The following is a 72,089-nucleotide window of genomic DNA, read 5'->3' as shown; positions in this document are numbered from 1 at the left end:
GAGTACCGTCCTTCTTCTTAACAAAAAGAACCCCGCCCCGGCCGGAGAGGAAGAAGGCACTATGGTACCGGCGTCAAGAGACACAGACAAATAATCCTCGAGAGCCTTACGTTCGGGAGCCGACAGAGAGTATAGTCTACCTCGAGGAGGAGTGGTCCCCGGAAGGAGATCAATACTACAATCATACGACCGGTGAGGAGGAAGGGAGTTGGCTCGGGACCGACTGAAGACCGTGCGCAGATCATGATATTCCTCCGGCACTCCTGTCAAATCGCCAGGTTCCTCCTGAGAAGTAGGGACAGAAGAAACGGGAGGGATGGCAGACATTAAACACTTCACATGACAAGAAACGTTCCAGGATAGGATAGAATTACTAGACCAATTAATAGAAGGATTATGACATACTAGCCAGGGATGACCCAAAACAACAGGTGTAAACGGTGAACGGAAAATCAAAAAAGAAATAGTCTCACTGTGGTTACCAGATACTGTGAGGGTTAAAGGTAGTGTCTCAAATCTGATACTGGGAAGATGACTACCATCTAAGGCGAACATGGGCGTAGGCTTATCTAACTCTCTGAAAGGAATGTCATGTTTCCGAACCCATGCTTCGTCCATGAAACAACCCTCAGCCCCAGAGTCTATCAAGGCACTACATGTAGCGCCCGAACTGGTCCAGCGTAGGTGGACCGACAAAGTAGTACAGGACTTTGATGGAGAGACTTGAGTAGTTGCGCTCACCTGTAGCCCTCCGCTTACAGATGAGCTCTGGCTTTTACTGGACATGAATTAACGAAATGTCCAGCAACTCCACAATAGAGGCACAGGCGGTTGGTGATCCTCCGTTCCCTCTCCTTATTCGAGATGCGAATCCCTCCCAGCTGCATGGGCTCAGTCTCAAAGCCAGAGGGGGGAGATGGTTGCGATGCGGAGCAGGGAAACACCGTTGATGCGAGCTCTCTTCCACGAGCCCGGTGACGAAGATCTACCCGTCGTTCTATGCGGATGGCGAGAGCAATCAAAGAGTCCACATCTGAAGGAACCTCCCGGGAGAGAATCTCATCCTTAACCACAGCGTGGAGTCCCTCCAGAAAACGAGCGAGCAGCGCCGGCTCGTTCCACTCACTAGAGGCAGCAAGAGTGCGAAACTCAATGGAATAATCCGTTATGGACCGTTCACCTTGGCATAAGGAAGCCAGGGCCCTAGAAGCCTCCCCACCAAAAACTGAACGGTCAAAAACCCGAATCATCTCCTCTTTAAAGTTCTGGAAATCGTTAGAGCAAACAGCCCTTGCCTCCCAGATAGCTGTGCCCCATTCTCGAGCCCGGCCAGTGAGGAGTGAAATGACGTAAGCAACCCGAGCTCTCTCTCTAGAGTATGTGTTGGGTTGGAGAGAGAACACAATCTCACACTGCGTGAGAAAGGAGCGGCACTCAGTGGGCTGCCCGGAGTAGCAAGGTGGGTTATTAACCCTAGGTTCTGGAGGCTCGGCAGGCCAGGAAGTAACAGGTGGCACGAGACGTAGACTCTGGAACTGTCCAGAGAGGTCGGAAACCTGAGCAGCCAGGTTTTCCACGGCCTGGCGAGCAGCGGACAATTCCTGCTCGTGTCTGCCGAGCATGGCTCCTTGGATCTCGACGGCAGTGTAACGAGCGTCTGAAGTCGCTGGGTCCATTCTTTGATCGGTTCCTTCTGTCATGCAGGTGAAAGAGGACCCAAACGCGACTTAACAGAAACAGAGTTTATTAATGTTCAAAACGGAATAACTGAAATCCTCTAGATTCGTAGAGGGGAAAACAACTGGAGAAGCGGCCACAGACTGCAGGTCGCTTCGGGTAGGCGCAGGCCGTAGTCGACTGAGACACCTGCTCACACGCAGCGTCTGAAGAAGGCACAAAACACGACAGGACAGGGTGATACACAATCACGGCAAAAACACGACAGGACAGGGCGAAACGCAATCACAGCATGGAATACAAAACAAGGAACCGATGGAACAGGAACGGATCACAAAGGAATAAATAGGGAGTCTAATCAGGGGAAAGGATCGGGAACAGGTGTGGGAAGACTAAATGATGATTAGGGGAATAGGAACAGCTGGGAGCAGGAACGGAACGACAGAGAGAAGAGAGAGCGAGAGAGTGAGAGAGGGAGGGGGAGAGAGAGGGATAGAACCAAACAAGACCAGCAGAGGGAAACGAATAGCATGGGGAGCACAGGGACAAGACATGACAATAAATGACAAACATGACATTTTGTTCCTCTTTGGTACAAAGCTGATGTTCATCAGGATGACATTTCAACCAGCTAAAGAATAGCAGATGATGTGCTCTCTCTCTCTCTCTCTCTCTCTCTCTCTCTCTCTCTCTCTCTCTCTCTCTCTCTCTCTCTCTCTCTCTCTCTCTCTCTCTCTCTCACACACACTTTCTCTCCCTCTCCCTCTCCCCTCTCCTCTCTCTCTCTCTCTCTCTCTCTCTCTCTCTCTCTCTCTCTCTCTCTCTCTCTCTCTCTCTCTCTCTCTCTCTCTCTCTCTCTCTCTCTCTCTCTCTCTCTCTCTCTCTCTCTCTCTCTCTCTCTCTCCTCTCTCTCTCGTTCTCTCGTTCTCTCTATTCCTCCCTCTCCCTCTCTCTGCCCTTACTGCAGTAATTTAATACAGTGTTGTAAAACAATTTCTGGCACTCTCACTGTACTGTACAGTGTGACTGTGAGAAAGCTTTGAAACTGGATGAGGGAGTGAGGCAATAGGGACCCATTCTGTGAGGTACACCACAGGAGATAAACTCTGCAATATGCAGTGGGATTATGAAACCTTTGTCAAGACAGACTTGCTGATTTAGAGGACTGAACGATGACAATAAACTCACAGATGACCTATTCTCTTTGATTCTGCGTCTTTACCTAGATCTATGATCTATGGGGGATTCTGAATTGTTCAACTGCATGGACGCTACTACGTCGGTTTACATCCTGTGGTAAACTGAAGGGAAGATTGATGTGATTGTGATGTCCTTTGTTTCCACACAGACAGAATCCCATCCAAGACTCATCTTGTAAGGAGTCATGTACAGTATATCAATATTCAAGACAGAACTGGGAGACAATTTAAGGATACGGGGAGAAGTATACTTTAGAAACATGTTTTTATTGAGAATAATAATAAGTAAGGGTGTTAGTAGCAGGATGTCTTGTGTATAACTGGCAGTAGAATCAACCCAAACCTAAACAAATGTCAGTACTATAAAAATGGTGCTGTAGTGTTCTGGCAAATGTGTATGGATTATCAGTCCCACATTAAACAAACCACACATTTCTGAAGGCTTTATTTCTTAGATGAGCTGGAGTGTTCTCTGGGAAAACGTGGCCTGAAGAAATATGTTTTGTTGTTACATCTTGCGTCAGGCCACAGAAAGCTTTGTACATCTCAATCAGTTACACCCATTCCCCATAATGAACACAAATATTGAGCTGTTGTAAAAAAATATATATATAAAAATAACATTACTGGACTTTCTCACAGAAGAGATCTCCTGTTGTGCTGTGCAATGACTAACATAAACCTTTACATTGTGTGACTACTACACGACCCAGACACGTAACACATGATTAAATTCAATTAGGAAAAACAAATGCAGGAGAACCAAGTTAGTGTACTCAGTGGTTGAAAATAACACAGCTTCAGGTGTTTCTCTTGCACATTTCACTTTGTGGTTTCCTATAAAAAAATACCTGTCCACTTTACGAGGAACAGTGCAGCTTTTTCACACTGTTCACTCTTTGGTGTTGAGAAAAGGTGGACATTGAAATAATGTGCACAGCTTCATGTGGCAATGGGGTATAATTATAATTTTTAGTGGTGGAAAAAGTACCTAATTGTCATACTTGTGTAAAAGTAAAGATATGTTAATAGAAAATGACTCAAGTAAAAGTGAAAGTCACCCAGTAAAATACTACTTGAGTAAAAGTCTAAAAGTATTTGGTTTTAAATATACTTAAGTATCAAAACTAAATGTAATTGATAAAATGTATAAATCATTTTTCATTCCATTTATTAAGCAAACCAGACGTCAGCATTTTGTTGTTTTTAAAATTTACGGATAGCCAGGGACACATTCCAACACATCATTTACAAATGAAGCATTTGTATTTAGTGAGTCTGCCAGATCAGAGGCAGAGGATGACCAACCAGGGATGTTCTCTTGATAAGCGTGTGAATTGGACCATTTCCTGTCCTACTAAGCGTTAAAAATGTAACGAGTACTTTTAGGTGTCAGGGAAAATGAATGGAGTAAAAAATACATAATTTTCTTTAGGAATGTAGTGAAGTAAATACAAAAGTAGTTAAAAAAAGAGTAAAGTATTTTTACTTAAGTATTTTACACCACTGATCATTTGACATTTGAGTCATTTAGCAGACTCTAACTTATCCAGAGTGACTTACAGGAGCAATTAGGGTTAAGTGCTTTGCTCAAGGGCACATTGATACATTTTTCATGTAGTCGGCTCTGGGATTCGAATCAGCAACCTTTCGGTTACTGGTTACCTTTTGGTACTGTACATCAATATTCAATACTCTCTCTCCCTCTAGCTCTGTGGAAGTGCATTGATCCAAAGAAATGGCGGGATAACGCAATTCACAGGACCATATTGAAGACCCTGGTGAATATTTCTCTCTCCTTTGCCCGGAGTCTGCAGCTATAGCATTTGGGGCACACTAGGGAGTTTACATTACATTTAAGTGTCGCGCTCTTATCCAGAGCGACTTACAAATTCTTGAAATCGTTGTCTCTCCATAGCTCTTCAAATCCAACATTGAGTGTTGCAGTTGGGAAGAGCTGGCTTAAAACACTGCCGGCTTAGTTGTATGCTTAGTTGAGAAGCAGACATTCCTATGAGTATTGCCCTAAGCTTTAGTCCTCTCATGAAACACGACACACAGTCTATGTTTTAGCTCATTGTGTCTTACCTTGGATGCAGCCATACTAATACCACATCCATATGCCATTTAGCAGACGCTTTTATCTTACAGTCATGTGTGGATGGGTGGTCCCGGGCGAACCCATACTAATACCACATCCATAATTGATGCAATAGTGGAATAAAAGACAATGCCATGTCATAAATTACTTAATGTACCTTTTGGTTAAAATAAGCATGCACTACTGTACAGAGCAGAGGTATTCCCTCCCATACCCAATAATACCATACATGTTGTTAAAAATGTGCCCTTACCATTGTTTCCCCAGTCAGCCTTCAACATTTTTTATTTCATGTTTGCTGCATGAATTGTTTGTCTGTGTCTACTGCTCTGTTGCCTTGTGCCTGTGTTGCAGCCTGGAAGAGACGGCTGACATGTGAGATACTGTCACTTCCTGTTTGATGCTCCAGTCTTACACCTCTGCAAGGGATTTTTCTATCGTAACACTTTCATCTCTACCGCACCATGAAGATAAGCAACGCCCAGTTTCCTTTCAGACCAGCATATCAACAGAAGGCAATCCTCTGAGGGAGCTTGCTGTGGCAGGCACTTTGCTTAGATCAGGAGGGGGGAGGGGACTTGGGGGGGCTATGTTGACATGTTGGTGGAATATTTATCCACCTTGAATGCAGAGTGAAAAGCCAAGGTGTCCCGTTTCTGCCAACAGAGGATCCAAGATGGTGTCGTGTCTTTGGCATCATTAAATTGAAGACTGTTATTTTATCAAATCAATTCTCTGTAATTATCATTATTACGTTATTAAAATAATCATGTAAATGTAATTAACTAAGAAGTTGGTGCACCAAGGAAAATGTTCAGATTACAAAGTTATAATTTTCCTAATATAACTCTTCAGATATTTTAATATCTGATCAATTAGTCTTCTAATTAATTAATTATTCTTAATCTCACGTTAGTCTCATTCCAAATGTCGTTAGTTGTTGGTTATCTGCACTATGCCTTTACTATGAATCATCCATAGATCAATTGTCTTTATAATTGATTTACTAACTAACTAAATAATCACAGAAATGCATAAACAAACAAACAGCAGATATGGTAACAAGGAAATGATAGGGGAGGTTCCCTAGTGGGCTAAGCTGATATGACGGCTTGGTGGACAAAGGGAAGTGGGTGTGGACTGAGATGGGCGGGAAAGACAAAAAGAGTCACTACACAGTTGATAATTATATTAATTGAAATACTAATCCTTTGCACATGAACGCTCACTCATTTGGGAATAATTGCAGTCAATATATATTTCCGCCGAGTGTGTCGTCGTGATCTCTGTTGGAATCGTCAGTCCTTCTGTTGGAAAGTTCATCCGAGTGTTTCTCTGCTTCCCTGAATTCTTTCGTGGTTAGAATGGATACTTCAGGGTACCATTCAGAAATGTTCTGATAGAATAGAATAGTTTCGGTGGTTGTCGGTCTTCGCATCTCAAGTTGACATAATTTCTAGCTGCAGACTAGTAATTACTATCTAAGATTTGCTCTTATTCTCTAGGGATCGATAGTCTCAGAGTTTAACCATTTCCAGCTGTGTGTCACGTTCTGACCTTTATTTCCTTTGTTTTGTCTTTATTCAGTATGGTCAGGGCGTGAGTTTGGGTGGGCAGTCTATGTGTGTTTTTCTATGCTGGGGTTTTTAGTTCAGCCTAGTACGGTTCTCAATCAGAGGCAGGTGTCGTTAGTTGTCTCTGATTGAGAATCATACTTAGGTAGCCTGGGTTTCACTTTTGGTTTGTGGGTGTTTGTTTTCCGTGTGTGTGTTTGTTGCCACACGGTACTGTTTCGGTTTAGTCCGTTTCACGTTTATTGTTTTGTAGTGTTCAGTTTATGTCTTTAAATAAACGTTACGGACACTTACCACGCTGCGCATTGGTCCTCCGATCCTTCTCGCTTCTCCTCCTCAGAAGAGGAGGAGGAATGCCGTTACAGAAATACCCACCCACAAAGGACCAAGCAGCGTGGTAAAGAACACAGGACTCCCGGACATGGGAGGAGATTCTGGACGGCAAAGGACCCTGGGCACAGCTAGGGGAATATCGCTGCCCCAAAGCAGAGCTGGAGGCAGCGAAGGCAAAGAGGCCCTGGTATGAGGAGGCAGCACGGCAACACGGCTGGAAGCCCGAGAGGCAGCCCTTGGGGGGGCACACGGGGAGTGTACACGGGGAGTGTAGCGAAGCCAGGTAGGAGATCTGCGCCAACTTCCCGTGCTTATCGGAGAGAGAGAGAGACCAGGCAGGCACCGTGTTACGCGGTGGAGCACAGAGTTTCCCCAGTGCATGTGCATAGTCCGGTGCGGAACATTCCAGCTCCTCATATCGACCGGGCTAGAGTGGGCATCAAGCCAGGTGCCATGAAGCAGGCTCTACGCATCTGGTCTCCAGTGCGTCTCCTCGGGCCGGCGTACATGGCGTACAAGTCTTACGCATGGTGTCCCCATGAGCCAGAGCCGCCAGCCAGCCAGGAGCTGCCAGAGCCGTCAGTCAGCCAGGAGCAGCCAGAGCCGTCAGTCAGCCAGGATCTGCCAGAGCCATCAGCCAGCCAGGAGCTGCCAGAGCCGTCAGTCAGCCAGGCACTGCAAGAATCGCCCTCCACTCCGGAGCTGCCGGAGTCTCCCGCCTGTCCGGCGCTGCCAGAGTCTCCCGCCTGTCCGGTGCTTCCAGAGTCTCCCGCCTGTCCGGTGCTGCCGGAGGCATCCTTCCCTCCAGCGCTGCCGGAGGTGTCCTTCACTCCAGCGCTGCCGGAGTCTCCCGCCTGTCCGGTGCTGCCGGAATCTCCCATCCATTCAGGACCCATTTCTAGGGTCCCCAGTCCGAGGTCGGTGGCGAGGGTTGCCGCTCGTAAGAGGCCACGGAGGCGGACAATGAGGTGGAGAAAAACTGTGGTGAAGTGGGGTCCACGTCCTCAGAAGAGGAGGAGGAATACCACTACACTGTGTAGCCAATGCTCCACGTGGTATGGTTAGGAGTTCAACATTACAACCTTAGCTTATACTGAGGTTTTTGGGGTCTAAACTCAACCTGTGCCCCCTCAGCTGACCGAGGTACACGTGGTCTGAAGAGGATTTCTTCAGGTGGGGGTTTTATTCGTAACAGTAGAAAAGGGCTATCCCTTGAGCCAGATCATGTCTGTGCTCATGGGGGCAGGCCAATGACTTCGTTCAACTTTAAAGGGAATACAATTCTCTCACATTAACGGTTTAACATAGCATTACATCAATTCACAAATAGTTTCATCTTTACTCATTCATTTCATACATTAATTAGATGCAAACCTCATAACGAAGGCACATATATAAACAGAGTTATGGTAAATTGGCTGTATTGTCTTTCATGAGGTCACAAACATGAAACAAAACGGTCCGGGTCGTAGCTGTATTCTCCACCGACCGTTTACACATTCTCCAAAACATGGATATTGTTCAGTTCTCAAGTTCTGTGATGTAGAAGAAGGTCCTTTGTTCTACTGTGAAACTCTCTCTCTCTATACTGCATGGCCAGGAGGAGAGAGTCTCCTCCAGGAATTTACAACCTGAGATAACAGAACTTGGGGGTAGGAGAGAGAGCGAGAGGGATGCCACGATCTATACCCAGAAATGGCCACGTCATGACAATGGTGATCATTGCAGTGGGTGATGTGTCACAGTGGGACACGTGCAGTGGAAGAGACATGTAAATGCCACAGCCCAAATTATGGTGTCTGCCTAAACACAGACCATCCTGCCAGTTCTATCTCTGCCTGATATAAAGCAGAAAGTCCATGCTTCTTTGTTTCAACATACAGTAATGCTTACTAATGAAATAACATCAGTAAATAAAGAATTTAAGAGTCGGATGTTGCCTTCCTTGAAGATGTTTATGAAGTGCTGCTCTCTGAAATGTTCCAAGTGGTTTAGAGCTACAGTTCTTCCTCAGCCTGTATGCATGTTTATCTTCTGGAATTGTTTTCAGCTATCCCTTATGCTCTGAGACAGTGTTATTGATGGGAATCCCAGCCCTTAGACCACAAAATGCATGTTTATGTTACAATGTGTGCTGAGAGTTGGGAAGCAAGTTCAGGGAGTGAGTGTTTTAATAAATAAATTAAACCAAAATGTGACACAAACAATGCACAGATATGACCTAGGAACAGAAACAATAGCCCCTAGGGAAAGTGAGTGACATATATAGGGAAGGTAATCAGGGAGGTGATGGAGTCCAGGTGAGTCTGATGACGCGCAGGTGCGCGTAACGATGTTGACAGATGTGCGCCATAAAGAGCAACCTGGATACCTAGAGGCTGGAGAGGGAGCACACATTTTTATTGTTTTATATTTTTATTTCACCTTTATTTAACCAGGTACGCTAGTTGAGAACAAGTTCTCATTTGCGACTGCGACCTGGCCAAGATAAAGCAAAGCAGTGTGACACAGACAACAACACAGAGTTACACATGGAGTAAACAATAAACAAGCCAATAACACAAACAAGTCAATGACACAGTAGAGAAAAAAAAGTATATATACAGTATGTGCAAAAGGCATGAGGAGGTAGGCAATAAATAGGCCATAGGAGCGAATAATTACAATTTAGCAGATTAACACTGGAGTGATACATGAGCAGATGATGATGTGCAAGTAGAGATATTGGTGTGCAAAAGAGCAGAAAAGTAAATAAAATAAAAACAGTATGGGGATGAGTTAGGTAGATTGGGTGGGCTATTTACAGATGGACTATGTACAGCTGCAGTGATCGGTTAGCTGCTCAGATAGTTGATGGTTAAAGTTGGTGAGGGAAATAAAAGTCTCCAAGTCACTGGCAGCAGAGAACTGCAAGGTCTGGATGATCTGTGAGATATACCTGCTGGAACGTGTGCTACGGGTGGATGTTGTTATCGTGACCAGTGAACTGAGATAAGGCGGAGCTTTACCTAGCATAGACTTATAGATGACCTAGAGCCAGTGGGTCTGGCTACAAATACGTAGCGAGGGCCAGCCGACTCGCAGTGTTGGGTGGAATTAGGTGATTTGGTAACAAAACGGATGGAACTGTGATAGACTGCATCCAGTTTGCTGAGTAGAGTGTTAGAAGCTATTTTGTAGATGACATCGCCGAAGTCGAGGATCGGTAGGATAGTCAGTTTTACTAGGGTAAGTTTGGCGGCGTGAGTGAAGGAAGCTTTGTTGCGAAATAGAAAGCAGATTATAGATTTGATTTTGGATTGGAGATGTTTAATATGAGTCTGGAAGGAGAGTTTACAGTCTAGCCAGACACCTAGGTATTTATAGTTGTCCACATGTTCTAGGTCGGAACCGACCAGGGTGGTAATGCTGGTCGAGCGGGCGGTTGCTGGCAGCGAACGGTTGAAAAGCATGCATTTGGTTTTACTAGCGTTTAAGAGCAGTTGGAGGCCACGGAAGGAGTGTTGTATGGCATTGAAGCTTGTTTGGAGGTTGGTTAGCACAGTGTCCAAGGAAGGGCCAGAAGTATACAGAATGGTGTTGTCTGCATAGAGGTGGATCAGGGAATTGCCCGCAGCAAGAGCGACATCATTGATATATACAGAGAAAAGAGTCGGCCCGAGAATTGAACCCTGTGGTACCCCCATAGAGACTGCCAGAGGTCCGCACAACATGCCCTCCGATTTGACACACTGAACTCTGTCTGCAAAGTAGTTGGTGAACCAGGTGAGGCAGTCATCAGAAAAACCAAGGCTATTGTCACGTTCTGACCTTGATTTCCTTTGTTTTGTCATTATTTAGTATGGTCAAGGCCTGAGTTGGGGTGGGCAGTCTGTGTTTGTTTTTCTATGATTTGGAGATTTCTATGTTTCGGCTTAGTATGGTTCTCAATCAGAGGCAGGTGTCATTAGTTGTCTCTGATTGAGAAACATACTTAGGTAGCCTGGGTTGCACTGTTTGTTTGTGGGTGATTGTCTATGTTGATTGCTTGTTTCAGCGCAGTTCGCATTAGCTTCACGGTTGTTATTTCGTTTATTGTTTTTTTGTATAGGGTTTCAGTGTTCAGTGTTTTCTTTATTAAAATTAATGATGAACACATACCACGCCGCATTTTGATCCTCCGATCCATCTCGCCTCTCCTCTTCGGATGAAGAGGAGGACGACCGTGACAGCTATTGAGTCTGCCGATAAGAATATGGTGATTGACAGAGTCGAAAGCCTTGACAAGGTCGATGAAGACGGCTGCACAGTACTGTCTTTTATCGATGGCGGTTATGATATCGTTTAGTACCTTGAGCGTGGCTGAGGTGCATCCGTGACTGGCTTGGAGTCCGGATTGCACAGCGGAGAAGGTACGGTGGGATTCTAAATGGTCAGTGATCTGTTTATTAACTTGACTTTCGAAGACTTTAGATAGGCAGGGCAGGATGGATATACAGTAGGTCTGTAACAGTTTGGGTCTAGGATGTCACCCCCTTTGAAGAGGGGTGGATAGTTTTAGAAAGAGAGGGTCCCGATTGTCTAGCCTAGCTGATTTGTACTGGTCCATGTTTTGCACCTCTTTCTCTTTTTTGAGATGTTCGATTATCATTGATTTATCAGTGGTGACCGTGTTACCTAGCCTCAGTGCTGTGGGCAGCTGGGAGGAGGTGCTCTTATTCTCCATGGACTTTACAGTGTCCCAAAACCATTTGGAGTTAGAGCTACAGGATGTGAATTTCTGCTTGAAAAAGCTTGCCTTTGCTTTCCTGACTGACTGCGTGTATTGGTTCCTGACTTTCTTGAACAGTTGCATATCATGGGGAATATTCAATGCTATGGCAGTCCGCCACAGGATGTTTTTGTGCTGGTCAAGGGCAGTTAGGTCTGGAGCGAACCAAGGGCTATATCTGTTCTTAGTGACAGTTTAAACGTCCAATGCAGCCTTTTTTTATCTCAATATAAAATCATTTCTGGGTAACAATGAATTACCATACTGTGATTGTTTTCATTTAAAATGGTCAACAAGAAACATATATAGCTTCTTAGCAAAAAGCAATTTCTCAAGCAAAAATGTTGCTAGGGGTGTCTCAGAGTGGGGAGTGGGAAATGGAAAATGATCTGTTATTGGCGGAAAAGTTTGGAACTCTCTTTCTTTTTGGTCTATTAATTTACCACCTGGTGATCCCAAAACTCCAACACACCAAAACAGACAGACATTTCAGGCAGTCCTTTCAAACAGCACTTAAATTAAAAGTCCATTATCATAATTTTCACAATTTCTCAGTATTATTCCAACCTCATAGTGTAGAAATAATTTCTATATAACATTGGAAAATCACTTTGACTGAACTGGGCCTTTCATAAGCCATTTGTGAGTAATAAGTATTTCTCTCTCTTCCACCCTCTCTCTCTCTTCCACCCTCTCTCTCTCTTCCACCCTCTCTCTCTCTTCCACCCTCTCTCTCTTCCACCCTCTCTCTCTCTAGCCCTTCTCCTCTAGTTGCCATGTTTCTTAATCACAGGCACATAACAGTCATCTCTTTATTCTAGGAATAAAAACATCCACATCACAATATTAAATTGTGATGCCAAATGGAGCTTAAATGCTTTCAGCAATGTTAAACTAGGCCAATGCAAATATACCATCTGGGTAGACTTAGTTTGATAAACTGAGCCACCGCTGATTGCACTCAAGCACTGATGTCTAGAACAATCTTCATGTAACTGAGTTATCATCGGTCTCACAGGGTATTTGCTGTAACGTGTTGATGCTAAAGTGTGTTGCCCGGAACCTTTTAGTTGGTGTTTTTCTCAGTCGCCGAAGTTTTCGCTCTACAGTGTGAATATAATTTCTGCTCTCTCTGCTTCATTTTTCTCTTAAACACATAGCAGCTTCTATTTATCAAAGGATGTTTCTCCTGCTACCATACTAAAGAATGCAAACAGCAATTTGTCTCTATTGGCCAACCATGAAATTACCTTAATTTTGCTCACTCAGCACGCTCAACACCATATAAATGGCTGTCAAATAAAGAACTCAGGGCTGAATTTGTAATTTTCTAAATTCTGTATTTGTGTTACGTGTGTTTCTATGAGTTTGGCAGTGTTTTTTTCTGTAGGGTTTATTACTCTGCCGCTGTGTATTAGATAATCTTGTTTATCCCACTTGTGTATTGTTTGAGTGTTTATTTGTGTTTGTGTGTAAGTTTTTCTCCAGTCTAGAGGCTGGTTCACCTCATTACTCACTTGTGTGGCAGAATGTTGAGCCAACCACTCTCTTCCTCTGAATTCTCATTATCTATCCCCAGCCAACCACACAGTCTTGCAGTCATCATTATCCAATGCCAATCCAGAGCCATGGCAGGGAAATGACCCTCTGACCTACATGGGACTGATGTTATGCATGAAAAAACAAAGGTGAGGTAAGAAATCCCTGACCTTTACCATCCCAGTCAATACTCTCACACTCAGATACATACATACATACATACATACATACATGCATACCAGGGTTTCCGTTAGGAAAATGTGGCGCTGGACATTTGACCTGCAGCATTTTAATTTACTGGACATTTCAGAAATTTACCGGACCCATATGCATTGGGTGCATGACCTGATTAGGGCGTCCACCGATTGTGCTGAGAATGACAGAAATTACTTTTAGATTATGGCAATTCATTTTAACAGAACATGCAAGTCCTGGATGCATTGACTTGTGACCTTTTTAACAAATTATGATGCGCACTTTGAAGATGTTAGAACAACTGTCCACATATACTTTTTTTCAGCCAACTAGATGAGTATTGAACAGCAAAATCTCTAGCTTACGTCAATCTACTATCTCCCAGAGTAGAAAAGTTGACCTATTCCATTGGTCAGCTTGTCAAGAAAGAAATAGCTTATTCCAAACAGACTCTGGGACAGTTGTGGCATCATAGATCCCAAATTCATACAAACACTACGCTACATAAATAAAAAATTAAGCAATGAGGCTGATGCAATAGATCGAAAAAACGTTTAGCTCAATATATTTATCAATTATTATTTCCTCACACTATAATTGCAGCAATGAGCACATGTCGGTAGGCTACATGTAATTAGCGGGAAAACACTATTGTCAAAAGCGCACCACACATTCAAGCGGTTTCATGTGACAGAGATGAAAATATCTGCTAGAAATTTTAAGAGAGGAAACATATAAAGATGCAACAACTAGCATGGGTTGCTAATATGCCTATGATTGTGCCTTTGGCTACTTTACAATGATATTAAGTTGATTTGAAAACCAATAGAACATGAGAGAAATAGGTTCCTGGTTTCAATGGCGTTGCCTATGCAAACAGGAATGGTGCTTCAATTAGAAATAAAAATGGTTTATTTTGTACTTGATTGTGGCCGTCAAAACTGTTTTTAACACGCGATTGCATTTAAAATGGTTGCACAATAATTGGGCTTATAAAAGCACGTTTCACTCAAGCAGCAATGAAAGAGCTGTTCGAAGAGCTGATTTTCCGCTCAAAGGCTTTGTATCTGTATGCTGTGGCATGTGATAAATAAGATACAGTACATAACGAATATACACATGTGCAAATTTAATTCCAATAAATTATGTGAAAGCATGACCGGTCAAATATATTTAAATCGACTGGTATTTCCATCAATAAATAGGCTAAAAATCATTATTTTGCAATGGAATGTATTTTCTTCTCCCGGGCAATTGGCCGGTGCCAATTTTATTTATCGGGCTTTTCAATTTTGTAGCGGCCAAAAGACAGCTATTACCGGCTTACGAAACCCCTTATACCGAATGTCCTTGATGCTTGTTTTGTTGTTTATCTTCCCCTTGTCTTATTACAAGACACCCCCTTAAATGACTTACTTGGCAATGACAGTTCCTGTTTATGCATTATAGTAATGAAGAGTTTCCCAAAGGGTTGCACATTTTGGCTTTTGCCCTCTAACACTACACAGCTGATTCAAATGATCAAAGCTCAATGATGAGTTGATTATTTGAATCAGCTGTGTAGTGCAAGGGCAAAAAAATAAACGTGCACCCCTTGGAGTCCCGAGGACCGAGTTTGGGAAACCCTTTAGTAATGTCAGTTTTAGACACAGCCTGAGATGGTCATTATAGAGGCTGTGACGCATAATCTGGGGTAACATATTTATATATGGTTCATTCTAATAGTGGCACTGATTAGGCTACTGTCAGAAAAATACATTCTTTGCCTTCACATCAACAAACTATACACGGAATGCTTATTATTTGATTGTCATATATGGCATGATTTACTGTACCTATCCGAAGACTGCATCTTACGTCTTTGTCAAGGCAATTATGATGATACTGAAGCCGGTGGTACTAAAGTGTAAACATAGGCACTACATTGTAGCATTTCTATACACACTCACATGTGTATTGTTTCCCTGGAGTCAGCCTTCCATGAGCACAATCTTAGTGTTTTGCTTATTACTGTATGAATCAAGATGTATTCAGTAGGAGAATTTTCCACCATACAGTTCCCCTCGTTACGAGGGACAATGCCCTCATGTGTAAGGACCGATGCTGGAGTCGAGAAGCAGGTACGGGGAGTCAAACATTTAATGAGGAACAGACAAAGAACAAGACAGAAACAGCGTCAGCACACGGGAACAAAACAACATACAAACGTTAATGCGGAAGCGGGGAACAGAGCTGAGGGACAGACAGAAATAGGGAAGGAAATAACAGGTGACCGAGTCCAGGTGAATACAAATTATCGCTGATGCGCGTGACGAGGGAAGCAGGTGTGCGTAATGATGGTGGCAGGAGTGCGTAATGCTAGGGAGCCTGAAATCCTCGAGCGCCCGGGGGGAAGAGCAGGAGCAGGCGGGGCATGATGTTTGGTCAAGAACATTTAAATTGATTGATAAGAACAAAATAATAGTAATCTGAAATTAATCTGCTCACTGTTGCAGATTAAAACAATAATGCTCAATGTAGGTAGCCTGGGCAGTGCTGTGAAAAAGCCATGGCACACAGTTTCAGATTATATCAAGACAAGGTTATATGATAATGCTCTTAAATAAAGTGGTGATCCTAACTGGCCTAAAATAGGGAATATTTACTACGATTAGATGTCAGGAATTGTGAAAAACAGATTTTAAATGTATTTGGCTAAAGTGTATGTAAACTTCCGACTTCAACTGTATTTATGCACAATATTTGCCAAAGAGCATTTATAAAGAGAAATCAAAAAGATGTGGAAGACCACATTATCTCCAATTTAATGGTTCCATTTTGAGAGAATAATAATTCCTCTACTGCCTCCAATAGACAGGGATTAAGCCTACCCTTAAACAGGTGTTCTAGAGAGTCTTTGCTGGGGCCCCTTTATATAGCTTTTCCAACTCCACTAGAGCCAAAGGGATGAGATTCCTCCTTGTGCAGTTGGATAAAAAAATAAATATGGGGAGGGATGGAATGCAGAGCCCCACTGTGGCTAATTGATTTGAATTCTGTTGAACATGTGTCTCCTCTACCTTGCACTGCATTGGGGGTTTAACATGCACCACATTCTATGAGAGTGGATGGCTCTCAGCCCTGTTAAGTGACAGTGGATTGAAATACTTAAAATAGAGCATCTTCAAACTAAAATGTAGCGGTGTGTGGCATAGTCACCTTTTTGCAGTGCTTGACTTGGGCTGAAATAGGTACCGGTACTCATTTTGGGTACTGTTTATATTGGAGCAGGAGCTCCATAATAGTTTTATGCTAATTATTCTATAAGAGGAACAGGAGCTCAAGCAGTAGAACATTTTAGTGCCGGTACTCAGCTCCAGTGAGCTCCTGCTCAAGTCAAGAACAGCCTTTTTGTATGATAAACTGTTCTGCCTCAAGGACTGGCGCTATTCACTATGTCCAATTATGTTTCAAGCATATTCTGATTTTTCTAGATATCAGTATTGATTGCCAAGGCTTGCTTTCATGTGTGAAACACTCTTGCCCCAAAAATACCATCCATCCGAGAGACACTCTCTGTACGGTACTATGTAATATTTCCACATATAGTTAACTCAATGTCACAGAAGGCTGAGGCCCAATGGAACATTACCCTACCCCCAACAGTGCCTTTCTGATCTAGTTCCACCATTTTCCATAACATCCTCTTATTTGGCATAAATCTCAAACCTTAATGCTCCTATCTTAGGATATTGTGGGTAGAATGAAAGTAGCAGTGTAATATACAAACCAATGATGATGTCAGCTTGTTATTGACTCTCCAAGTCTGAATGACTGAGCAAAGGATAGGGGGTGGAGTGGAATCTATCTTTTGCAGTCAGTGACCAGCCAGGCAAAAGTGGGTTTACAAGCGAATGTGGGGGATGGGTGGGATCCTGCAGTCTCCTTTCCGCAGACATGATCTCCCAGTAACTGCACAGCTTTTCAATAGTTTACAATAATCTCTTCCCTGTATTCTGATGAGAACTAAATTAGAATAGCTTGGAGCAGAGGCAGCCATTATGGACAAAGTGGAACATCATGACAAAGATAATTGAGAGTAATGCTGGAATGGATACCACATTACAACCTCTAGTAGAACAGAGGGTAGAATTCACAAAAGATGTTGCTGAATGCATAGGTGCAGATGTATTGAAACGGGGAAAATACTAAATGACACATTATGTAACATGTTCTAAAATAAATGCCTCTCCATTGCTGCCAAAACCACAGTTCTGACTCCTGAGACAGACTGCATGGGGGAGTAAAAGCGAGGGAGTTGGCCGATCACACACACTTCTCTCTCCCACCACCCCTCAGCACACAGGAAAATAAATATTCTGTGTACAATATTTGATTGACATTGTTGTGGTGCCTTTTTAAATCCCTTATCTGATTTGGGATAGTATTCATAGTCTAAATGAGATGTACATAAACACAACGTTTAAATATTGAGATATTTCTAACTCCCTTACACTGATGGTGAGTTGTATGTTAAAACTGTATTAAACTACTAAAACAACATACCTGCAAAGCATTTAACAACCTGCAAACAACAAAAAAATGGTTTATTTTTAAAAACACAACCCATTTGTTAATGTATAATGAACATAAATGCCTATAGATAAATATGGATCTCACAGGACGGTTTACATGAATTTGTATAAATGATTACCAACTTGTAATATTTTTGGTTTCAAATAAAGGGCAGCTTCTCCCTTCTACACTAACATGTTGTTTATTGTGTCTTCTCTCTGGAGGACAGTTAATTGTCCGAGTTAGATTTGTCATTTGTAAATGTTAATGAGCAGAGGTTTGAATCGATTCAGAACCAGAACGGCCCAGGCTCCACACATATTGACTGGAAGCAAAGTATACCATCTCAAGCAGTACTTGGTTGTGCTCCTGAATAATTTATTTACTTACCTACAGCAGGAGTTTCAATCTTTAATGATTTAGCTTACACTCAAATGATACCATATTGCAATATCTGCATTACTGAGCCTTTATAAAGAAATATGACAAAAAAAAAATATTTGCTAGAACCCGGTAATGCTCACATCCCTATTTCTGATGCAGAAAATGAAATGTCCTTGCCCTATAAAGATAATTTCCTTCCGCTGTGTACAGACAGATCTAGACACCACGGACATTTCAAATTCAAATTCTGTACCATCACACAGAATTGATAGGCAGAGATAACCTAATTTGAAAAGGAAGCAATATCTCCCTGGCAGTGGGGGAGGACGCTTGAGGTTGCGATGTCATCAATGGCTGGCATTGTCAGGGTTTAACAGCAATGGGTATCTCTACTAGCTATGCTGTTCAGATGGCCAGTGTCACGCAACAGTGTGGAGACCTCCTAGGGGCTACATCTATTGAGCTGGGGCACTGAAACCTCATTAGTAGATAAAGGAAAGTGGAAGTCTTTCTCTCTCTCTCTCTCTCTCTCTCTCTCTCTCTCTCTCTCTCTCTCTCTCTCTCTCTCTCTCTCTCTCTCTCTCTCTCCCTCTCACTGACACATTACGTTGGTCTCTCTTCTCTCTCTCTCTCTCTCTCTCTCTCTCTCTCTCTCTCTCTCTCTCTCTCTCTCTCTCTCTCTCTCTCTCTCTCTCTCTCTCTCTCTCACACACACACACACACACGCAAATCCATTCATGCTACACACAGATCACAACAACGGCTGCTACCAGACTCTTAGTATGATTGCTAAATACTGCACAATTGAAACACTTGCCCATCAATCCCCCCTTCCACAAACCGGTGTCAGTATTGGACTATAAATTGTGTGTTTGTTTATTATACTTTATGCAACATAACAGGTACTATCATACAGTATTTCACACATCACGATATGGCCATGGATTCCTGAAGACTATTGCTAAAGTCTTCTCCTGAGATCGCAGCGAGGGGTAAGATACCTGAAAATAACAGCTTTCCTCCTGCCCCTCTTCCCCCCTCCACTCTTCACTTGTCTTTCCCTGGTGTGTTCAGTAATGGCCATTACACTGGCAGCCCTCTGCCCAGAGGAGCTTCAGACTCTACTCTGCCTCTCATCACTCCCCCGCTTTGATTCCAGAGACTCTTTTATCCTGTCTCTACTCTCTACCCTCAGTTATCCTCTCCTTACTGGCCTATTCACCCAATAATAGAATGTCACCCAATAATAGAATGTCTTTGTAATAATAGAATGTCTTTGTAATTCCAACCTACAAAGCAAAAAATACATTTGAATATCCCCCTTACCTAAACCTGTTGGGTTTCATGTGTGACATGAAAGCTTTATTTATTTTATTTTAATATTTTTTATTTCACCTTTATTTAACCAGGTAGGCTAGTTGAGAACAAGTTCTTATTTTCAACTGCGACCTGGCCAAGATAAAGCAAAGCTGTGTGACACAAACAACACAGAGTTACACATGGAAATTGATGTAAAATATATCACTAGCCACTTTAAACAATGCTACTTAATATAATATTTACATACCCTACATTACTCATCTCATATGTATATGTATATACTGTACACAATATCATCTACTGCATCTTTATGTAATACATGTATCACTAGCCACTTTAAACTATGCCACTTTGTTGACATACCCTACATTACTCATCTCATCTGTATATACTATACTCGATACTATCTACTGCATCTTGCCGATGTCGTTCTGTACCATCACTCATTCATATATCTTTATTTACATATTCCTTATCCCTTTACACTTGTGTGTATAAGGTAGTACTCGTTGGTTATTACTGCATTGTCGGAACTAGAAGCACAAGCATTTCGCTACACTCGCATTAACATCTCCTAACCATGTGTATGTGACAAATACATTTGATTTGATTTTGATTTTGGGATAAACAAACGTACAGTCAATAACACAACAGAAATATCTATATACAGTGTGTGCAAATGTAGTAAGATTAAGGAGGCAAGGCAATAAATAAGCCATAGTGGCGAAATAATGACCATTTAGCTTAATTGGACTAATCATTTAAAGATGTTGATTTTCCTCAGGCTTAGTATTAGGCCTACACTCTTACCTTGCAGTATTATAATACAAAACAAACGCATTGGCGGCAGGGATGTGAAGTAATGTAATATTTTTTCAACCAATGAGAATTATGAGAGCCAATTGTGAAACAGGAAGACACTGTTTGTACAGGTTTAACAGAGTATCCTTTATTTTGTATTTTTACAAGAATCTTTTCACTATCCCGACTAGGGATGGGATCCTGGGCAATTCTGGGCTTCTGGGCAAATTGGTATAGCAACGGTCACCCGTCTGTTGTTTGATTCAACAGCCATTTGCATCAGAGGCAAATTGAACAGTGTCATGGTGTTGCCTGTTATTTGTTCGAGAAACAATTGATGTTTTTATTGGTCTGCCATTTTTCCTTACCTGTCATGTTTTAGATGGTGACAGCATTCGCTGCTTCTGGCTTTACAGTACAAACAACAGAAAACTGCAACACCATGTAGACCTGTATCCTCCGGGTGTTCAAAATGAGCATGCCCACTGGATGATTATAATAATGCATATAAAACATTGTACATGTACTGTAAGTGTAGACTACATAATACATGAAGGGGTGTTTTTGGTCTAACACTAAGTATCCTTATAATATGCTATTATATTCAATGTGTTAGGCCTATATAGAAAACGAATGAATCATTAAGTGACCTTACTTTATTATACAAGCACCATTCTGGGAAGTGGCGGAGCATCAGATTAAGTAAAAAAAAAAAAAAAAGAATGTTTGCAAGAATAGACCCACCAATGTCACAATCTAACAGAAATCCTACTCTCACAGCATTACTATGACCAATGGTTAGGACTATTGATTGTTATTTATACGTTATTACAACCAGATTAATTAGACAAGGACAGGCTTCATTATTCTCAACATTGGATATTTCATTACTATTGTGTTTTTCTCTGTGGGGCTAGGGCTGGAACATCTTGTTTCTAACAGGTCAAACTCGTAAAAAAACCCATTGTAGATAGATGGGAATATGGTAGACAGCCATCTAGCTGCCTAGAATAGATGGTTAACGTGATAGCTAGCTAACAACCATTTACCGGTGTGCTACATCATCCTGGCAGTCACATGCCACCTCATTTTACTGCAGTTTAGGCCTACCCATGCAGGCAATGCCTTTTGCTTGGCTGCTTTTTGGGGAAATCTGTCAACTTTAATTTCCAAAAATAGGTGTGTTCCCAGTCGTAGGAACCATGCCACAAGTGAACAACACGATCCAAATGTTTATTTTGACATGTGAAAACAACTCGACTTAGTAGCTAGCTTAATTAGCTATCTGTTTAGCCTGACAAAACAGTTGGGTTCTGTTCAGTACAGCAGAGCGGTGCGCAACGTTGAATTCAACGGAAACAGTACAGTACTGAATGACCAGTTGATAAACATTGTGATTATGGTGGCCCAGGTGGGAGATTGCCATATGGTGTGCTGCACAACTTTTGCGATTTCAAATGTCACATCCATATTGGTCAGGCCACACCTCTCCACACCCACACAAAACAGGCGAAAAAGTACCCCAAAGGCTGTTGGAGAACAGCGCACACCATTTTGAGGATACGTATCATTCATTACAAACTGTCACGCAACATACCAAACGTTGAATCCAACTGAACTCACCCCAGAAGTTTGAACATTCCATATGTGCAACATTCAGGCTAGTATTATTATGTGATAAGTTATGATTGAGATATTTGCATCTTTTTTATTTAGATTTCTGCATCTTGAGACTTCTCCAGAATAAAAATGTGTGTACTTCTCTGCATGTGTATTTTATACAAAATACTATTTCAACAACACTAGCTAGATTATATAGGTACATGAAACACTATTTTATACTGCGACACCCATTTCAATATTTTTGTGTCCTTCATACAGTTTCTACATAACTGCAGAGAATTGCCTAGGCCTGCCTCATTTTTGCCTGGAGAGTCACCTCCTCAGTGTTTCTGTATCTGAAGCCGTTGGCTGATTCTGAACCGTTTGGCTCTTTCTCCACAAGCAAGCAACCTTACAATGTATCCCAATTGCTTTTCAATCTCATTTTTTTAAGGATTTATCAAATGCTACACTTATGTAATCAAAACACATCGCTCATTTGGGATTTTAACTACCAAGCCGCAATCTCGGAGTAGATTTATAACGCTTTATTGTGACTATATTTTAGAAAATAGCAGTGGAGGAAGAGATTCCATATAAGGAGCACAGCAGAGAAGGCACCCGTTGTGTGATCTGGACAGTTTAAGTAAGTGTTTTCTTGGCTTTTCTCGTGATTATATGTAATATAAAATATACTACGAGACGCATTCATTGTACACTATTGTTTGTTGGTCGTTATCGTCAATTATTTCACTGTCACCAATGTTTATTTTGGTAATTTCAACAGGGTGGGGGATGGGCAGCGTCAGCGTGTGTGCGCGCGAAAGAATGTGTGTATGTGTGTGTGTGCGCGCGCGTGTGGTGACTGGCAGCTTGTTTCCTGTTCCTACCTACAACTTCACAGGGTTTGTAAAGTTGCTTGTTTACAAGCCAGTTTTTAACTGTATGATAATCACTGCCAAATATTTTAGATAAACCATTAGAACACTTTGACCATCTGAGCGGTTGTCAACGGAGATTTGTGGCCACAAATCTAGGTGTGATGTGCAAGGTTTGTTGTGATACATAGCTAGACACACATCAACATGCTAACTTTAACGACCATTAACTGTTGCTAACTACACGAAAGGGATGTGGAATGGTGTATTTAGCCATATGTTAACTTCTATGTAATAAAGGAACCAAATCAGAGCTTATTGACAATTCAGTAATGTAACCCATGAGTGTGGGGGAGGGGAACCCAGAGTCAAAGCCAGACGACTCTAGCTCAACTTCCTTACAGTATAGCCTAGTTGAAATGCAGGAAATCATTAGTAAGGTTATGTAGTTATCTAGCCAACTACATAGGCTACACATATGATTTTCCTGCTGTAATTGCTTAACCTAAGAATTAGTCTTTAATTGACATTTTGTAGGTTAAGCCTAGCTCCTGTTTAAACATATTGACCTGAATAGTGCAGTCTGACCACTGCTGTATTATATTATGGGAATATTCAATAAGTGAAAGTATCTACGATAATTACAATAGAACAAAGTTTATAACCCAATACTAGCCCAGTTAATTATCTGATTTACACACCTGTTTATATTCATATTTCATATAGACATGAAGTTTATTGTATTTGCTATGGAAACGTTTCGCTTAAACAATGTCTCACCCCCCTCTTATGTAGCTAGTGGTGGAGTAGCACAGTTATGTAACTGGTGCTTGACAGTAGACTGAAGGAACACGTGGGGGATGGGAAGGATGAGTGGATTTCAGTTCAACAGCAGCAGTTCTTTGTTTCATAGCTAGATTGCCAGGACAATGACAGAACAAGACATCAATATTAAATCATCTTTTATTAGTTCCCATACCAACCCATATTTAATTTAAATGGCACATATTGTCAGAGATAGTCATTTACAAATTGAAATACAGTCAGAATTATGATCTTCAGGCTAGGTCTTATTGTGTGTTCATGTGCTATTGGAAACTTGGGACTACTGATGAAACTCCCTGATACGCCAAGCTCCTGGAATCATCATAACTACGCATTTACAATGTCCAAAACAATGTGGGAAACCTGGAATGTTGTGCCCTACGTTTTACAGTTAGGCTAACCAGTTTTCTAAGTTTCTTCTTGCAAGGAGTACTTGAACATAAGATTACACCAATAGGCTATCTGACAGTTGGTTGGCCTTATTTAGCCAAAATAATGTATTGCATAAGATTACACCAATAGGCTATCTGACAGTTGGTTGGCCTTATTTAGCCAAAATAATGTATTGAGCCATTGAGGGAAATCAAGTGACATATTTGAGGGAGTGAGGCTTAGTCTAGGCCTAATAGTAATAATGCTGACCTCTCCACACTAATCTGAAGGGGATTCAGCTTGGAAGGAATGATTAAGCCTGGTTGGGGGTTAGGATAAATCAAAACGGTCTAATGTGTACACACAGAGAGATGTGAAGTTAACTCTTCCCTGGCTAATATAAATCAGTGCCAGGCTCTGTTATCAACCTTTCCATTTCTCTTTGTTTTTCCTCTGGGGAGCCCAATGATACAAACAGCAGCCCCTCTCCTCTCCCTGTTGACATTAGTCACATCATTAGTCACATGGTGTGTATTGTGACCCCAGAGTCAAGTTCAACATTCTGAATGCCCCGGAGCCTAAAGCACCCAACCACTTTTAGAGTAGTGCCTCTAAAGGCATCAGCATGCTTCAGTTCGGCTGGCTGCTTGCCAAAGTCGGCAAGACGAACCGAACGAGTGTGCTCACATACTCCCTAAAAGACATTTGCTTGAAAAATGAGGAAAAAGCTGCAAAAAAGTGCCGTTTATCAATTTTTGAGACGCCAGTATACACTTCCTCAAAATAGTCAGAATTTATCTAACATAACTCAAGAAATCTGTTATTAATTTTATATCTAACTAAGATGTTTGGTGCAGTATTTCGCAATGAAAAATGTGCATGAAAATGAGTCGTCTCTCGTTGAATGACAACAGACTTTATTGAAGAATCCCTACTGTTGACCAATCTTTGGCGAAGGGGCGTGGATTTTGGCTCCGGACATCAGTTTGCCCCTAGAAAAATGTTTGTGTCCGAACAGCCGAAAAACCCTCACCGAAGTCCAAAATGGACCAAAACGGCATAAAATTCTTGTCATAATATATGCACAAACTCTTAAGAACTGTTTTGGCTGAGAAGCATGTGGATGCCTTTTGTCCCAAGGCATATCTTTCCTGTGCTGTAAGTAAGATGTTTTGTGACACAGTTTACAACCTACACATGCATAATACATTTTCTTTACATTATTTACAGGTTTTAATTAAACAATTTTGTGAAAAATATATATTTATACTTCCAGATGTTAAGTATGATTTTTACACTAAGAAACGCCCAAACTTGATTTGTTATGAATTGGCCTGGTGCCATATAAGTGGTCCAGATATTTGTGAAAGTTAATTTATTAATTGGTTGTATCAGAAAATATTGGAGACACAACTGATATTTCACTCCGTTTGCCCAAACTAGCCTAAACTATTTGTATAACATACATTTGAGATTCATGACTAGGCCTACATTACAGTGCACTACGTTTGAAGAGTCACACAAAGCAGGGATTTAGCCAATACATGAATCACTGAGACAGGTTTGAACAGTGCAAATGGGTAAGCCTATTACTAGGGTGTTGGCTAAGGGAAGAGTAACATTCCAAATACATCTGTCACGTGAATACTCCACTCACATTTCCCTTAATGGGTTCTAAAGATTTTCACTGGAATAGTTAAACACGCTGGGAAGAATGATTGTGTTGGTCAAGCAGAGCGATCAATGGAGGAGGAGGCAGCTTTTTTTGGGAGCACATAAAATGTAGGCCAATGTTCAAAACATTTGTTTGCAGCCAAATAGGATAAAGGCAGATTTACTATTTTTAAGTAGCAGTAAGCTAAGAGTGACCTGCTTGGGGATAAAGGCTGTGTTTACATTGGCTGGTCTTTTAGATGGTGTACATAACTTCATGAGACGTCTGATCTTATATGAGAAAACATGTGAAACCAATTTGTGTGTTACTGAGTTTAGGACTGTTATAAATTAGGAGTAGGCCTATATTAACTGGGTTTTCTTTTTCACAATATTAATATAAGGTTGGCTAATGAAGTGCTAGTGGAATGGAATAAGGAAGCTCCTTATAACCTTTATTTGTTTGATTTAGGCCTAAACCTGAGCACAATGACTCGCTTTCCATGCACGGCTATCTATTACATCTAACTAAAGTTATCAGGGATTTGGCATGGACCATTCTCTGGTTTTGGATGGCCTAATTAAACTGTTCACTGCAGTTTTCGCTGGGGCTGTGAAAACAGCTCTATCTCACCCTTGATCACAAGGAAGACTGTGAAAAGGAGTTGGGACTTGGGAGGGAAGTGGAGGGTGGTTATTGACCAATCCTTTTACGGTGACTAGATTGTTGGCCCATGTGTATTAAAGATGTGCTGCACAAGTTTAACAGGGACCTAATGAATCGTTCATGTCCATTGTTAGTACTACTAAATGTAGTTTTTACATTAAATAGCCGAATGATTGTCGAATGTACAATGAACAATGCGATAGAAACAGTGTGAATGATGAGCAAAGGTCTAGGTTGTAGAATGAGGGAATTTGGATAATTCCCGCATATTGTACATTGCCTTCATTGCAGAATGTAGGCTACAATAAAACATTTGAGAATACAGCAAGCTAGCAAACATGTTAAACTGCCATTTAATGACATGCTGGGTCTGTGGGATCTCGTTCTTCCAGCGCTGAGCCAAGTAGCCTGGCTAAGCATTTCCAGGATCTGTACTCCCAGTGTAATCCTAGCCTATCTTTCCCCATCTTAGAAACTCTACTATGGAATGTGATATGTGCTGCAATAACAGAGGGGGGAAGGAAAGGATGAGGAGTTCCTTTGCTCTTAGGTCTTTCACATATAGGCCATCGCTTACAACAGTGGTTGTCAAAGTGGGGGTCGTTGTTTTGGGGCATCGCGAGTGTGAAACTGAATAGGAAAAGTATATAATTTTCATCCATATTTTAATAGTCTACATGTAGCCTGCCATTTGCATGTTATATACCTTTGCCTATTTAATCTGGTTTCTAATATAATTGTTAATCAACAGGAATTCAGCAAAAACATTTTGGGGGCTAATTTAGGAAATCTGTCCCCAAGTACAGCGGCTAAATCTAGTTGCCTACCCCTGGCCTAGAGTATTGCACAAAATTGTAAAAGAAATAATTTAAAAACTGTTGACTAATGACCAGTCATCAGCATAGGCGCTCGAAGGTGGGCACATCAGATTAGTGACCTGAAAGGACTCGCTTAAGATTCTGTGGTTTTGCCTCACAAAAACAGAGTAGGTCTACGTTTATATTATCCATATAAAATACTTGTAAAAAAATCTAATGCGGAGGCATATTTGCCAGAACAGTAAAAAGCTATGCCCCAATTTCAGTGATGATGTTCATATGTCAGATAGGCCTAGTATGGGTGGCTACTGGCTGTACGTCTAAAGATAGCTGCAACATTGCTGCCTTCAATATTATGGGATGAAGATGTAACATTCTGGCGACTTAATTATTGTATTTGTGAGGAAGAAAAGGGCTACCCACTTGGCAACAAGCATTATGTGGGCAGGCAGCCCTTCAGAGTGATAGTGTGCAGTGCAGACAGACCATGCTTTCCCTCCGATCCTGCAACCACTGTAGCATACAGGTAGGCCATATGATTCTGCTTGCTCTGGACTCCAGAGAAGTGACATGATATCCCTAGTTTATTTGTCTGTAATGACAGGCTACATTTGCACAACGATTGTGCGTGCATGTACGTGCGCAGGGGTCGCAAGCTTCGAACCACTGTTTTTTGGGGGTCGCGGGTCAAAAAGTTTGACAACCGCTGACTTACGACTTCTCTTAAATCTTTAATGAAAAGTGATCCCTGGTTTATAGGCTACTGTGTTGACTCTCATCAAATGGGCAAGAGGCTCTCCTCTCTTAGCACCTTTCAATCTGAAGCTGTGTTACTTTGGCTAGGCTATTTGCTGATTTGGGTATCAAGGACCATCCTGCTACGGCTTAATAATTAAAGACAAATCTGATGGCTGTAATTTAGAAAAACAAATGTTTTACTATGATGTCTGCAGAAGTAGTATGGAGAAGCAGCCTTGAAGATTATAATTGATTGTCCCACTGTTTGTGGGTTAGGCTAGCCTTACACTAAAGGCTGCGTATGATGCCAATGCAGTGGTGTAAAGTACTTAAGTAATACTTTACAGTATTTTTACTTAAGTAGTTTTTTGTGGAATCTGTACTTTACTATTTATATTTGTGACAACTTTGACTTTTATCTCACTACATTCCTAAAGAAAATAATGTACTTTTTACTCCGTACATTTTCCCTGACATCCAAAAGTAGTCGTTACATGTTGAGTACTTAGCAGGACAGGAAAATGGTCCAATTCACGTACTTATCAAGAGAACATATGGGCTGCGTTTCATACTCAAAGTAGACAGCCCTCGTCCCTCAGCCCTATGCCCTTGGGGAATCTCCGCGGCCATATTGCTCAGTTGGTAGAGCATGGCGCTTGTAACGCCAGGGTAGTGGGTTCGATCCCCGGGACCACCCATACGTAGAATGTATGCACACATGACTGTAAGTCGCTTTGGATAAAAGCGTCTGCTAAATGGCATATATTACAATATATTACAATATTATATTTGTTGTCAGTCCAAGTGATTAGCATAGCAAGGGAAGTTTGCAACGTAGGTCCCTCAGCCCTTGTTTTTTAATGGAGTTTACGAGTGTACAATTATGTTCACTTTGGGGCCTGAAACACCCCATAATTCAATTTGCGAAGATTGTACATGCGCTAAGAAATGTCCGCCAAAACTTAAAACCTAAATGTCAATATGGAGTCAATATACAAGTGTAAGTAAAAAACGAATGTAAATAAGTTAGAAATTGTGCTACTAATGCACAAACACGTCTTATAAAAGTAATTATGTTTTTGTTTGGTTAGCTTTTGGAAATTGTAGAAATAAAACATTTTCCTTCTTCAGAAGTAGCTAGGCAGGCTAACTTTAGTTAGCTAATTAATGGTAGCCGTATATTCATAATTATATAGTTAATATAAGTAGACATGCTATCCCATGCCCTGCAAGTGTATACTCGTCAGACGTCATAAGAAGTGTCCACTTAATTTGAGGGCTGAGGGGACAGGGTGTGTATTTAGTGTTTGGAATTCAGCCATGGTCATCCCTACTTTCTCTGATCTGGCAGACTCACTAAACACAAATGTAAATTATGTCTGAGTGTTGGAGTGTACCCCTGGCTATCTGTACATTTTAATAACAAGAAAATGGTGCCGTCCACTTTGCTTAATATAAGAATTTGAAATGATTCATACTTTTCCTTTTGGTACTTAAGTATATTTAGATACTAAATACTTTGACTTTTACTCAAGTAGTTTACTGGGTGACTTTCACTTTTACTTGAGTAACTTTCTATTAAGGTGTCTGTACTTTTACTCAAGTATGAATTGGGTACTTTTTCCACCACTGTGCCAATGATCCATCGCATTTGTTTTCTAATGTGTATTCATTGATATTAATCAGCATCTCTTTTCTTCTTTGTCCTCAGACTGAAGAGGGATTACTGTCAGTTATCTGAATGACACTCGGGCACATGGTAAGCACCCTCTATAAACTAGCTGATGTCTGAGGTAAATCTCTAATGTTGACTCTTTGCGTTAACAAACATTTTCATAAATGCCTGCTTGTACTATCAAAGCTGTTGCAGGTTGTTTTATTATGAGCGAGGAATGAAGGGGGCTATTGGTGATGAACCTCGTGCCTCATAGCGAAAGGCAGACTTGTTGCACCCACACAATGATCACTGTAACTTTAGGTCATTAGTGAGCTAAATGTGCTGCTTGAAAAACCTGCCTCTAAATGCTGTAGATTAAAGGGAAACTCCTCGCAAACACTATCTTTTGGTATTTATTCCATTAGTCCACTGTTGATATTTTGCATGCCAGCAGTCAAGTTTTCAAGATATTTAACTTTTAACCTCTTGCTCCTACCTGACACGCAGGCGTCCCATCTAGACATCTGGAAATGCAAATGCGCTATGCTAAATGCTAATAGCACTCGTTAAAACTCAAACGTTCATTAAAATACACATGCAGGGTATTGAATTAAAGCTACACTCGTTGTGAATCCAGGCAACAAGTCAGATTTTTAAAATGCTTTTCGGCGAAAGCATGAGAAGCTATTATCTGATAGCATGTAACACCCCAAAAGACCCACAGGGGACGTAAACAAAATAATTAGCATAGTCGGCGCTACACAAAACACTAATTAAAATATAAAACATTCATTACCTTTGACCATCTTCTTTGTTGGCACTCCTAGATGTCTCATAAACACTATTGGGTCTTTTTTTCCGATTAAATCGGTCCATATATAGCCTAGATATCGATCTATGAAGACTGTGTGATCAACGAAAAAAATTGCGTTTTATAACGTATCGTCATTTTTTAAAATAAAAAAAGTTGACGATAAACTTTCACAAAACACTTTGAAATACTTTTGTAATGCAACTTTATGTATTAGTAAACGTTAATAAGCGATCAAATTGATCACGATGCAATGTATATTCTATAGCTGTACGTCTGGAAATAATGTCCGGGTAAATCTCAACCAAAATATCCGGTCCGAGACCTGAAGAAATGGGCTGTCTCTTCTTCGTTTGAACAAGAAACAAATCGTAGGCAAATGACAAGACTGTTGACATTGTGTGGAAGCTGTAGGTATTGCAACCTCGGCCCCATTTAATGTGGTTCACCTTTATCAATCGGTCGAAGTTGCGCATGGATATATTTTTCAATTTTCAGTGATCAGATTTTCCTGCACTTTTCGATGAAACGCACATTCTATTATAGTCACAGCCGTGATTTAACCAGTTTTATAAACGTCTGAGTGTTTTCCATCCACACATACTAATCATATGCATATACTATATTCCTGGCATGAGAAGCAGGGTGCTGAAATTTTGCACGATTTTTAACAGAATATTCGAAAAAGTAGGGGGTAGGAGTAACAGGTTAAGAAGGAAAGTGTCACCGGTTACATCATCTTGATGATGCAACTAATTAAAAAAAATACCAAATATATATTTTTTGTGGATTTTCACTTTAAAGCAGTGCTGCTTGTAAAATATATAATCTACTAGATTGGAACCACACTATCAGGAGTTTAGTTTAGAAAGTGATAGGCTGCTATCCTATTATTGGTTTTTGTCATAGCCATCAAGTAGTGATTGGGGAAAAATCAAAAGTTACATATCGCAATATTATTATGGGACAATAATATATCGATATTTGACTCCAAGTATAGAATTATTACTTTTTTGCTACTGTGGATAGCATTAGATAGCGCTAGTTTGCTGTACGTCTAAAGATCAATTTAGCCTCAAGTAAATAATGAAACATGTTCAATTTGGTTTAAATAATGCAAAAACAAAGTGTTGGAGAAGAAAGTAAAAGTGCAATATGTGCTATGTAAGAAAGCTAACGTTATAGTTCCTTGTTCAGAACATGAGAACATATGAAAGCTGGTGGTTCCTTTTAACATGAGTCTTCAATATTCCCAGGTAAGAAGTTTTAGGTTGTAGTTATTATAGGAATTATTTCCCTCTATACCATTTGTATTCCATTAACCTTTGACTATTGGATGTTCTTATAGGCACTTTAGTATTGCCAGTGAAACAGTATAGCTTCAGTCCCTCTAGTTAGCGCGCACTAACTAGCTAGCCATTTCACTTCGGTTACACCAGCCTCACCATGGGAGTTGATAGGCTTGAAGTCATAAACAGTGCAATGCTTGACACACAACGTTTGAATGAATGTTTACGTGCCTGCTTCGGCCTACCACCACTCAGTCAGATACTTGTATGCTTGTATGCTCAGTCAGATTATATGCAACGCAGGACACGCTAGATAATATCTAGTAATATCATCAACCATGTGTAGTTAACTAGTGATTATGATTGATTGTTTTTTATAAGATAAGTTTAATGCTAGCTAGCAACTTACCTTGGCTTACTGCATTCGCGTAATCGGCAGTCTCCTTGTGGAGTGCAACGAGAGAGAGGCAGGTCGTTATTGCGTTGGACTAGTTAACTGTAAGGTTGCAATTTTAGATCCCCAAGCTGACAAGGTGAAAATCTGTCATTCTGCCCCTGAACAAGGCAGTTAACCCACCGTTCCTATGCCATCATTGAAAATAAGAATGTGTTCTTAACTGACTTGCATAGTTAAATAAAGGTTTAAAAAATATATATATATATAAATGTTTTCGGAAAATCAGCGCCCAAAAATACAGATTTCTGATTGTTATGAAACCTTGAAATCGACCTTAATTAATCTGCCATTCCGATTAATCGGTCGACCTCTAGTTGAAATCCTCAGGATGCCTGAGGATGTCCAAACAGTGGACTTTTTCAATAAAAATAAAAAATAATTTTCTGGATGGGATAAAAAATATATAAACTAAAACCAGATATATGGTATGAATAAAAGATAATGGGCCTATATATATATTTTTATAAATCTTTGAAAACTATCATTCACCAAAATAAAGGGAGGAAGGGATAATAATAATTAAAAAATGAATCTAGCAGTATTAATTCTCATAATGATGGAGAAAATGACCTTGCATCATTCATGGCAAAATGCATAGAATTAGGTTTAAAACGGCAACATGGAGAAATGCCTAGAATTGCAGCAAATGAGCTTAAAATGTAACAATTTCCGCCAAGATGTGGGGGCTCAACATTTTTCTCAGAAATTCAGCTGCGCCAACAGGGCGCAACAAAGCCCCTGCCACACCCACCACCTAAGCCCCATTTTGATCCAGAAAAAACTCTGGTCTTACAATATCAGAAGTGCTTTCTCGAACTTTGTCTTAGGTCTTATTATGTATTATGTAGCATTGAACAGAAAGCTTTAGGCTACATACCTCTCATGCTTTCACACTACAGGGGAAAAGGATTGTTTACTACTCTTCAGTGGTTTCTAAATGTCAACCTGAAGTCAGATGTACGTTGATATAAGTACAGTCAAGGGGAAGTGTGTGTGTGTGTTCATACCCAAAATAATGCATTTTTTTATGACAATGTTGCTGCTAGGCGTATGTGTAGATTACTATCGACCAAGTTAGACGACACAATGACATTTGCTTACTGCTGCCGTTGTTGTCTCTTACTTTAGGGGCATCAATGAGAGGTGGATTGAATATGGGCTAAATTACAAAGGGATGGGCTGAATGTTATGTTGGGATGATCTTTTTAAAGCTTTGATTAAAGGGGAACTCGTTACCATCTATGTTATTGCGTTGTTACCATTGTAAGTAAACAATCTTGGGCCTGTAATGAATGCATCAAGCATGCTGCTTGCTAAACAGGTCTAACGATACTCTACTGTAAATATAGTGAAGATCGGCAAGTGTACGCCAGACAGACCTGGGACAGACCTAACCCTTTCACATACAAAAAAGGCATTTTATAGTGCTGCAGTATCAGTTTCCAAAAAACGGCTTAGTTTTAACCCTCCTGATTGTCTTGCAGGTGCTGAGACTGGTGGACTGTACACTTTCAAAACATATTTGTTGTGAAAACAGACTTACTACTGTGGTAAGTAGGGTCCTACATATTAGTTTATCTATTGTGTTTTTGGCTAAATGCTGTGTAATTAATGTATTATTTTTATTGGATGTCTCTAATTCTCAGCTCTGTGAGCATAATGTGACAATCATTATTGTAGTATAGCCTAGTTACTGGGGGAGGAAAAGCACTCAAGGCAGCAGGCAGTCCTGCTCCGCAATGGCTCTGATGTACTGTCGTGAGTGGATAGTAGGCACAGTGAAGATAGAGAGTGCTGTAAGGTCACCAGGGTAGAGTGGAACCATTTTACTTGCATATGCGCCTAAGTATTCTGCAGTGGGACCTGACATTTTAATTTAGGAGCACCAGTGCGTCTATAAAAATGAAGCATTTTAGCTTTATCCCAAATAATACCTACATTTCTTTGTGTGTACCCTCAGAAAGTATTCACACCACTTGACTTTTCCCAAATGTTATTGTGTTACAGCCTGAATTTCAAATGTATTAAATGTAGATTTTTTTTGTCACTGGCCTACACACAATACCCCATAATTTGAAAGTGGAATTATGTTTTTCTACATTTTTATAGATTAATTAAAAATTAAGAGCTATATTCAACCCCTTTTGTTATGGCAAGCCTAAATAAGTTCAGGCATAAAAATAAGAAGTCAAATAAGGTGCATGGACTCACTCTGTGTGCAATAATGATGTTTAACATGATTTTTGAATGACAACCTCATTTCTGTACACAACACATACAATTATCTGTAAGGTCCCTCAGTTGAGCAGTGAATTTCAAACACATATTCAACAACAAGGACCAGGGAAGTTTTCCAATGCCTCGCAAAGAAGGGCACCTGTTGGTTAAAGGGTAGAAATATAAAAAGCAGACAGTCATCCCTTTGAGCATGTTGAAGTTATTCATTACACTTTGGAGGGTGTATCAATACACGCAAGCACTATAAAGATACAGGTATCCTTCCTAACTCAGTTGCCAAAGAGGAAGGAAACCGCTCAGGGATTTCACCACGAGGCCAATGGTGACTTTAAAACAGTTTGTCTGTGATAGGAGAACACTGAGGATGGATCAACAATATTGTAGTTATTCCACAATACTTACCTAGTTGACAGAGGGAAAAGAATGTATCCTGTTTGCAACAAGGCACTGAAGTAATATTGCAACAACTAAATTTTGTTAAAGCAATTCACTTATTTTCCTGAATCAACGTATTGTATTAGATTTGCCTCAAACATTTTTTAAAATTTATTTAATTTATTTCACCTTTATTTAACCAGGTAGGCAAGTTGAGAACAAGTTCTCATTTACAATTGCGACCTGGCCAAGATAAAGCAAAGCAGTTCGACACATACAACAACACAGAGTTACATGTAACAGTATAACTTTAGACCGTCCCCTCGCCCATACCCGGGCTCGAACCAGGGACCCTCTGCACATATCAACAACAATCACCCACAAAGCATCGTTACCCATCGCTCCACAAAAGCCACGGCCCTTGCAGAGCAAGGGGAACTACTACTTCAAGGTCTCAGAGCAAGTGACATCACCGATCGAAACGCTATTTTGCGCGCACCACCGCTAACTAGCTAGCTGTTTCTGTTATGCAGGTGAAGGAGGACCCAAACGCGACTTAACAGAAACAGAGTTTATTAATGCTCAAAACCGAATAACTGAAATCCTCTAGATAGTAGAGGGGAAAACAACTGGAGAAGCGGCCACAGACTGCAGGTCGCTCCGGGTAGGCGCAGGCCGTAGTCAACTGAGACACCTGCTCACACGCAGCGTCTGAAGAAGGCACAAAACACGACAGGACAGGGTGATACACAATCACGGCAAAAACACGACAGGACAGGGCGAAACGCAATTACAGCATGGAATACAAAACAAGGAACCGACGGAACAGGAACGGATCACAAAGGAATAAATAGGGAATCTAATCAGGGGAAAGGATCGGGAACAGGTGTGGGAAGACTAAATGATGATTAGGGGAATAGGAACAGCTGGGAGCAGGAACGGAACGACAGAGAGAAGAGAGAGCGAGAGAGTGAGAGAGGGAGGGGAGAGAGAGGGATAGGAGGAAAGAACCAAATAAGACCAGCAGAGGGAAACGAATAGCATGGGGAGCACAGGGACAAGACATGATAATAAATGACAAACATGACAGTACCCCCACTCACCGAGCGCCTCCTGGCGCTCTCGAGGAGGAACACTGGCAGCAACGGAGGAAATCATAGATCAAACGGTCCAGCACGTCCCGAGAAAGAACCCAACTCCTCTCCTCAGGACCGTAACGAAAAACGATAAAAAGGGAAACTAGGGTACTACTCTAAAAAAAAAATGAGAACTAGGGACAGACTGAGACACAGCAAGGGCAGGGACAAGAACAGGAGAGATGCGATGGCAGGGAACAGACTGAGACCCAGCAAGACCAGGAGCAGAAGCAGACTGCAGGTCGCTTCGGGTAGGCGCAGGCCGTAGTCAACTGAGACACCTGCTCACACGCAGCGTCTGAAGAAGGCACAAAACACGACAGGACAGGGTGATACACAATCACGGCAAAAACACGACAGGACAGGGCGAAACGCAATTACAGCATGGAATACAAAACAAGGAACCGACGGAACAGGAACGGATCACAAAGGAATAAATAGGGAATCTAATCAGGGGAAAGGATCGGGAACAGGTGTGGGAAGACTAAATGATGATTAGGGGAATAGGAACAGCTGGGAGCAGGAACGGAACGACAGAGAGAAGAGAGAGCGAGAGAGTGAGAGAGGGAGGGGGAGAGAGAGGGATAGGAGGGAAAGAACCAAATAAGACCAGCAGAGGGAAACGAATAGCATGGGGAGCACAGGGACAAGACATGATAATAAATGACAAACATGACAGTTTCACATCCGTTACATACACATGGAGTAAAACAAAACATACAGTCAATATTGCAGTAGAAACAAGTCTATATACGATGTGAGCAAATGAGGTGAGATAAGGGAGGTAATATGGCCGGTTATAATACAGCCTGGAATCGAACCGGGGTCTGTAGTGACGCCTCTAGCACTGAGATGCTGTGCCTTAGACCGCTGTGCCACTCGGAAGCCCATTATAGATTTAAGTTGTCCGAATAGACAAGTAATAAAAATTCTAGCAAAAATCACAATATCAAACAATTAGGCTACTCTGATCATAATTGGATCATAATTGGATTGAAGTGTCATCTGGATGCAATGTTTAGCTCACTGTCCTCCCAATCTCTGCAGAGTGTATTGGAGTGTAATTATTGTAGGCATGCATTGACAGGCATGAGTGGTCTTTCAATCATGCAGTCGCGAGATGCGTTTTTGCGATCAAAGCGAGTCTCGCTGTGTTTGCACATTTGTTGATAATAATTGCTAATGAGTTATTTGCCCAGTTATAGAATTTTTTGGTCAGCAATGAAAATTCTGGAAACGTCATGGTGTGTGCATCAGCTACGTGTGGGCTGTTGCCAGAGGAGAGAGGGCGAGAGAGAGACTTGCGCAGCAGGTTAAATAATTATATACAGACTAACAAGATAACTAGACAATCTACACAATATGTTTTGAATTGGCTATCTCCCTAGTTAACTATTTAGTTATTAGCATGGATTAAAGTCATTGTCATGTCCGATGGCCTAGAATAACTTTCCACAGGCACTCGTGTATAACCAGGGTGCGCACTTGATGAAAACAATGCTGCATACTCCGGTTGTAAAACCGCCTCTCAAGCCCTCAAAATTGTCTTAAGTTCTGCTTTATTTTTTTACTGTCCATGTAATTCTGACAAAATAAAAATAACAAAAATTGTATAACCTAATTAACAAGTAACTCCTGTGCTGTCAAGATCTCCCCTGAACACTGAATATATCTTAACCTTTACATACATAGTGAACAACAGTTTCAACCGAATGTGTAAAGTGTTGGTCCCATGTTTGAAGTAAAAAATCCCAGAAATGTTCCAGACACACACAAAAAAAGGAATTTCTCTCAACTTCTTGGCACAAATTTGTTTACATCCCTGTAGGTAAGCATATCATCTTTTCCAAGATAATCCATCCACTTGACAGGTGTAGAATATCAAGAAGCTGATTAAACAGCATGATCATTACACATGTGCACTTTGTTCTGGGAACAATAGAAGGTCACTTTAAAATGTTCACACATACCACATTTTGTCACATAACTTGAGACATGTGGAATTGTGTTTTGAGGGAGCTTGCTATTGGCATGCTGACTGTACGAATGTCCACCAGAGCTGTTGCCAGAGAATTGTACATAAGCCGCCTCAAACGTTGTTTTGGAATTTGGCAGTGCATCCAACCGGCTAAACAACCGCAGACCAATTATAATCACACCAGCCCAGGATCTCCACATCCGGCTTCTTCACCTGCAAAATAGTCTGAGGGAGTGCTGAGGTATATTTCTGTCTTTAATAAACCTTTTTTTGTGGGGATAACTCATTCTGATTGGTTGGGCCTAGCTCCCCAGTGGGTGGGCCTGGCTTCCAAGAGGGTGGGCCTATGCCCCTCCCAGGTCCAACCAATGGCTGTGCCTTTGCCCAGTCATGTGAAATAGATTCGGAGAGCTACTGGGTGTGCAGGCTTTTGCTCTAGCCCTGCTTGAACATAAGCACATTGTAGAAAAAAATCAGCTGCTCAACAGGACTTTGATAAGCTGACTCTGGTGTGTTTGAGTGGGGTTCGATAAGAAGCCTGCATACCCACTAGCTCTCCAGATATTTTGTACAGTAGCCCATCAGTGCAGTATTTTACTTTGTTGGGGGTTAAGTGCCTTGCTCAAGGCCACAACGGTGGGAGATATAATACATGGGATCAGAGACCAGCAGCCTTGTGAAGTGGTTCCTGACCATCATACAACATTATTTTCAGTCACCTTTTTGGCCCATGGAGTTACAGACTTTTTTGTTGTTGTTGGGGCAAGTGTCTGGAGCTTTCGGTCAAGTACAAATCTGACTAACTAAAAAAGTGAATGTCAAGCCCTGAATAGTGGTGACTGCATCATGTTATGGGTATGCTTGTAATTGTTTAGGATTGTTTCAGTATAAAAATAAATGGAATGGAGCTAAGCATAGGCAGAATGCTTGTTGTCTGCTTTTCACCAGACACTGGGAGATTAATTCACCTTTCAGCAGGACAATAACCTAAAACACAAGACTAAATCTACACTGGAGTTGCTTACCAAGAAGACAGTGATTTTTCCTGAGTGGCCGACTTACAGTTGTGACTTAAATCTACTGGAAAATCTTATGGCAAGACCTGAAAATGGTTGTCTAGGAATGATCAACAACCAATTTGACAGAGTTTGAATATTTTTTTAAATATAATGGGCAAATGTTATATAATGGGCACATTCCAGGTGTGGAAAGCTCTTTTTGAAGGCACTATACATTTTTTCAACAAGGGTGCACATGTGCTCCTTGAAAAAAAGGTCAGTGTAGAGCCTCGGTGACTTGCATAACTCACTCAGGCAGAACAGGTTTCAGACCTCAGACCTCTCTGCACTGAAGTGGCAGGGATCCTCTGCAGAACAGTCTTGTGATAAGCCTAATAGCTTGGTAGCATTGAATGAAGAATATTCTCTATTTTGAGAACATTATAGATTGAATAAAAAATCTCACAGGTCTACACTGGCTATTTGTATGTTGTGGTAGTGACGACTTCTTTGCCTTTACTAAATGGACCTTGAATGTGCTCCTGACTTTGGGATTTATACTAGTATACTGCCCTACCAAGAAAAAAGGCAGTAACTGCTCATAGCATGGAACTGAGAAAAATGGCTTTTATTTACCTTGGTTTCACAGTAACTTTATGCAGTTACTGCTAACATGACCCCCATTTTCTCCAAAACCACAATACAATAGAGACAGAATACGTCCACATGATTAATGAACTCAGTTTCGACCAAATGAGCACTTACTGCCTTTTTGCTTGGTAGGGCAGTATAATGTTGGTCTACAATTGTTGACTTTACAATTGGAAGCAAGATGAATCGCTGTAGTTGATGAATAAGCTCTGGATCAAAAGGGAGAATTTTGTGATTGGGTTTATTATAGTTTGTTAGGCCTGTTGATTCACTCCCCAGTCCTATATTTGCTGTGAACGAAGTGCTACAGGCTCCATTTATTAGTATCCATTTATCAGTATGCATTTATGAGGAAGTAGCCTGTAGGCTACACATGTATGAACATTTGTATGGATAATAACCACTGTTTCCTGATGTAACAGGAAGTGTGTATTCATTAAACTTTGCAGAGCGCTAAGATAAAGTGATTAGTGAGGAGAAGATGAAAATAACATTTGCATGGCACGTTGGAGTGAATAACGTAATTTCCATGTAAAATGACCCATGAGCAACATGTGAAGTTTATAGGAACATATCAAATTTGGCTACAAATGAAAGGTAAGAGTCTCAATATTTTTGGCATATTAAGGCATAGATACATTGTTCAACCGATTTCCATACTAAAAATAAGGAATAAGCAAAGGCTTTTATTTCTGGTCACACAGATGGAAAAATTGTCTTTAAAAAACGTCTAATACAGAAAGTCTTAAGGTATTAGAAATGCATCAAAACACAATGTTGAATTAAAGGCACCTGCCATCCAATATCAACATTTATATTTAGTTTAGCAGGAATTTGCCTTCTGCAAGTTTAAGAAATATTGCCATTTCTCTCCCTCATGAGAAGGGAGGATTAGGGAAGTTCAAAGAAGTAATAAATAAAGGTAGACCTACCAATTAGTTAGTGTTTTTACTGATTACAATTTTGTTTGTACATAGTTGACCTATTTTATTGGTCGACTTGTCCTTCTATGCGATAAATACATTTTCCAAACATACTCTGGGACAGTTGTGGGATGGGGCGAATATGGGGATGGGGCGAATTGTGGGATGGGGCGAATATTATGACCCATCAGACTATTCTTAATTTGATGTTGTCTTTACATATACTAAATAATATGTTTAAAATTAGTTTTGATTTAGAATGAACCATAATCTTGCTCCTGTCTCAGAACATGGGCATGGAAAAATAGCGAATGGAGGACGCTTTTCCTGCAGTTAATTAACATGCCAGCCAGGTGGGCTATACTCCTGTTGTAAAGCGAAGCAATGTGCTTAATATTAGGAAAGTTGATAAATATAGTAGGTCTAGCCTATAGAAAGCTGATGGGAACCTCTTTTTAACCTTTCTGGGAACGCGGAACCCCTCGCCAACAGCCAATGAAATTGCAGTGCGCCAAATACAAATCAACTGAAATCTCATCAATCACATTTCTCAAACACACAAGTATTAGCCACCATTTTAAAGATACAATTCTCGTTAATCCAGCCACTGTGTCTGATTTCAAAAATGCTTTACAGCAAAAGCTCCACAAACGATTTTGTTAGGTCTCCACCAAGTCACAGAAAAACCCAGCCATTTTCCAGCCAAAGAGAGGAGTCACAAAAAGCACAAATGGAGATAAAATGAATCACTAACCTTTGATGATCTTCTTCAGATGACACTCATAGGACTTCATGTTACATAATACATGTATGTTTTGTTCGGTAAAGTTCATATTTATATCCAATAATCTCATTTTACATTGGTGTGTTATGTTCAGTAGTTCCAATACATGCAGTGATTTTGCAGAGAGCCACATGAATTTACAGAAATACTCATTATAAATGTTGATGAAAATAAACTTCTCCTTAATGCAACTGCTGTGTCAGATTTAAAAAAAACTTTACGGAAAAAAACTTTACGGAAAAAGCACAATCTGAGTACGGCGCTCAGAACCCAAAACAGCCAAAATAAATATCCGCCATGTTGCGCAGTCAACATTAGTCAGAAGTAGCATTGTAAATATTCACTTACCTTTGATGATCTTCATCAGAATGCACTCCCAGGAATCCCAGTTCGACAATAAATGTTTGATTTGTTCCATAAAATCCATCAATTATGTCCAAATAGCTTCTTTTGTTAGGGTGTTTGGTTAACAAATCCAAACGCGCGTTCAGGTCCTGTCGGACGAAAAGTTCAAAAAGTTATATTACAGGTTGTAGAAACTAGTCAAACTAAGTATATAGTATATCAATCTTTAGGATGTTTTTTTTATCATAAATGTTCAATAACGGTAATATGTGTGACGGTAATATGGTCACTGTCGTAACAGCCCTATTCGATACAAACATTTTTGTTACTTTCGATACTTCTGCTAAACGTGTTAGCGCCCCACTCATGCTGCACAGAATTAACATACTTGAATAATGCGACGCGGCATGTAGAAATGTTTAAATTGTTAATTACTGTTCGCAAAACAATGTTCATTCAGGCTAGAACGCTTTGCAATGCAAGATTTGCAAACCGTAACGCAAATTATGCTGATTTCAAAGCTGGTTGCCACCAAAACTTGCTGAATTCACTTAATTGGTCTCTCTCTCACGTATCTCCCAAGGATTATCTATTGTTTCAGCGAACTGTGGCTTGCCCCCCCCTCTTGACTGGTGAATGACGTCATTACTGCTTATAGAGACAGCGCACACTTTTATAAAATTAGCTACTTCTATGCTAATGTTGTTAATCAGTACAATCTTATAAGTCCCAAATGAAAGGGAAGCAGATTGTTTGACATCTGTAGCCCCATCAAATCATCCAAAGCAAGTTCAATAACTCAATGAATGCACACACCTATTGAATATGCATTAACCTGTATTATGAATAGGCCTAGGTTACTTCTTGATTTACCCAGTTTGTCAATAGAGATTTACCATTCATGTAGTTAGAGTCATTGATTGTATGATTGTATAATTTGATTCATTAACCTCTTGCTCCTACCTGACACGCAGGCGTCCCATCTAGACATCTGGAAATGCAAATGCGCTACGCTAAATGCTAATAGTACTAGTTAAAACTCAAACGTTCATTAAATACACATGCAGGGTATTGAATTAAAGCTACACTCGTTGTGAATCCAGGCAACAAGTCAGATTTTTAAAATGCTTTTCGGCGAAAGCATGAGAAGCTATTATCTGATAGCATGTAACACCCCAAAAGACCCGCAGGGGACGTAAACAAAATAATTAGCATAGTCGGCGCTACACAAACCGCACAAATAAAATATAAAACATTCATTACCTTTGACCATCTTCTTTGTTGGCACTCCTAGATGTCCCATAATCACTATTGGGTATTTTTTTTTCGATTAAATCGGTCCATATATAGCCTAGATATCGATCTATGAAGACTGTGTGATAAACGGAAAAAAATAGCGTCTTATAACGTAACGTCATTTTTAAAAATAAAAAAAGTTGACGATAAACTTTCACAAAACACTTCGAAATACTTTTGTAATGCAACTTTAGATATTAGTAAACGTTAATAAGCGATCAAATTGATCACGAGGCGATGTTTAATTAATCACTATTGGGTCTTTTTTTCGATTAAATCGGTCCATATATAGCCTAGATATCGATCCATGAAGACTGTGTGATAAACGAAAAAAATAGCGTCTTATAACGTAACGTCATTTTTTTAATAAAAAAAGTTGACGATAAACTTTCACAAAACACTTCGAAATACTTTTGTAATGCAACTTTAGATATTAGTAAACGTTAATAAGCGATCAAATTGATCACGAGGCGATGTATATTCTATAGGGGTACGTCTGGAAATAATGTCCGGGTAAATCTCAATCAAAATATCCGGTCCGAGACCTGAAGAAATCGGCTGTATCTTCTTCGTTTGACCAAGAAACAAAGCCTAGGCAAATGACAAGACTGTTGACATCGTGTGGAAGCTGTAGGAATTGCAATCTCGGCTCCAGGTAATTTGCTTTCCCATAGACAAGTCATGCAAGTGGCGCATTGATATATTTTCCAATTTTCAGTGATTAGATTTTCCTGAGCTTTTCGATGAAACGCACGTTCTGTTATAGTCACAGCCGTGATTTAACCAGTTTTATAAACGTCGTGAGTGTTTTCTATCCACACATACTAATCATATGCATATACTATATTCCTGGCATGAGCAGCAGGGCGCTGAAATGTTGCGCGATTTTTAACAGAATGTTCGAAAAAGTAGGGGGTAGGAGTAACAGGTTAATGCATACATAAAACATTTCAAATGTAATGTTATTGAACTCAAAAGTTGCCCAACGGTTGAACAGAGCAAGAGACATATGCCTTCTTTTTTTTGCCGTGGTATCTTTTTTGTATTGAGAATCGATATGGTATCAAGTATTGTGAAACTAAACCTGGTATCGGTATTGAAGTAAAATGTATGATATTGTGACTACAGTACAGTCCAGTAGAGTACAGTGTAATGTACTATACTTTACTATCCTGTACTGTAGTGAACTGTACTGTACTTTTCTTTACTTTACTGACCTGTACCTACTCTGCTGTGTTGTACTGAACTCTACTTTTATTTATTGTAAGGAACTATACTTTACTTTTCTGTACTGTACTGAACTCTACTTTGCTGTGCTGTACTCTAGTAGACTATGCTCTACTGTGCTGTACTGTGATGTCCAAACTTGTGAAGCATAGACGTCTGTGATTGGTACAGATTTGGTCTGGTCTGGACAAACCAAAATTTGGTCTTGTTTGGGGGCGAAGCTCATTAAAATAATTACCAGTGTGTAGAATAATACCCAAACATCCGAAAGAGGACATTACATATTTCTACCTTTGCGTACCTATTCAGGATACAGCGCCGTCGTTACACAGTTGACTGGCGGCTTACAGAACGTGTTTACATGCCGTATTGGGTTCAACATGGGGATTTGTATTTGGCTGTTTAGAAGTTATAAATTGGGGATCGGTTTTTGATCATATTTCCAGAGGTTGCTTTGTGTGAAAACTAGGCTACCTATGGTCTGGGGAGTCCAGCAGTATCAGATGAATGTTGGCATGACAGCTGATCCAGGAAAATAATCTGGTGGAGAGATGGGACCTGTAAAATGGAAAAACAACATAATACTGACCAGTCTGTGACTAAGTCTATACAGGTCCAGAATCCACTTGCATAGGTTTTAAGCTCATTCAGCGAGGTTTAGTGCCTTGGCAATGATTATCTTGCAGTTTTAATGTTCGCTTTGGTTAAGGTGAGCCGTCACACTCCGCTTTCTAATCATTTAACAAATCACCTTCATTTTCTAAAATGTGTAATTTCTTAGGGGGGGGGATGTGTTCCTTTGTGAACACTGGTGCTACGATTTAATTCCTGTGAAACTAGCATGTGGACTGCATGCTAAGTTATGTTGATAGATGAAACCTTATTTAGGCTAGGTTATTGGTGTGGAATGCACATCATTGCTGCGTGAGCTTGCATAGAATGTCTGAGGTAGGCTGCACAATACTGAATGTGTCTGAGAAAACTAGGTCAAACTCCGATGTGCATTCGCTCCACTCGGCCCTCAAGGAATGCAGACATTTCACACCTCCACATAGGAGGACGTCCCAGGATGACCCTATTTCTGTGACCTTAGAGCAAAGCTCTGTAGAGAAGCCTTGTGACGGCATTTTCTTTGATCCCAATGCTATCTGTGTGCCAGAGATTAAAATAGGCCAGCGTCTGAGTCAGTGCTCGCACCACACTAGTAGAACTCACTGACAGAGAAATGCCCTTGCCAAGACATGCGATAGCGCTTCCATTTCCAACTCGCTTTCAGTTGAGTTGTGTCAACTAGGTTTTACATTGAAGCCATTGTTATTTGCAAGTCCTAGGCTATACCACTGTCTATTTTTAGGTCAGCATGGCAACACTTCTGCCTTTGTTTGATTTAGCCTTATTTGTTTGTTGACTTAAGCAACGTCATTGTATTTGTCTGTTTAGCCTTGCATTTATGCAGACTATATGATAAATCACTGCAAGCAGTGATGAATCAGTGAGTGTGTGTGTGTGAAAAATCTGGACAAAGGAGCTTCAGCAGTGTTCATGTGAAAAATGAGTTCACACTGAGGTTATGAGAGTAGCTACCCAGAGAGTGGGATTGTAGCAGCTCATGTTGCTTTTGCTCATTTACCCATGTCCAAGTTAACCACAAACGCAGCAGACAGGCATGCCACTACCATCTGTCACCTATGAGCACTAGAATGCCCTCCAAATTGATTGGGGATGGCATTACCTCAATACTTTTTGATACAAACCTGCTGTAGTAGGCCCTATTTATCTCTTAATATTGCACTTGCAGGGTCATTTTCAATACAGGTTCAAGCTGTGTTCATATATTTCCTTGAAAATATTGTCCAGCCAGGACTTGAAGACAGGACAGTGAAGGTTGTTTATAGCATGTCTGCCACAGGAGGTTGGTGGCACCTTAATTGGGGAGGATGGGCTCGTGGTAATGGCTGGAGCAATTGAGTGGAATGGTATCAAATACGTCAAACGCACAGTTTCTATGCATTTGATTCCATTCACTCCATTCCGGCCACTATTATGAGCCATGCACCCCTCAGCAGCTTCCTGTGATGTCTGTACACTGGAGGAGGTTTAGCGTAGTGACACGTTCATGTGACACAACATTCAGTGCAGCAAATATTTCATGTTTTTATTAAGTAAAATACATATTTAATAGGTCTTAACTAGTCAGATTATCACTTTTTTTTACGCCCTGAAAGATAAGTTGCCTGCGACTTTGGTTCTGACTTAGTGAGTCTAGGGGAAAATGGAAATGATGCAGGTCCTACTGTGCGAACAGATGTGTGCTCTGTCAATATACTTTTATAGGCTAGCCATTGACAAACACATAGCTAGCTAGAGGACTCTTATAATGTATCAATAACAGAGGAAGTTAATTTAAACCCATTTGTACTAACATGTTCCCCTTATTCACAACATTGTGAGGGATGTGTACTAAACTGTAAAAGTAGGTCAACCAAGGTTAATCTTCTGTGACACTGTCTGCTAGCATGTGGCATGTACGCCTAATAATCACAACTCATTGGTAGCCCTCCTGGAATGATCAGGCAGAAGTTCCTTCAGGCTGTTAGAATTGTCAGATGGCCATACAGTAATATCTAGGGCAGGGATGGGCAACTTTGATGGGGGTGGGGGCAACAAAAATCCAAACTCATCACGAGGGCCCGCAGTGGCTCACAGGTCTGCAGTGGCTCACGGGTCTGCGTACCCATATCCATACACCCCCCTCAACCCCACCTTGCGAACAAAACAGTTTAGCGGCCCTCCTCTTGACAGCGGAGAGGAGTTATAATTTCCTTCAATTATACACATTTTGTCATTGGGCATAGAGAAAATGTTGCAGTTTAAAGAAAGTTTGTTGCAATTCTACTAAGGCTGGGAATTGCCAGAGACCTCACGAGATCGCACGATGATATTATCACAAGTTGATATTATAGGTGCCGATACAATATGTATTGCGATTCGCACGATCATTTCATGGTCCAAACATATTGCTTACCATACAGTGTCTCTGCTGCAGAGGGAGCCATGATAAAATTGTTTTGATCAGTCATGGAAATAAAAGTGCTGAAAACAAATTGCCTCTCTATTTAAAGAGATGGAGAATACGCTATGAAGGAAACATACTGTCACGTTCGTTGTACGGAGGAGACCAAAGCTCAGCGTGATTAGAATACATACTTTTTAATGAAGACGAAAAACAGGTCAGGGCGTGACGCATACTGGCATTTTGGTGCAGATACAGCCATCTAGCGCAAAAATATTATTGTGATATTGTCAAAACGATATATTTTATAACGTGAAATAATATCCCAAATATGTAATTATCGACCCCCCCCCCATCGCTAAATTCTACACATTTTCCTGTGGAGTGAAGATTTCACGTAATTCTACTTATTTTTCCATGGGGTGGAAAGAAAAATGTGCGGTTTTACAGCCAATTTTCTGCAATTCTACGCGTTGCCATAGTGTGGAGAGACATTTTAGCTGTTTTTAATATGGTATCTGAGTGAGTGACAAAATCAATAGGGCCCCCCGGTCAATAATTCAACCATGATTACTACAAGTTTAAATAGCTGGCATTTTACCAATCTAAAAAATGTTAGCTGACATGGGGTAATTGAGTGACTTTCAGTGATTGACATAACAGAACAATTGCTGATGCACAACCAAATGTTGAAATTGCACCTAGTGTATTCTACTATTCTAACTCTCAACAGTTTGGAAATTGGAACTTGATTCCACGGGCCTACAAACGGATCTAGGGGATGTTAACCGTATAGTGCCCTTTGGGATGGATGATATGGCCAGATTTTCGTATCACCATATAATTGATGGTATTTTGTTTTTATAATAAAAGTTCTAAATTTAGTAGTGCATTACCCTATGGTGGCAACAAATACATTCTGAGGGATTTCAATCGGCGTTCTCCATTTAGATTTTTTTATACTGTTCAATCAAACAGGAATAATTTTCAGCATTTTCATCAATGTATGCATTTCCTGCACTGATTTGAGATCACTTCCACTGGCACATAGGGCTGCATGATATGGGCAAAACAATCGGGGTCTTATTTTTAACCGAATACTTGGAATTTAGTTAAACACTTGGGTGAACTGTTTGAAAATGTAAATGTAATTCAAATTCTGTAGTTAGAATATTATAGTGGGCTCTTTGAATACAGTGTTTGACATGGATCAATTAAAAAGCCAGGGAGGAGTTGTGTCAGAGTAGGAAACAAAGTGATAGCCAGTGTTTCCAAGGGGACTCTGTAATCTTTGGCTACATTTAAATATTTTCTCTTCATGTAGCTTAGCTGTATTAGCGAGCTATGTCTGACTTAGTACTTTTATTTGCTAGCTAGCTAGCGATTAGCATTAGCGGCTAACATGATTTATTTTTGCCACAACTTGTTAGATAAGAAAAACGAAACAAATGGTGTAATTATAGTATGCTTGTGGATTTCTATTAAGCAAAATGGAAAGCAGCATTGTAATCAACATCTTGTTGCATCTGCTGTATTGACCATGCAGACTGAAGATTGAACGGCAAGTGATCTCGTGGTCGAGCAACAACAACTGCTCCCCTTGAGTGACAAGGGGCAGGAATGGTGAGAGCGGGATAGCAACGACTCAAGTAGAGGACGTTACACACTGCGGACTGGCGTATTACATTTAACAAACCAAACATTGAAATGCCATTATAGAAGACAAAGTCAAAACCCAAACCGGTCTGCGCATCAATACCGGTATAAAATAAAATACGGTATACCGATCAGCCCTAAATGCTCTTACTGTCTGTTGCAAAACTTGTAGAGAAAGGAAAGAGGCAGATCTTTTGAGGCACACGTATGCAAGGGCTGGGTGTTGTAAGAGTAGCTAGAATTCATACAGGCCCAATAAAGTGTATCCAAAATCATTTGAAAAATATTTTCTGGTGCTCCTAACTTTAAGATGGGATCACCAGTGCTCCCAATGGAAAATGTTACTTTAGAGCCCTGCTGGTGTGAATAGGACTGAGTGGGTCACTTCAGAGAGAAGTTCATGGTTAATTAGGGAGGTTCCTGAAAAGTCCTTGCTTAGCAATATTGCCGAACAAGTCTTTGACATGACTTATCAGCCATCTCAAGAGGACGAGAGTTAATCTGTTTTCCCAGCCAAGTGCATGTTTGTGTGTGTCTGTGAGTGTCTGCGTCTGTCTTTGTGGCTGTATGTGTACTTTTTTAGCTCCTTTTAAAGCATTCTGAGATAAGCCTGTATGTCTCAGTGGAGGAAACGATATAGGCTTGTGGCCAACCCTCAAAAAGGTCTTTCATTTTTTGAGATGCCCCTATCCGAGGTAGAACAAAAAACAAACATTTTTTTTCACATCTCTTATGTCTCCCATTTCTGAAATGGATATTTGTGTAAAAATATTTTACTGCAAAGTGGTTACCATAAAACTTTAATTAAACACAGTCTCAAATAGCCGCCTGTCCCTTTTAATAGCAGGGCAACGGCACACATTTCAGCAAATAAACACCTGTTTCAAATAAACACAGGGTCTAAATGAATTGTTTACGAGGTTACCATTAATTGTTTACAAGGTTTGTTTGATTTGTTACATTAAATAATTCAGTAAAGACTTGAAAATCATCCAATTTTATAGCAGTTTCTAACAGTTGAGAGCTGCTAGCTAACTGGCAAGCAAAAAAACAGTCAACAACTTAAGGAGTACAGACCCCCAAAAATCGTCTGATCGCCCTCTAGTGCCAAAAGTAAGAACTGTCGAAAATGCACAGTCAGAGAATAATAGTTATTCAGTCAAGAAAAAGTAAAACAATTCTGAAATAGAGGGATACTTAGACAAAGAAACATGACACAGTGTGTTAATGATAACACAGTGGAGGAAATTAAATGTATTAAAATGCTGGAAGTGAATGCATGAGTTAAACAATTAACTATGCAAATTTGCAAAAGCTGTGTGCATTAAGGTAATAGACACCTGGCTCAAATAGAAGCCTTTCTCTAATAAGCGCCTGTTGTGATTTAACAAATTAACGCCTGGGCTATTAAAGTTTTACGGTAAATTAATATTGTGCCCCCCCCCATAAACTCCAAATGTTCAGAATATGCCTGGCTGGTGGGGGGATGGGCCACATAAGCTCATGTAACCCAATATCTCAAGCTCTGATATTGCAAAAATGTGGAATACAAGTAGTCAGATGTCTGCACCTACATCCACAACAGCATTGGGATATCTCAATCTAACTTGGAAATATAGACCTGTAAACACAGAGCTACAATAGGTAGGAATATCAACTATTAATATTTATGATGCATTTTTATGTTTCTGGTAGCTGATAAATAGACAACTCTCCAAGACAAATTCAGTGCTGTATGGTCCAGCCTGCCCAAAATTTTATGTTATGACTATTGTAATCCAATCTGCCCTTAGGGAAAATGGTGGGCACAGACACATCTATGGCAGACAAAAGCACCCTGAGGATGGTCAAACTTAAACAACGAAGATGCTGCATGTCATTGTGTATGGTGGCTGGGGATTGACTGTGTGATAATGGCCTTTGTGCACCATGCTTGGGCAACTCCACCTGCTCTGCAACATGTTTACTGTCCATCAAAGCCCAGGGATCATCTTCAAATGTTTATGGGTTAGAGGTCGACCGATTATGGTTTTTCAACACCGATACCGATTTATTGGAGGACAAAAAAAAGCTGATGCCGATTAATCGGCCGATTTAAATAAAAGAATATGACAATTACAACAATACTGAATGAACACTTATTTTAACTTAATATAATACTTCAATAAAATCAATGTAGCCTCAAATAAATAATGAAACATGTTCAATTTGGTTTAAATAATGCAAAAACAAAGTGTTGGAGAAGAAAGTAAAAGTGCCAATATGTGCCAAGAAAGCTAACGTTTAAGTTCCTTGCTCAGAACATGAGAACATATGAAAGCTGGTGGTTCCTTTTAACATGAGTCTTCAATATTCCCAGGTAAGAAGTTTTAGGTTGTAGTTATTTTAGGGATTATAGGACTATTTCTCTCGATACCATTTGTATTTCATTAACATTTGACTATTGGGTGTTCTTACAGGCACTTTAGTATTGCCAGTGTAACAGTATAGCTTCTGTCTCTCTCCTTGCTCCTCCCTGGGCTCGACCAGGAACACAACGACAACAGCCACCCTCGAAGCAGCGAGTGACGTTTGAAACGCTATTAGCGCCCACCCCGCTATATAGCTAGCCATTTCACGTCGGTTACACCAGCCTAATCTCCGGAGTTGATAGGCTTGAAGTCATAAACAGTTCAATGTTTGATGCACAACGAGGAGCTGCTGGCAAAACACACTGAAGTGCTATTTGAATGAATGCTTACGAGCCTGCTGCTGCCTACCACTGCTCAGTGAGACTGCTCTATCAAATCATAGACTTAGTTATAACATAATAACACACAGAAATACGAGCCTTAGGTCATTAATATGGTCGAATCCGGAAACTATCATCTCGAAAACAAGACGTTTATTCTTTCAGTGAAATACGGAACCGTTCCGTATTTTATCTAAGGGGTGGCATCCATTAGTCTAAATATTCCTGTTACATTTCACAATCTTCAATGTTATAATTACGTAAAATTCTGGCAAATTAGTTCGCAATGATCCAGGCGGCCCAAACTGTTGCATATACACTGACTCTGCGTGCAATGAACGCAAGAGAAGTGACACAATTTCACCTGGTTAATATTGCCTGCTAGCCTGAATTTCTTTTAGCTAAATATGCAGGTTTAAAAAATATATACTTCTGTGTATTGATTTAAAAAAAGGCATTGATGTTCATGGTTAGGTACACATTGGAGCAACGATATGCACCGCATCGATTATATGCAACGCAGGACACGCTAGATAAACTAGTAATATCATAAACCATGTGTAGTTAACTAGTGATTATGATTGATTGATTGTTTTTTATAAGATAAGTTTAATGCTAGCTAGCAACTTACTGTGGCTTACTGCATTCGCATAACTGGCAGTCTCCTCGTGGAGTGCAATAGAGGCAGGTGGTTAGTGCGTTGAACTAGTTAACTGTAAGATTGCAAGATTGAATCCCCCGAGCTGACAAGGTGAAACTCTGTCGTTCTGCCCCCGAACGAGGCAGTTAACCCTCTGTTCCTAGGCCGCCATTGAAAATAAGAATGTGTTATTAACTGACTTTCCTAGTTAAGTAAAGATGTTATGTTTCCGATTGCTATGAAAACTTCAAATCGGCCCTAATTAATCGACTGTTCCGATTAATCGGTCAACCTCTAATATGAGTGTGGCGCTGTGCTACGTTCCTCGTAACGCTTCTTAGTCGTCTATGACCTACACTCGTAAGTAATCTCTAGTTTACCTGAGGTCGCCCTTACCGGTTCTGTCACTCTCCTCATCTCCAGCTGGGCCTGCACCAGACCATAATCACAGCCAACCCCCCACAGTTAATATCAGCCAGATAATTATCCTAGCCGACTTCCAAAGGAATGTGAATGAATATGTAGGACGTGACCTGCAGGATATTTGCCACATTCAACATCAACATAAGTCAATTAGGCGTTGGAAAGATCTAAGGGCAGGGGTGTTTATGACAGCCTTTTCACACTCTTCTTCACAACCAGACAACTAGGCTTAACCAATACATTACTGAAGTATCCCCAGCATCATTCAGGCTAAGATGACATTCAAATGAGTCAATGGGTCTTGCTGGCATGCAAGCTGTATCTACTGAGTGCCTGCACCTTAATAAATACCAAACCCAACTGTTGTAGAATTGGAAATGGATCAACACACAGCCCCAATACCCCGCCAGTCATACAGGACATCCGTTAAGCTGTACAATCTGGTCAGGCTCCATAACTACATCCACCACGGGCTACTTTCTCTCCCCACCCTGTTAGGATACACTCATGTCCTGGTCACCTCAAAGACTTTGAATCAACCTTGCACACATTGTTTCAGTGGGGAAAATAGGGACGTGGTTAGAGCTGACAGATCGCTTTCCTGTAACTTGGTTATGCTACTATGTCACTGGCTTACCGGACATTCCCGCAACCCCCGCAAGTTGGGGGCGCCCATGAGCTCTGGGGGCCCATGCGCCTGTCATCAATGTAAATTTGTATTCATTTTTATAAATAATTTTAACATTAATCCTCCAATAAGCCATTCATAAACCTTTTTATTTTCCATATATTCTAGGAAGCTACGTGTTTGTTTATTGGGCTTCAGAAATGTGACTGAAAAATAAAAAAGAAACTGATTGAAAGTATGAGGGGATATCAGTGAATAAATGCGGTTGTCAAGGCTATGGCAGTGCCAGTGCAATGAGTAGAGCTTACTCAGGTGTTCAAAAGCTCATATCAGCCCGAGAGCCTAATGCTTCTTATGTAGTTCTTTGAGTTTTAGTTAAGAAAACTATGTCTTGGCAGAAACGACATTTACAGGGATGGTAAAAACAGGCTGATTGCCATAGCAACATCAGGGAAACTGGGCAGAAGGGAGTTGTTTCAAATACATCAGTTCTGCAACATCTTTAATTGAGCCTCTCATTCTAATTGTTGGCCTTAACACGTTATGGAAAGAGATGAACTGTATAGGAAGCTCTGGGGACAGGTCATCTGGGTACTGGACAGCCAATAAATTGGCAGATATAAACAGATCATCATCTTTAGCAGACAACAGTACTTGACAAATAAAAGCTGTTTGTGATTTCGTTCATACTGGTGAACTGGCATTTGAGTTGTGTGATTGCATTATCAACAATCTCTTATCTCCGGTACGCTACATGACCAAAAGTATGTGGACATCTGCCCTTCGAACATCTCATTTCAAAATTGTGGCCATTAATGTGGAGTTGGTCCCCCCCTTTGCTGCTATAAAAGCCGCCACTCTTCTGGGAAGGCTTTCCACTAGATTTTGGAACATTGCTGCGGGGACTTGCTTCCATTCAGCCACGGGCATTAGTGAGGTTGGGCACTGATGTTGGGCGATTAGGCCTGGCTCGCAGTTGGTGTTCCAATTCATCCCAAATGTGTAAGATGGGGTTGAGGTCAGGGCTTTGTGCAGGCCAGTCAAGTTCTTCCACACCGATCTCAACAAACCAATTCTTTATGGACCTCGCTTTGTACACAGCGGCATTGTCATGCTGAAATAGGAAAGGGCCTTCCCCAAACTTTTGCCACAACGTTGGAAGCACAACATCGTCTAGAATGTCATTGTATGCTGCAGCGTTAACAATTCCCTTTACTGGAATTCCCCTCAGGTGCCTAGCCCGAACCATGAAAAACAGCCCCAGACCAGTATTCCCCCTCCATAAAACATTATAGTTGGCACTATGCATTGGGGCAGGTAGTGTTCTCCTGGCAGCCACGAAACCCAGATTCTTCCGTCGGACTGCCTGATGTTGAAGCATGATTCATCACTCCAGAGAATGTGTTTCCACTGCTCCATTGAGTCCAATGGCGGGAACTTTACACCACTCCAGCCGACGCTTGGCATTGCGCATGGTGATCTTAGGCTTCTGTGCGGCTGCTCGGCCATGGAAACCCATTTCAAGAAGCTCCCGATGAACAGTTCTTGTGTTGACGTTGCTTCCAGTGGCAGTTTTTCGGTAACGAGTGTTGCAACTGTGGACAGACATTTTTTACGTGCTTAAGCACTCGGAAGTCCCATTCTTTGAGATTGTGTGGCCTACCACTTCGCGGCTGAGCAGTTGTTGTTGCTCCTAGACGTTTCCACTTCACAATAACAGCACTTACAGTTGACCAGGGCAGCTCTAGCAGGGCGGACATTTTATGAACTGACTTGTTGGAAAGGTGGCATCTTATGACGGTGCCACGAAAGTCAGAGCTCTTTCAGTAAGGTCATTCTACAGCCAATGTTTGTCTATGGAAATTGCATTGCTGTGTGATCGATTTTTTTTTAAAATTAATAAAAATAAAATAAAAATTACACCTGTCCGTGACAGGTGTGTCTGAAGTAACTGAATCCACTAATTTTAAGGGGGTCCAAATACTTTTGTATATGTAGTGCAGGTCTTAGGAAAGACTGTCTGGGTTGGCAATACTCAGTATGGAAAATAGTCGGGCTCTCAACCTGCACCAGAGACACTGTGTTATGCCAGTGTAATGTGTGCTTGTGTCGAAAGGCTTTGTTATTATATTTTGCGGAATTGCCCATTGTTGATATGCTGTAAGTGTGTGAATGAGATTTAAACATGAAAAGCGAACACTCATTGTAAAGCTATTTGGCTTCAGGTATTCAAACGCAAGAGGCATGGCAGTGCCACTCATCTTTCTAAATATACCTAGAGCCTTATGAAGCACTTTTGAAAACATAATAGCACATTCAATACATAATAAACAACCGCAATGTATATGCAGGCAAAAGTGTTTGAGTGAAATCATGTTGGCCATGTTGGATTCAGAATAAAATGTATTTACACTAAAACAGTCTTTAAGGGTATGAGTGTTGTACACAATTCTGAAAAAATGCCTAATCTACAAAGCGCATATTTACATGTGATCTAAACATCAAATGGAATTATGGCAGCCATATTTGATTTTCGATGCCATATTGGATTTGAGGCAAAGTCCATGTTGGCTCTGTGGTGACCTCTGACTTAATTCCAAGAGTAGGGACTAAAGATACAAAATCCTTCAAGGAACCTTGGACTCCAAAAAATCTAATTCCAATGTCGGAGCTCATTTGTTTTCCATAGAGCAGATTACACTAGCCACAACATCAAAAAACATGTGTAACTGTATGTATTTTTGTTAGGCAGGACGATACAGCACTGAATGAGAGCAAATTTGACTTAGATGATTAATAGAGTACTTTCTATCTAAAATTAAAGCATACATTTATCATAAATATTATTAGTTGACATTTCTGCCTATTGTTTGTCTGTGTTTACAGGTCTATATTCCCAAGATGCATTACAATATCCTAATGCTGTTTGTCTGTGTATGTAGGGCAGACAGCTGACTACTTGTATTCCAAATTTTAGCAATATCAGAGCTTGCAATATTGTGTTACATCAGTTTGAGGCCCTTCCAGCCAGGTATTATGTTTCACTTTTGGAGTTTAGGGGGTTTGCCACTATATATAAATTTAACAAATTTTGCAGTAAAATATTTTTCAACAACTATCCATTTCTTATATGGGAGATATTATGGATGTGAAAAAAAACATTACTGTGTTTTGTTCTACCTTGGCTAGAACAAAAGGCCTAGTTGTGTCTACAAAGTGAATCAGCTCGGCTCCATAGGCAATGTGCATGTTGTGTTCTATTCTCGACCAATGGCTGTAAAGGTGGCATAATCGAGCATCATGCAGGAGAGATGGTGTGAAACAGTGTTGAGCAATATTCATATCAATGGTTAAAATTATAGAAGACCACAAGACACCTACCATATGAAATGCCTATTACAATCACTTTGGGTTGTGTGTGTGAGTTGTAAACAATGTGACCCCTGAGAGCAAAGATGTGAAGTGCTCCATCTCTACAGCGGTGCGCTCTCGCTCTCTCAAAATAGACCAAAACCTCATCACTTAGATACGGCGATAAAAAGGGAATGAACTACGTCTCTAGTGGTGTGTTCAAGTATAATAGTAGCTGACAAATTGCAAACAAACCACATCCTATGACAGTTTTGTCAATTATTATGTGCATCTATCCAATAGGCCTAAACTTCTCTGAAGAGAATTAATGATGGTCGACAAGGCAGTAAAACTTCAATAATACTATCTTCAGTAGCTGGGACTACTAAGATTGCACCTCCCCTGTAGAGTTCTGTTATGGTTATGCAATGGTTTGACATGGAAATGAGAATGTGCTCCAGTAATCTAATGGCAATATGCCTCTGATCTGATGTATCTTTGGGTGAATGTACAGTTCTTCATGTCTGGCTGGCAGAGATGGCTCCTTAATTGGGATTGCTCAGCACATAACATAGCCTAGTTACAGAAAGGGGCCCATATTATAATCACATGGAACCTTAAGGTTTGTGTTTTGTGCTCGATCTAGAAATGCATTTTGGCTATGCATTGGTTCGTTATTTCAGGTGTGTATATAAAATACTTTGGTGAAACACCAGTAGCACCGGTCCTGCAGTAGTTTTTCCAGAGAGAGGGATGTTTGTGCTCCTATTCTATATCTTTCTGTTGAATGAATGAACCCAGTTGAGAGTAGCAGACAGAGTGTCAATGCTGTGGTCATGCTTGCTTGGTTGTCACTTCCTTGATTCTACAAGGTCCCTGACTAGCCCTCTTCTGCTCCGATTCAGACCTGGATGAGATAAACACCACTGCTGCAGTGTCGTCGGCTAAATAGGACTTATTGTCAGCCGGCTACTTTTTCCACTTCATTAATTCAACCCAGGCTTCTTTTCATTTAAAAGTTGAATTCTCTAGTCAGAAAAGTTAATACAGCCTTCTCCTGCTAGAATGAACTACATGCATCTTCTATTGATAGGACAGGCACCTGTCAGTCACAAAGCGAGTGATGACGGGGACACACTGCTAGTTTGTCAGTCTGCTGTCTGTTTATTTTTGTGCTCTCTGGTTGGCTGCAATAAAATGTATTTTCACAGAGGAGGGAGAGCAGGATGCGTCATCGTTTCCTGTGAGTTAATTTACACGTCCCATGTAATGTAAGTGGTAACGATGAGTTTAAATCCCCTATATGAATAAAGATTTAATGTAGTCAAAGATTATAGGGTCCCCGAGGACATTTACATTTACATTTAAGTCATTTAGCAGACGCTCTTATCCAGAGCGACTTACAAATTGAAAGGAAACACTGAACATCACTTTGGTTCCTACCCTGTCACAATAACTTGTTCATGGCATTTTCATTCGTTGCCATGTCAAACACTGCATTCAAAGTGCCCACTATTATTTATATTCTAACTATAGAATTATTATAAACATTCTATTTCCATGATTCCACAAGTTCACCCAAGTGTTTTGATCTAAATCGCAATTGCAACATTTGGTTAAAAAAAAGGCCTAGTATTTTTGCCCATATCATGGCAGTGTGGAAATGATCCCAAGTGAATGCAGGAAAAGCAGAAATTGATGGAAATGCAGGAAATTATTTTAGGTTGAAGTTGAATTTAACAATATAAAACAATCCGAATGGCAAAAGACCCATTGAAATCATTTAGAATATGTGTTGCCACCCTAAGGTCACGCACTACTCATAAAGCAAATGTAGAACTTTTCTTAATAAAAAAAAAAACAACATAAAATACCGTCAAGAATTTGAAAAATACCATTGTGATATTTTGGCCATATCGCCCAGCCTGTAGGTCTATCTATGAGTCTTTGTGCACCCCCACTTTTATACAATCTGGCGGGGGTCTGAGGGTTCACCTCCTGAACATTTTGCATTTTTAAAACCACTTTCCTGCAGTTCTATATTGTTTCTCAGCAGGGAATCCGTGTTTAATTGACAGAACACAACCTTTTTTTTGTCACAAACTAAATTGAAAGACTAGTTTAAGAAAACTAGACTAGTTTTCTTGACTAGGTTACTACCGTAAAACTTCAATTAATAGCCTGGGTGTTTATTTGCTTAAATCACTGAACACAACAGGCATGTATTACAGACGGGCTTATATTTGAGCCAAGTGTGTCTTTCCTTAATGCAAATAGCTTTTGCTCATTTTCATAGTTAATTGTTTAATTCCAGCACATTCACTTCCAGCATTTTAAGAATTTTCTTAATTTCCTACACTGTGTTATCATTTAAACACTGTCACATTTCTTTTGTCTTTGTATGCCTAAAACATTTTGTTATAATAATTTAACTTGACGGTATAATTATTCACATCTTTGACTGTGCACTTTTGCCAATAGAGGGCGATTTGGCTGAATTCTAGGGGCGTTAGAATGTACCAGTAGCCACCAAAATAGAGCTCGTTCTGCAATTTATTTTCTCTGGGTCATGCCCCCCCGGTGCCCCCCAGCCCAGAACTTCCTGGCTGGCAATTATTTCTATCTGGCTGGATACTCCATGCACTTATGGAAAACACTGCTGCTGTAATTGAAGGAGCACAGCATAGCCCAGAGCAACAGCTCAGCTCTGCGCTGGAAAGAGAATCCCCTTCCCATCCCCAATTACACACATTCAGTCAGTAGTAGAGCGGCTGAGATTCTGTTTAACGCAACAGCACCACTGCAGTGGGATGGTGAGAATGGGCACTGCACCTTGTTATTAGCTATACTGGAGAGACACACTAGCAGTGCTGCTGCTCCTGTCCACAGTTAGCCCCCAGCAGCAGGTTTCTGTGCACACCCTGACCCCTGACTGAGAACCCTGCCTGCTGCTCTGCCCTGGTGCGAACTTGTGTGTGCAGCAGGGTAGAGTGGTTTTTGCACACAGACAAAATGTGTTAGTGTATCTCCTGGGAGGAAGTCTCCACTCTATCCCTGGCTTCAGTTTTTATTTAGCAGCCCATTGTTGTGTGATTTGTCTAATGTGAAAATGTTCTGCGTTGGGGTCTGATAAAAACAACTGTCGCACCTCCTCCCTTTCCTTGCAGGCCTATGTCCTGTTTGCTGACCTCATGGTGTAACCAGGTGTAAAGATGAGCATAAGCAGTGATGAGGTCAACTTTCTTGTGTACAGATACCTACAGGAGTCAGGTAGGCTCCAACGATCAAACCACATGTCCCTTCACATTCTGTAAACACTGGTAACAGACAGCTGTTGAAACAATGTTCTGTATATTCTCCTACTCATGTAATGTTCTAGTGCTATTAAAGGGTGCCTAGAAAATGTGCACTACGATAACAACCACAGAGCTATTTGAAATGTGCTATTTCCAGAGTCACCAAAGGGAAGGATCTGCTCAGTATAATGTTCTGCCTACTGACATGCTGCTCATGCTTGCCCCCGACAGGATTTTCCCACTCAGCCTTCACGTTTGGCATAGAGAGCCACATCAGCCAGTCCAACATCAATGGAGCCCTGGTGCCCCCTGCTGCCCTCATCTCCATCATACAGAAGGGCCTGCAGTACGTGGAGGCCGAAGTCAGCATTAATGAGGTGATCTCATCTCCTCCTCATTCACACAACCCATTATCACAGCATCTCATCTCAGCCGACTATCAGAGAATCTGTGGACTTTATTACCGCAAGCCTGGTATAGTGTGATCAAATGCAGAAATTGGCAATGGTTTGATCACAAATCAGAAAGAATATGTATATGGTGCTAGGTTTCTGCTCTTCAGTTATTATGCAGTTATTAACCAATGTAGCTTTATAATGCATTGCATTATTATTTTTTAATAGATGGTCCTCTAGTGATTATTTTTGAGAATGTATTATTCTTTAATTTGAGTTATAACTGATGCTTTTAGCCTACCATTGCTTATAGCTACAGTAGTTATTTAGCTGTTTGCATTTGAATATAACCAGCTTGTCTGGTGTCCCCAGGACGGTACGCTGTTCGACGGACGGCCGATCGAGTCCCTGTCGCTCATCGACGCGGTAATGCCGGATGTGGTGCAGACACGGCAGCAGGCCTACCGAGACAAGCTGGCCCAGCAGCAGGCAGCCCAGGCCCCCCCGGCCACCACCACCAACTTGGCGGCCAATGCCAAGAACGGAGAGAACACGGCCAACGGCGAGGAGAACGGAGCTCACACCTTAGCTAGTGAGTCTGAGTCCTCGGCCCTGGCTTTAGTGTTTATTACCTATAACACAAAGAGAAAGGAGGGATACAAATATTTGTAACATTGTTGAGTCAATGCCCAATGCTGGATGTTTTGTTATTCAGATCTTGCACATGCTGATGAGGTGCTCTCTGTGTGCCATACAGACAACCACGTCGACATGATGGAGGTGGATGGGAATGTGGCAATTCCCCAGAACAAAGCCTTGGTGCTCCGAGGTCACGAGTCAGAGGTGTTCATCTGCGCCTGGAACCCTGTCTCCGACCTGCTTGCATCTGGGTCAGTGTCTGTCTCTCACTCTCTCAATTTCAATTTAAGGGGCTTTATTGGCATGGGAAACAGATGTTCCATTGCAAAGCATATGCAGTGGGGCAAAAAAGTATTTAGTCAGCCACCAATTGTGCAAGTTCTCCCACTTAAAAAGATGAGAGAGGCCTGTAATTTTCATCATAGGTACACTTCAACTATGACAGACAAAATTAGAAAAAAAATCCAGAAAATCACATTGTAGGATTTTTAATGGATTTATTTGCAAATTATGGTGGAAAATAAGTATTTGGTCAATAACAAAAGTTTATCTCAATACTGTGTTATATACTCTTTGTTGGCAATGACAGAGGTCAAACGTTTTCTGTAAGTCTTCACAAGGTTTTCACACACACACTGGTGCTGGTATTTTGGCCCATTCCTCCATGCAGATCTCCTCTAGAGCAGTGATGTTTTGGGGCAATGCTGGGCAACACAGACTTTCTACTCCCTCCAAAGATGTTCTATGGGGTTGAGATCTGGAGACTGGCTCGGCCACTCCAGGACCTTGAAATGCTTCTTACGAAGCCACTCCTTCGTTGCCCGGGCGGTGTGTTTGGGATCATTGTCATGCTGAAAGACCCAGCCACGTTTCATCTTCAATGCCCTTGCTGATGGTAGGCTTTGTTACTTTGGTCCCAGCTCTCTGCAGGTCATTCACTAGGTGCCCCCGTGTAGTTCTGGGATTTTTGCTCACCGTTCTTGTGATCATTTTGACCCCACGGGGTGAGATCTTGTGTGGAGCCCCAGATTGAGGAAGATTATCAGTCGTCCTGTATGTCTTCCATTTCCTAATAATTGCTCCCACAGTTGATTTCTTCAAACCAAGCTGCTTACCTATTGCAGATTCAGTCTTCTCAGCCTGGTGCAGGTCTACAATTTAGTTTCTGGTGTCCTTTGACAGCTCTTTGGTCTTGGCCATAGTGGAGTTTGGAGTGTGACTGTTTGAGGTTGTGAACAGGTGTCTTTTATACTGATAACAAGTTCAAACAGGTGCCATTAATACAGGTAACGAGTGGAGGACAGAGGAGCCTCTTAAAGAAGAAGTTACAGGTCTGTGAGAGCCAGAAATCTTGCTTGTTTGTAGGTGACCAAATACTTATTTTCCACCATAATTTGCAAATAAATTCATTAAAAATCCTACAATGTGATTTTCTGGAATTTTGAAGTGTACCTATGACGAAAATTACAGGCCTCTCTCATATTTTTAAGTGGGAGAACTTGCACAATTGGTGGCTGACTAAATATTTTTTTGTCCCACTGTATACATGTTAAATATATATTCTTGTAATGATTTCCAAATAGTGTCTTTTCTTGAAAGCCAGGTCTGCTTTTGGTGGCCTTTCTCAATAGCAAGGCTATGCTCACGGAGTCTGTACATAGTCAAATATTTCCTTAATTTTGGGTCAGTCACATTGGTCAGGTATTCTGCCACTGTGTACTCTCTGTTTAGGGCCAAATAGCATTCTAGTTTGCTCTGTTTAAAAAAAAACATTATTTTCCAATGTGTCAAGTAATTGTCATTTTTTTTCTCATTATTTAGTTTGGTCTAATTGTGTTGCTGTCCTAGGGGTCTGTTTGTGTTTGTTAACAGAGCCCCAGGACCAGCTTGTTTAGGTTAATCTCCAGGTTCATCTCTCTCTCGCTGTCTCTCTCTCTCTTTCTCTTTCTCTTCTCTCTCTTTCTCTCTCTCTTGAAAACGTCCCAGTAGGATTCTGGATTTCTGGCGTATTCCTTCCTTATTCCAAGAATCTTCCAACCTGGATTTGGGGGAAAAAAACAGGGCATTTTGGGAAAGTTAACAGAATTTTGCAATCCTACGTCAATATATCGATTGATAGACTGATTTACCGAGAACCTAGGGCTTTCTGTGCTGCTGTGTTTCATTGTACTGTGCTGACTGTCCCTCCACGCTGCAGGTCTGGGGACTCGACGGCACGGATCTGGAACCTGAGTGACAGCAGCTCCACACAGCTTGTACTGAGGCACTGCATACGGGAGGGAGGTCAGGACGTCCCCAGCAACAAAGACGTCACATCATTAGACTGGAACGTGAGTCAAGGATCCACACTCAATCATAACTTAACACAACCCCTCAAATTCCATAACTTTATTTCCACTTCTCCTTTTCTGAATGTTAGGAGTCACTTTTTTAATGTTTCTAAGCTTTAACTTTGCTACTGTTTTGCTCTGTATGTTATTTATCCTTGCAAGGGAAAGTTTCAATTAGCAGAATTATGTTCCTATGCTGATGTGCTTAACAATATGTATTTGCTTAAAAACCTTTTTATTTTATTTACACAATTTATCTCTTTCCACCTGACAGAGTGAGGGTACGTTACTAGCAACCGGCTCATATGATGGATTTGCCAGGATATGGACAAAGGATGGTGAGGTGCCACTTTTTACTGCTTTTTCAACTCACCATATTGTCAGTTTCCAAAACACTCGCCTCTCTAATATAAATGATTCGAACCCTAGGTAATCTTGCAAGTACCCTGGGTCAACACAAAGGTCCCATTTTTGCATTAAAATGGAACAAAAAAGGAAACTTTATTCTTAGTGCCGGAGTAGATAAGGTAAGAACCCAAACAGACTTTTATTTTTGTTATGAGCTCAAGACTTGAAATGCTTTCATGACTCATTAACCTCTTCTGGTAGTCAGGACTAAAATAACCTTCTTAGGCGTGTTCTAATTTAATGTTTTTCTTTGTGTGTGTGTGTGTGTTTCTCCCTGCAGACTACAATCATATGGGATGCTCACACAGGAGAAGCAAAGCAGCAGTTCCCGTTCCATTCAGGTACGCTGAATTATCCATTGGCTTCTTTCCTCTTAATGAACCCTTATTAGACGTGTATCCGTACATACTTACGTGACTATAAACAGCAAGGGTATTTTTGTGCCGAATCATTCCTAGTTTCTGTCAAGCACAGACAAAAGACGTAGAGTTCTATGTTGTTTTTTTCATTGCGTTTTCTTCCGCTCTTCCTCTTGTTGTGACTTAACAGCACCTGCTCTGGATGTGGACTGGCAGAGCAACAACACGTTTGCCTCCTGCAGTACAGACATGTGCATCCACGTGTGTAAGCTTGGCCAAGACAGGCCTATCAAGACATTCCAAGGACACACAGTGAGTCCGCCCCCATCACCCCACAGTGTAGCACTGCTCCTGCAGACATTATAGAAGCACCATTTTCTATGTGTCAGAGACTTTGCCCTTTCTATGTCTGCGCTGATAACTCTGTTCCCCTCTGTTCCAGAATGAAGTGAATGCAATCAAATGGGATCCAACCGGTAACCTGCTAGCCTCTTGCTCAGATGACATGACGCTGAAGGTAAGATAGGAATGAAAACCAGATGTCTATAGCTACGTTCAGTATTGTCAGAGTTTTTGATTACTGTCCCTGTTAAATAAATTATATAAATAAATTCACGTGCACTTTGTAATGTTGTGCTCTGGATTATGTACCAGAAATTCAAATAATTTATGTGCTGTTTATATCACTCTATCATTTTTCTTAGTTTCAATTGTGATGAATACCACTCGACAAATTGTCGACCTGAAAAATAAACCAAGTATAAAACCAACCAAACATTCTTATCTTTCTGAACATTCAGCTTTTTTGCATGATCATCACACGTACAACATTATTTTGTCATTTTACCATGCTAGATCTGGAGTATGAAACAGGACACATGCGTTCATGATCTGCAAGCTCACAGCAAAGAGATCTACACTATCAAATGGAGCCCCACCGGTCCTGGAACCAACAACCCCAATGCCAATCTGATGCTTGCCAGGTACTGAAACAGAAGCACTGCTGTGCCCTCTGTGTCGGCATTCATTATTTTGATTTGCGAGCAGCATTACTGACATAACAGCGGTGTGACCCTGTTCGAGGGAAATGGACTGATCACCACACTATTTTTGGGCCAGCCACAGTCTTTGTGCCCTGAACTGAAACTCTGAATTGCAAGAGTTTGTGTCTTGCTGTATTGGGGCTTTGTTTCAAGTGAGCTATGACTATGAGCCAAGTACTTGCTTCTGGGGAGGCAGATAGATGACAGTTTTTCCTGTGTTCCTTGCAGCGCGTCCTTTGATTCGACGGTGCGGCTGTGGGATGTGGACCGAGGCATCTGCATCCACACGTTAACCAAACACCAGGAGCCTGTCTACAGTGTGGCCTTCAGCCCAGACGGCAGGCATCTGGCCAGCGGCTCCTTCGACAAGTGTGTTCACATCTGGAACACGCAGGTACAGTCTGACACCATCAATCCCCTGGCTATCCGTCCCCTGACACTGTCCCACTGTCCAGCTTGCATGGAGCGGGGAACTGTTAGTGATATTACCTATTTATCTATTTTGTTACTTAGGTCGGTGGTAATGGATTTTAATCTAAGCAAGCTATGGCTGATTTTTAATGGAATATCTACGTAGGCGTACAGAGGCCCATTATCTGCAACCATAATTCCTGTGTTCCAATGGCACGTTGTGTTAGCTAATCGAAGTTTGTCATTTAAAATGCTAATTGATCATTAGAAAACACTTTTGCAATTATGTTAGCACAGCTGAAAACTGTAGTGCTGGTTTAACCTTTGGCTTGTGCCTGTCGTTGTGGTTGTTGATCTAATGTCTTCTCTTCCCTTTCCACAGACTGGCGCTTTAGTCCATAGTTACAGGGGGACAGGGGGGATCTTTGAAGTTTGCTGGAATGCAGCAGGTGACAAAGTGGGAGCAAGTGCATCAGATGGATCTGTGCGTACTAATGTTTTGAACATTTTCATATACTTTGTTTTTTAAAATGTTTTCTATTGTGTTATCGCCAAAATAAAAGTTTAGCACTCTGAGATATATATCTCATCATAATATACTAAAACTACAATTTCTTGTTTTTCAGGTTTGTGTATTAGATCTGCGGAAATAACACTGCTTGTTGGAAGCCATGGACCGACAATGAATGTGTACATAGCCAAAATGACTGTCCCTGCGCCATGTACTGCTAGTCCCGCTTAAACCATGGCTGGCCACTACAGACCAGAAACAAGCCCCCCGACACAGCAGATTCAGGAGCAAGGACACGCTCTGTGCAGCAAGTCGTTAGGACCAGAGACATTAAAGGGACACAGACAAAAAAATGTAAATGAAAAAAAAAGCAGATCTGTATATGTACCAACATTTGGAAGCTATTTTGCTCTTTGATCTTTAAACCATACTCATCAAGACAAAAAAATATGTTTTAAATTTATTGGTAGTTCAGTCTCTGTGTGCTGACATATATCGGCTTTCCAATCCAGCGGCCGGCAGTTAGGTTTTTAACAAAATCATTTATATTATTTCAATGTTTATGTTTATATTTTTTTGGGGTCACAAGTGGAGGAGTCATCTTTTTATACACACTCACAAAACTGTTCTTTGAAGAAAATCATATTTGCTAGTGTACGCTTTGTGGTTCAAAACAATATCGGGACTTGAAGAAATGTCATTTTTTCAATTGTAGTTTTTACTGTTGACATCTAAATGCAGTAGTTTTTTTATTTATTTTTTCTAAAGAATACATTGTTTCTCCTGACCATAATGAGTACAAATTAACATGGGCGCACATGAAAGAAGAGGCATTATACATCTAGATGCTTTAAAGCCATGCTTATGGTTGGTTTGTGCACAATTGATGGCGCTAGAGAAACATTCCATGATTCCCTCCTGGACAAAGCTGTACTGCTGTAGCTATCATGTGGAAACACATCAGGTATTGGATCGGTTAAAGAAGAGAAGCAGACAAATCAGTACCTAATGACCCCCCCCCCCTCTAGTGTGAAGGATTGGAACTGTAATGTCCACTGGACCTTTCACAACAGTGTTACCACTGGGGAAACGGAGGCCCCCTTTACAACATATAGCTAAAAGAAAGACTTGCTTTAAGTTTTGTATTCTTCTAATGATTACTTAGCTGATAATGTGTTTCTCTTACTGATTATTTTCAAGTACATTTCATATTGCTGATTTATCATATTTGTGTCACAACAAAACGTCCATTAGGGTTTTACTCAAAATGGTTTACATTTTTATAAGGCTTTATAAAAGTTTTTTTTTTATTCCTGTAGATTATTTCCCACAATCGATATTGACAGTGGTTATTTGGATCACAAACAAGCAATGCTGTTTTCAGTAGAAAAAATGTAATCTTAAAGCAAGTCTGGGTTTTGGGCTAGGAATCAGAAATCACATGGAGTAACATACACCATATACATTACTACATTAAGTAGTTAAAATGTTAACTGAATTTGAAGCAGTCATGCAACACTGTGTGGTATAATTGTACATTCATGTAAATGTATCTTTTCAAATCATTGTGAGGAGAGAAGTCCCCTACTGGTCAGTAAGCAATCGACAGTTACAGTGGCTTGTGAAAGTATTCACCCCACCTTGGCATTTTCCCTATTTTGTTACCTTACAACTTGGAATTAAAATATATTTGGGGGGGGGGGGGTTGTAGTAATCATTTGATTTACACAACATGCCTACCACTTTGAAGATGCAAAATATTTTTTATTGTGAAACAAACAAGAAAAAAAAACCTGAACTTGAGCAATTACAGCTGCAAGTATTTTGGGGTATGTCTCTATAAGCTTGGCACATTTAGCGATGGGGATTTTAGCCTATTCTTCAAGGCAAAACTGCTCCAGCTCCTTCAAGTTTGGATGGGTTCCGCTGGTGTACAGCAATCTTTAAGTCATACCACAGATTCTCAATTGGATTGAGGTCTGGGCTTTGACTAGGCCATTCCAAGAGATTTAAATGTTTCCCCTTAAACCACTCGAGTGTTGCTTTAGCAGTATGCTTAGGGTCATTGTCCTGCTGGAAGGGGAACCTCTGTCCCAGTCTCAAATCTTTAAGACTGAAACGGGTTTCCCTCAAGAATTTCCCTGTATTTGGCAACCGCCATCATTCCTTCAATTCTGACCAGTTTCCCAGTCTCTGCCGATGGAAAAACACAGCATGATCCCATGCTTCACTGTGGGGATATTGTTCTCGGGGTGATGAGAGGTGTTGGGTTTGGCCTAAAAGCTCAATTTTAGTCTCATCTGACTAGAGTACCTTCTTCCCTATGTTTGGGGAGTCTCGCACATGCCTTTTGGCAAACACTTATTTTTTTTATTTAGGCAATGGCCACTCTTCTGTAAAGCCTAGCTCTATGGAGTGTACGGCTTAAAGTGGTCCTATGGACAGATACTTCAATCGCTGCTGTGGAGCTTTGCAGCTCCTTCAGGGTTTCCTTTGGTCTCTTTGTTGCCTCTGATTAATGCCCTCTTTGCCTGGTCTTTGAGTTTTGGTGGACGGCCCTCTCTTGGCAGGTTTGTTGTGGTGCCATATTCTTTCTAGTTTTTAGTGTTGGATTTAATGGTGCTCGGTGGGATGTTCAAAGTTTCTGATATGTTTTTATAACCCAACCCTGATCTGTACTTCTCCACAACTTTGTCTCTGACCAGTTTGGAGAGCTTCTTGGTCTTCACAGTGCCGCTTGCTTAGTGGTGTTGCAGAATCTTTGGCCTTTCAGAACAGGTGTATATATACTGAGATGATGTGACAGATCATGTGACACTTAGATTGCACACAGGTGGACTTTAACGAATTCTGAAGGTAATTGGTTGCACCAGATCTTATTTATAGGCTTCATAGCAAAGGGGGTGGGTGAATGCATATGCACGCACCACTTTTATGTTTTTTTAATATATTTTTTTCCATTTCACTTCACCAATTTGGACTATTTGTGTATGTCCATTACATGAAATCCAAATAAATATATATTTAAATGACAGGTTGTAATGCAACAAATAAGAAAAATGCCAAGGGGAATGAATACTTTTGCAATGCACTGTAAATCATTTTGGATTGACTTTTTAACAATTTCATTTGAAATGGGACAAATCTGAATATTCACCAATTACTTTCTAGATATCCAGTTAAATGTAGTGTTTTTAAAACAAAGCAAGCCATTCTAATTTTAACGATTGCAGAGTGAGGTTTCGCCTTGATGGAACTGTGAGGATCCAGAAGCAACTGCGATGGCCAGGATTCCTTGTTTAAGCCTTATATCTTATCAGTTTATTTTTTAAGGATATCGCTAGACATAGGGCCGGATGCATGGGCCCATATGAAGCCTACTCCTTATAAAGCACTTTCAATGGAAACATTGAGGATGTTTTAGGCTTTGAGTAGGTTTAATCAGGGTCTGCAATTGTCCCATAAAGTTGCATTTTATACAAAGTGTAGACCTTTTAAATCTGTATAAACCGTCTACTCTAAGTAGATTGCACCATCTGGACACTATTTATTATACAGTCCATGACAGTGGAAAGGTATTTGAGGTTTTATTTTATGATAAATCTGCTGTCTTCGTGTCTGCTTTGCCCTTCATTTTCACGACCTGAATTCTAATCATATTTTTATGATGTGTATGTCCCCTGGACATTTTGTACTCTTTTAAAACTTTTGTAATTCATATTTCTTTGTAGCCTAAAGGAGTAAAATGTATGATTATTGGGGATACTCAAGTACTGTGTGTTCCAGTTTAATTCTTTTTTTGGTTCCACATTGCATCATGAGTGCCCACACCCCACCCTTGGTTTCTCAAGTTTTGTTTTTGCAGATTCTCCTTACATTGCATTGATCTGTTGTAATTTTAACCAGATCTGAAAAAAGTCCAGAATAAAATATATTTTGATATTAATATATATGATTTTTTATTGCATTTTCCCGTGGTTGTTTATCTGTTTACTCTAAAAGTTCTATATAAACCCAAAGTCAAATGGGTAAGCTAGTGAGATGCATAATAATATAATATATGCCATTTAGCAGACGCTTTTATCCAAAGCGACTTACAGTCATGTGTGCATACATTCTATGTATGGGTGGTCACGGGGATTGAACCCACTACCCTGGCGTTACAAGCGCCATGCTCTACCAACTGAGCTACAGAAGGACCACCCATAAATATGAAATCATTCTTAGTAGGGAAAGAAGGCGTAGGCAACTTTTCCATAGTGTGATCCCAGACATGCTGTGGCATCATACCAGTTATTTTCAATTTTGGTGATGCACCAGTCTGTACATTTGATGTATAGACTAAAATATTTGTATCTGCTCTGGTTATGCTGTTAAACAATGCATATATTGAGCTTTAAATATATAGTTGTGAAGACTCCCTAACAGCACTGTTAATTCAATAAAGCCCTTGGAAAACAATTAAAGGAAAACCAAACAGTACATGAAAAGGTTGACCGTAGGAAATAACCCTGATGCCAATTTTATTTGTCACATGCTTTGTAAACGACAGGTGTAGACTAACAGTGAAATTATTACTTACGGGTCCTTCCCAACAATGCAGAGAGAAAGGAACTAGAGAAATAATGGAAAAGTAATAACACTTTATAATCAAAGTAGTAATGAATACAAAATGACTCATGGTAGCTATATATACTGAACAAAAATAAAAATGCAACATGTAAAGGGTTGGTCCCATGTTTCATGAGCTGAAATAAAATACCCCCCCAAAACAAGATATATATGCTTATTTTTCCAATTTTGTGCACATATTTGGTTACATCCCTGTCAGTGAGCATTTCTCCTTTGCCACGATAATCCATCCACCTGACAGATGTGGCATATTCAGAAGTTGATTAAACAGCATGATCATTACACCGGTGAACCTTGTGCTGGGGACAATGAAAGGCCACTAAAATGTGCAGTTTTATCACACAACACAATGCCACAGTTGTTTCAAGTTTTGAGGGAGCGTGCAATTGGCATTCTGACTGCAGGAATGTCCATGAGAGCTGTTGCCAGAGAATTGAATGTTAATTTCTGTAACATAAGCCCCCTGCAACGTTGTTTTAGAGAATTTGACAGTATGTCCAACCGGGCCTCACAACCGCAGAACCCAGGACCTCCACATCCGGCTTCTTCACCTGTGGGATCATCTGAGACCAGCCACCTGGAGAGCTGATGAAACTGAGGAGTATTTCTGTCTGCAATAAAGCCTTTTTCGGGGGTAAAACTCATTATGATTGGCTGGGCCTGGCTTCCAAGTGGGTGGGCCTATGCCCTCCCAGGCCCACCCATGGCTGCGCCGCTGCCCAGTCATGTGAAATCCATAGATTAGGGACTAATACATTTATATCAATTGACTGATTTCCTTGTGTGAACTGTAACTCAGTAAAATCTTGCATTTATATTTTTGTTCAGTATACACAGGGTACCAGTACAGAGGTAATGTGTAGGGTTAGGGGGTAATTGAGGTAGATGTGTACATATAACTAGGATTAAAGTGACTAGGCAAAATGATAGATTAACAGTAGCAGCAGTATGTATGTGAGTATGTGATGAGTCCCAAAAAAGTTAATCAATGAATAAAGACTGGCTAGCTGTTTGGTTAAATCTTTAACTAACTATTTAGCAGTCTTATGGCTTGGTGGTAGAAGCTGTTCAGGTTCCTGTTGGTTCCAGACATGCATCGGTGCCAATTGCCATGCAATAGCAGAGAGAACAGTCTATGACTTGGGTGGATGGAATCTTTGATAATTTGTAGGACCTTCCTTTGACACCGCCTGGTATAGAGGTCCTGGATGACAGGGAGCTTGGCCACAGTGATGTACTGGGTTGTACGCACTAACCTCTGTAGCGCCTTGTAGTCAGATACCATACCAAGCAGTGATGCAACCAGTCAAGGTGTTCTCAATGGAGCAATTAAGGTTAAGTGTCTTGCTTAAGGCCACATTGACAGATTTTTCCCCTAGTCTGCTCGTGGATTCAAACCAGCAACCTTTCAGTTTCTGGCCTAACGCTCTTAAGCACTAAGATACCTGCCGCCCGCTCAAATATTGTTTTTGCCCCCT

The 72,089-nt window shown here is 40.8% G+C and overlaps 1 protein-coding gene across 5 annotated transcripts; it reads left to right on the top strand.

The window, feature by feature from the left end:
- The first annotated feature begins 13,303 nt into the window (after positions 1–13,303).
- On the top strand, positions 13,304–67,705 carry LOC124037792 (F-box-like/WD repeat-containing protein TBL1XR1). 5 transcript variants are annotated; one of them, XM_046352860.1, is made up of 17 exons: positions 13,304–13,322; positions 29,692–29,739; positions 33,679–33,744; positions 59,755–59,857; positions 60,115–60,260; positions 60,651–60,870; positions 60,994–61,168; positions 63,115–63,247; positions 63,522–63,585; positions 63,677–63,774; positions 63,936–63,996; positions 64,205–64,326; positions 64,457–64,531; positions 64,870–64,997; positions 65,286–65,451; positions 65,851–65,952; positions 66,095–67,705. In XM_046352860.1, the coding sequence occupies exons 4-17, from the start codon at positions 59,800–59,802 to the stop codon at positions 66,119–66,121; spliced, it is 1,575 nt and encodes a 524-aa protein (XP_046208816.1). In that variant the 5' UTR covers positions 13,304–13,322; positions 29,692–29,739; positions 33,679–33,744; positions 59,755–59,799; the 3' UTR covers positions 66,122–67,705. The 5 variants fall into 5 exon arrangements, with proteins under 5 accessions (XP_046208816.1, XP_046208818.1, XP_046208813.1 ...); XM_046352862.1 differs by lacking the exon at positions 13,304–13,322 and adding an exon at positions 22,417–22,675 and having other exon boundaries at positions 61,036–61,168; XM_046352857.1 differs by lacking the exon at positions 13,304–13,322 and adding an exon at positions 22,417–22,675.
- The last annotated feature ends 4,384 nt before the right edge of the window (positions 67,706–72,089 follow it).

Source organism: Oncorhynchus gorbuscha, linkage group LG06 (genome assembly GCF_021184085.1).
Source record: "Oncorhynchus gorbuscha isolate QuinsamMale2020 ecotype Even-year linkage group LG06, OgorEven_v1.0, whole genome shotgun sequence".
NCBI lineage: Eukaryota > Metazoa > Chordata > Actinopteri > Salmoniformes > Salmonidae > Oncorhynchus > Oncorhynchus gorbuscha.
This window is presented reverse-complemented; position numbering and strand designations above follow the sequence as displayed.

Bases quoted from the DNA above. Each gene is read 5' to 3' on its own strand.
- LOC124037792 (XM_046352860.1), top strand. From the start codon at position 59,800: ATGAGCATAAGCAGTGATGAGGTCAACTTTCTTGTGTACAGATACCTA. The intron at 59,858-60,114 runs GTAGGCTCCAAC...TGCCCCCGACAG, and splicing joins CAGATACCTACAGGAGTCAG to GATTTTCCCACTCAGCCTTC. The intron at 61,169-63,114 runs GTCAGTGTCTGT...TCCACGCTGCAG, and splicing joins TCCGACCTGCTTGCATCTGG to GTCTGGGGACTCGACGGCAC.